The sequence below is a fragment of the Bidens hawaiensis genome, unplaced genomic scaffold (assembly GCF_021521415.1).
Source record: "Bidens hawaiensis isolate Kalapana, Puna unplaced genomic scaffold, B.hawaiensis_p1.1 tig00018141_1, whole genome shotgun sequence".
NCBI lineage: Eukaryota > Viridiplantae > Streptophyta > Magnoliopsida > Asterales > Asteraceae > Bidens > Bidens hawaiensis.
This window is the reverse complement of record NW_027492745.1, coordinates 323,091-395,179: the sequence shown is the minus strand read 5'-3', so window position 1 is coordinate 395,179 and position 72,089 is coordinate 323,091. Positions and strand designations below refer to the sequence as shown.

General features: G+C 36.1%; 3 protein-coding genes across 5 annotated transcripts; all 3 read right to left on the bottom strand.

The window, feature by feature from the left end:
• Positions 1 to 25,359: 25,359 nt before the first annotated feature.
• LOC143555549 (solanesyl diphosphate synthase 3, chloroplastic/mitochondrial-like) lies at positions 25,360 to 31,605 on the bottom strand. 3 transcript variants are annotated; one of them, XM_077045083.1, is made up of 12 exons: positions 31,483 to 31,605; positions 30,149 to 30,226; positions 29,967 to 30,047; positions 29,814 to 29,885; positions 29,607 to 29,738; positions 29,441 to 29,527; positions 28,453 to 28,524; positions 28,253 to 28,338; positions 27,613 to 27,745; positions 27,012 to 27,101; positions 26,805 to 26,903; positions 25,360 to 25,630 (listed from the first exon to the last, which is right to left on the bottom strand). In XM_077045083.1, exons 1-12 carry the CDS (start codon positions 31,603 to 31,605, stop codon positions 25,448 to 25,450), a joined length of 1,236 nt encoding a protein of 411 aa, XP_076901198.1. In that variant the 3' UTR covers positions 25,360 to 25,447. The 3 variants fall into 3 exon arrangements, with proteins under 3 accessions (XP_076901198.1, XP_076901200.1, XP_076901199.1); XM_077045085.1 differs by having other exon boundaries at positions 25,362 to 25,630; positions 29,967 to 30,041; positions 30,149 to 30,229; positions 31,483 to 31,593; XM_077045084.1 differs by having other exon boundaries at positions 25,363 to 25,630; positions 30,149 to 30,229; positions 31,483 to 31,592.
• A 417-nt stretch (positions 31,606 to 32,022) lies between these two features.
• On the bottom strand, positions 32,023 to 32,478 carry LOC143555547 (uncharacterized). Its single transcript, XM_077045080.1, has one exon. The coding sequence runs from the start codon at positions 32,476 to 32,478 to the stop codon at positions 32,023 to 32,025; it is 456 nt and encodes a 151-aa protein (XP_076901195.1).
• Positions 32,479 to 35,033: 2,555 nt separating this feature from the next.
• LOC143555548 (uncharacterized) lies at positions 35,034 to 43,280 on the bottom strand. Its single transcript, XM_077045082.1, has 11 exons — positions 43,135 to 43,280; positions 40,375 to 40,418; positions 38,898 to 38,978; positions 38,653 to 38,760; positions 37,918 to 38,009; positions 37,757 to 37,831; positions 36,183 to 36,252; positions 35,962 to 36,063; positions 35,760 to 35,874; positions 35,596 to 35,658; positions 35,034 to 35,176 (listed from the first exon to the last, which is right to left on the bottom strand). Exons 2-11 carry the CDS (start codon positions 40,381 to 40,383, stop codon positions 35,082 to 35,084), a joined length of 810 nt encoding a protein of 269 aa, XP_076901197.1. The 5' UTR covers positions 40,384 to 40,418; positions 43,135 to 43,280; the 3' UTR covers positions 35,034 to 35,081.
• Between the last annotated feature and the right edge of the window lie 28,809 nt (positions 43,281 to 72,089).

The window sequence follows — 72,089 nt, the reverse complement described above, 5'->3', positions numbered from 1 at the left end:
ATGACATTGGATTTTGGACAATTCTTTATCAATCCGTGTTGTTAGTTAGCGGAAATCACCAACAATACTCGGATCTCAGATCTTAGTTTGTAAATATAAAGGAGAGAAAAAGAAAAGGTAGAGTGACTTTATTTCCAAGAGTTATATTAATTGTGAGTGGAGAAATATGTACATGACTCTTTTATAGGGTTCTATTTCTCCAAGATTTACAAAATAAATGTACTAAGTTCATAATACACCGACTAAAAGCAAAACAGAAAGACATGCATAATCTTAAAAATAATATAGAATATTAGTCATACGATCTCCCTCTAGAATTGAGTATGTCGAGGAATCTTCGTCAAGTTCAATGCTTTGTCTTTATTTCTTGAAACTTAGTACTTGTCTTAATCCAAAAGCTTGAATGAGATTGGATTTTGGACAATTCTTTATCAATCCGTGTTGTTAGTTAGCGGTAATCACCAACGATACTCGGATCTCAGATCTTAGTTTGTAAATATAAAGGAGAGAAAAAGAAAAGGTAGAGTGACTTTATTTCCAAGAGTTATATTAATTGTGAGTGGAGAAATATGTACATGACTCTTTTATAGGGTCCTATTTCTCCAAGATTTACAAAATAAATGTACTAAGTTCATAATACACCGACTAAAAGCAAAACAGAAAGACATGCATAATCTTAAAAATAATATAGAATATTAGTCCTACAATCTCCCTCTAGAATTGAGTATGTCGAGGAATCTTCGTCAAGTTCAATGCTTTGTCTTTATTTCTTGAAACTTAGTACTTATCTTAATCCAAAAGCTTGAATGAGATTGGATTTTGGACAATTCTTTATTTTCTGTTCTTATACATTTGAATTTCAATCTTATTTTCTTGGAAGGATCGGTAACAGCAAATTTTTGAAACATCATATGCGGAAGGCTCGACATCTAACTTTCTTGAGCAGACTGTTTTCTTTCCTTGTCTTCAGATACAATCAGTTCATTTTAGGTTCAACCACCAATTTTCACGTTCTCGTCTTCTTTTAAATGCTTCAGCATTGGCAACTTCAGTTTCTGCATCCAAGCAGACTTGATCTTGATCTAGTTGTCCATGTACAACTACAAAAAACTTAGAGCGAATAAAATTCGTTCACAGTCAAAGAAGAATTTTCCTTTTGAAAGCATGCCCTTGGTTTGAAGTGCTTGCAGAATAACTCTGAAATTTTATGTTATCTTGACTTTTCATAAATTACCTACTTCAATCCCTCAACTTGTAAGTGATATGTAAAGTCTCAGGTTTCCAACGAACTTCGCATGAACGACCTTGACAACAAAACACATGATTTTGAATAAAACAAGGTTCAATAAAATATGTACGAACACAATAAAAAATTAAATCTTTTTGGCATTTTCATATATTTTAAATTATGAAAATATATACATAATATTTTGAAGTTGAAACATAAAATAAAATAAAATAAAAATAAGATATGAATAAAGATGAAATTAATATTATATATCAATAATATTTACAAAATTTTTTAATTATTTTATTATTTTTTGCGAGAAAGATCACAAGATGGAATCACATTGATCGATAACGTCCTAGAATACACTTCTATTCCAATATTATCATGTCAATCCAAAGTCGGTTGTAGATGTAATTTGTCCACTTTTAAACTTAACAAGTATTTAGATGTCAAAGTGATATGCTAAGGTATGAATTAGGCATAGTGCTTGTGTGGTCCCCGTTTTATCTGACAAATTACAGACTTCATCATACCTCGGGCTTAGTTTGCTTTCGCATGTCACCTCAACTTGACTTAAACTTTTCTTATTTGATCACAGTATGCTTATTGACAATTTGGACGCTTTACTTTGTACACATGACTCTATCTAAAAATATTAAAATAAAGCAGAAGTTCAGGGCTTAAACAATCAGGTCGGATAATACCATATTATCGCACAAAGAAAGTCCAAGACTTGAACAAAAATAAAGAAAATAAAAACAAGGCAGAAGATTCAGGGCATTAACAATCAGATCTTGTATGACTACAAACATAACATAGAAAGTCCAAGGCTTGAATCAAAATAAAGAAATAAATAAATTAGAAGTTAAAAATCCTAAGACATACATCTTTTCATTTTTGTTTTTGTTTTCTTTTCTGACTCTTTTTGTTTTTCTTTTCTTAACGCTTTTCTTGGCACAATAAAGTAAAATTGACACACGACGATATAAGACAACTGTGATCAGGTAAAGAAAGGCCCAGGTATGACATGTTATTTACATTTTTGCCTTCATTAATATGATTTCACATGGAGTCATGCAACTGCTTCATAAACATATAGCCACTAGCATAGGAAGGTATTTTTGTTCATATCACTCTGACACTTACTAATTTGTCAAGCCTATCTACATATCAAGCAATGATCTTGTTGGCTTTTGATATACTATTTTCATGTGCTAGGATCGTTAAAGAGAATTACTTATCATTTTCCAAAGTTCAGATTGTAACACCCCGACCAAAGGCGGATTATACATCGGGGCGCCACATATTGTTTCATTACTCGTGACACTATTGGGTGTCAATATTTAATAAATACATTCATTCGCGCACGCGCAAAGTAGACATAAGATAACATAAATCATCATAAATCAATATATTATAAATCATAATAATCGAACAGCAATAACTTGTCTTGATACATTTTAATCTAGGTCCAAAATAAGAAAACTTCCTACGTGTCCACAAGCTCCAAAACAGCTACTGCAAACCTGAACATGTGTTAAAATAAACGTCAAACACTTGCGTGTTGGTGAGAAATCAAGTTTAATACAATACATAGATAACAATAAATCTGCGCGCAACATGTGTATGTCTGGTTTTCAACAAGGGTGTAATCAGATCGGGATCAAGTCTAAGATTCATAGCTCATAGTCAATCTGTGCTCCCAATTGAGCATAAAACAAGAAAACTGTGCAAGTGTAATCAAAAGAGAAATCATAAACGATTGTTCTCCCGTGTTCATCTAATGGTACCATGAAAACTGCGGAATAGACCGACAAGACGGTTAATGATCCACACATACAAATAAACAGCCAAGTCTACGTCCTCAACACATGGGATACTGCGCGACTAAAGTTCATAAATAGTTTAAGACTCTAAGTTTGTATGAACACATGAACATCCCAAAACATAAAAAAAATAAAAAAGGGATTAGGTACGAGATTACTCACTTGATAAACGATGCGGTGTAAGATAAAGCAAGAATCAACTTTAAACAAGCACAAGTTAACCTATAATTAAAGATTATTGTTTTAACGATTTGCTTTAAGTCTTGATTATAAGTTAGCATAATTAATAAGTAAATTATTATATATAATATATATACCGGAAAAGCAGGGCAGAACAGGGAGGAAGACGGAGGCAGAGAGGGAGGCGGCAGAGAGAGCAAGGAGGAGGTTAAATTAAGTGTTTGTGTGTGATGTGTTAAGAAAATAACATTATTATTTATAGGGAAACCCTAGGGAACACAATCCCTAGAAAAGGGGAAAAGATCTCCAAAAAGCAAAAGATATGGAAAGATATGGCAGCTGCAGGGGACAAGGGAAAAGCTGACAGGTAACAGTAAAAGCATGGGCGGTTCAGATAAAGGCACTGGTCAAGCATGGAAAAAGCAGATCTCAAAAGATAATGTCAGTCACTTTTTCTGTCAACCAATGGGGTTGGTGCGCATGCTGCGCCGAAAGTAACTTTTCAGACATAAGGCAGGCTAGGTCAACAGCACAGAAGAAAAGACAACATAAAAGCAAACGGCTAGATTAAACAGAAGGAAACTCAAAGGGTTTAGCGCGAGAAGGCTCGAGCGCACGCGCGAGGGCGAAGGCTGACAGAACAAACCTTAGCGCGCCGCGGGAAGAACTATTATCCTTAGCGCGCCGCGGGAAGAATTACCATTCTTAGCGCGCCGCGGGAAGAACTACAATTCTTAGCGCGTCGCGGGAAGAACTACCGTTCTTAGCGCGCTGCGGGAACAGTTCGCCTCGCGTATCGCAGGAACGACTGGTCTTCGCGCAGGCTTCCTTGTAAGGAGTCTGGCGCGTGGAGCTGCGCAGACAACCTTAGGCGGGAAGAAAATAAGAAGAGAAAAGGAGGTTCAAGGCGGGAAGGAAAATGTATTATTATTATTATTAAAAGTAAAATATAAGTACAAATAAATATTAAATCATAAAAGAAAGAGATCGGATAAGGGAAACGGGTACCTGGGTCGGGTCGGATCGGGGCAGATGTCACAGTCTCCCCTACTTTAAGAAATTTCGTCCCGAAATTTATCTCGAAGTAGGTTGCGCAGAGAACAGGTGCGGGTACTTGATCTTCATTTGATCTTCCCTTTCCCATGTAAACTCGGCTCCGCGCTTGGACTCCCAGCGAACTTTCACGATAGGGATGCGACTGCGCTTGGTTTGCTTTACCTCGCGATCCATAATCTCAACAGGCTTCTCAACGAAATGCATGGATTCATCAACTTGAACTTCATCAAGTGGAATGTGAAGGTTCTCGTCAGCTAAACACTTCTTGAGATTGGATACATGGAACGTTGGATGCACATTACTGAGCGCGGGCGGCAGGTCAAGTCTGTAGGCAACTTTTCCTACACGCGCGAGAATCTTAAATGGTCCAACATAACGAGGAGCAAGCTTACCTTTCTTCCCAAAGCGGACAACACCTTTCCAGGGCGACACTTTGAGGAGAACAAGATCACCAACTTGAAATTCGAGAGGCTTTCGCCTGCGATCTGCGTAACTCTTCTGTCGGCTTCTGGCAGTCAGCAGATGATCACGGATCTTGGTGATTTTATCGGTTGTCTCTTGAACAAGTTCGGGTCCTGTGATTTGAGCTTCACCCACTTCGCTCCAACAAATCGGGGAGCGGCACTTACGACCGTAAAGTGCTTCAAATGGGGCCATACCAATACTGGAATGATAGCTGTTATTATAAGAGAACTCGATCAAAGGCAGGTGCGAATCCCAATTACCTCCAAAATCAAGAACACAAGATCGGAGCATATCCTCAAGAGTTTGAATAGTTCGCTCAGACTGTCCGTCAGTCTGAGGATGATATGCAGTACTCATGTCCAAGCGAGTTCCTAGCGCAGATTGGAGAGATTTCCAAAAGCGAGATATAAAACGGCCATCGCGATCGGATATGATGCTCAAAGGAGTACCATGACGGCAGACAATTTCCTTGACATAAAGCTGCGCGAGATGCTCAACACGGTAGTTTTCGCGAATGGGCAGAAAGTGAGCAGACTTAGTCAAACGATCCACTATTACCCAAATGCTATCATGTTTGCTTGCTGTCAAAGGTAACTTGGTAATAAAGTCCATTGCTATACCTTCCCATTTCCACGTAGGAATTTCTGGTTGTTCGAGCAAACCAGATGGGCGTTGGTGTTCAGCTTTTACCTTAGAACAAGTCAGGCATCTAGCTACGAACACAGCAATATCCTTCTTCATACCGGGCCACCAATAAGTAATGCGCAAATCCTTGTACATCTTATCAGCGCCGGGATGAATAGAATACCGAGATTTATGCGCTTCACCCAGGATATCAGCGCGAAGATTCTCATCAAAGGGAATCCAGATGCGGTTAAGATAACAGAGAATTCCACTCAGATTAGGGACAAAGTGCGCTTCCGCGCCACACGCTAACTCGGCGCGAAGGTTACCATTACTGATGGATGCGCGCTGCGCGTCACGAATGCGCGATTCAAGGTTGCTTTGGATCGGCGCGAAGTGAAGCTGCATGCGCGGCAAGATACAGTTAAGCTGGCTGGGTTTTCGGCTGAGCGCATCAGCTACCACATTAGCCTTACCAGGATGATACCGGATCTCACAATCGTAATCGCTGATGAGTTCGTTCCATCGGCGTTGCCTCATGTTGAGTTCCTTTTGATCAAAGATATGCTGAAGGCTTTTATGGTCAGTGTAAAGGATACACTTAGTACCATAGAGGTAGTGTCTCCAGATTTTTAAGGCAAAAACAACTGCGCCTAGTTCGAGGTCGTGAGTTGTATAATTCTTTTCATGAACCTTGAGTTGCCTTGATGCGTAAGCGATAACCTTGCCTCGTTGCATAAGAACACAACCGAGACCTTGGTTGGATGCATCGCAATACACGACAAAATCATCATTACCCTCAGGTAGCGCAAGAACAGGAGCTTCATACAACAAACGCTTGAGCGTCAGAAAGGCTTCTTCTTGCTTCGAGCTCCAAATATACGGTTTACCTTTGTGCGTTAGAGCTGTTAAAGGCAATGCGATCTTTGAGAAGTTCGAAATGAAGCGCCGGTAATAACCAGCTAAGCCCAGAAAGGAACGGATCTCGGTAGGAGTGGATGGCGTAATCCAGTTCTTGATTGCTTCAATCTTGGATGGGTCGACATGAATACCCATCTTGTTTACAATATGACCAAGAAACTGTACTTCATCCGACCAAAATTCACACTTGGAGAGCTTGGCAAAGAGCTGCTCGGCTCTAAGCTTTTGCAACACCAACCGAAGATGTTGCTCATGCTCGGCCTTGGTCTTAGAATAAATCAGAACGTCATCGATAAACACAATCACGAATTTATCCAAGAAAGGCCTACACACCCGATTCATTAGATCCATGAAAACGGCGGGTGCGTTGGTTAAACCGAAGGACATGACCAAGAATTCAAAATGGCCATAACGAGTTCGAAAAGCAGTCTTCGGAACATCTTCATCGCGGATGCGCAACTGGTGATAGCCAGAGCGGAGATCAATCTTGGAGAAACAAGAGGCACCTTGGAGTTGATCAAAGAGGTCGTCAATACGCGGTAAGGGATACCGGTTCTTAATGGTGAGTTTGTTCAACTCGCGGTAATCGATACACATGCGAAACGAACCATCTTTCTTTTTAACGAACAACACCGGAGCACCCCAGGGCGAAGAGCTAGGGCGAATGAATCCTTTAGCAGTCAACTCTTGAAGTTGACTTGCCAATTCTTGCATTTCAGCGGGTGCAAGACGATAAGGAGATTTAGCTACGGGGGAAGCACCAGGGACAAGATCAATACGGAACTCGACTTCACGAGCGGGAGGGATACCAGGAAGATCATCGGGAAAAACTTCAGGGAAATCACGCACAACAGGGATATCGCGAAGCTTCTTCTTTTCTTCAGCAGGTTTAACCACATGGGCTAAGAATGCAATACACCTTTTCCGCATGAGCCTTCGGGCTTCGGCGCAAGACATAAGCTTAAGACCACTGGAGGGTTTTTCGCCGTAGATGTGAAGATCACCATTTTCTCTAGGTATGCGAATCATCTTCTTGGCGCAAATAACTTCGGCGCGATTATTCGAGAGCCAGTCCATACCAATAATAACATCAAAACTTCCAAGAGGCATGGGGATGAGGTCGATCAGAAAATCGTTTTCATTAAGGTTAAACGTGCAATCTTTAATCACTGAGTTAATTAAAACAGTTTCGCCATTAGCCAATTCAACTGAAAAATTTTCTTTTAAATCGCTGCGCGGTCGCGCAAGCTTCTGCTCAAACGCGCGAGAAATAAAACTTCGATCGGCGCCAGTATCAAAAAGTACAGAAGCATAAAATCCGTTAAGCAAAAATGTACCATTAACTACGTCATTAGTCGCTTGCGCTTGGTGCACGGTTATGTTAAAAGCTCGTCCGCGTGTCACTTGGTTCGAAATCTGGTTTACCGGATTCGCTTGCGTAATCTGAACTTGTAACCTCGGGCATGCGTTCCGGAAATGACTAGGATCACCGCAGTTGAAGCACGATCTGGGTCGTGGGTTTTGGTAGGTTGGTTGTGGGTTCTGCGGGTAGACTGGTGGTGTTTGCGCAATTGGATTGGCGGGAAGAACTCTACAGTTTTCCGCCATGTGACCAGCGCGGCCACATCGGTGACAAAGTCGACACGGGGTTTGGGTTGGGTGGTGAAATCTACAGGTTGGGCAAAAGGGTTGGTTTCCTGTGTAAGGTTTCTTAGTTGGCGGGGCAGGGAGTGCGGGATTGGTTAGGGCATAGTTATGGACTATAGGGGGAGTTGGGTAGGTTGACAGTGGGTTAGGAGCGTAAACTGGAGGTTGGTAGGTGGGTTGCTGGATAATGGGTGGGTTGGTAAGCGCATAGGCTTTGCGCCTGCGCTTGAGGTTGTTACGGTTTGAGGGTTCTGGTTTGGTTTCTGTTGGTTCAGGGGCAGTTTTGGTGGGTTTGGTCTTCTCAGTTCCCCGCAGGAACAGGGTTCCTGCTCTGACATGGTTGTCGCTGAGCACAGCGGCCAACTATATGGCGTCAGAGAGGGTTGCTGGGTTTCTGGCCCATACAGAATCTTGAATTTCCATGGGGAGACCCCCAAGGAATTTCTCGATGGCTCGGCGGGAAGGGGTAACAAGGTGAGGGACAAGCAGGCTTAGTTCATGGAAACGCGTCGCGTACTCGCGCGCTTCGCCACTGTACTGCTTAAGATTCCAAAATTCTTCCTCCAGGCGCTTAACTTCGTTGGGAGGGCAGAATTCTCGCGTCAGAATTTCTTTGAATTCCTCCCATGTCATGCTAGAAGCAGCTTCGGCGCCACGCGCATGAGCTACTCCATTCCACCATGTAAGCGCTCTAGATTCCAGGACACTAGAAGCATATAGGGTTCGTCTGTCTGAGGGGCATTGGGTGTGGAGGAAAGTGTTTTCTATCTTCTCGAGCCATTGGAGCATCACGGTGGCTCCTTCAAGACCTGTGAACTTTGGAGGGTTACCCGCATTAAAGGACTTAATGTTATAACTGGAGGTATTAGCATTGTTTTGGTTTAAGGCTTGGGCTATCGCGGCGGCCATTTCCCGGGAACGTTGCTGCGATCGCCTGCGCGAGGCTTCTCTCCTCTGATGACGGCGAGATAGCGGAGGCATTCTATAAAAGTTTTAATTTAGTTAATATCTTAGCGCAAAGTTTAATCTTATAAAGCTTGGTTTCGCGGAGTCAGTTATTGTCAAAAGTTAAAGTAAAATAAATGACCCTAGATGCAAACTTAATAAAGGTAACAAATTCGAATCAAGAATCGACAATTCATGTACCACCATGACTTTCCGAATTCCCAATTTAAAATATACGAGTAAACGAGTATTGAAGATTGACGATTCATGTATCACCATGACTTTTCAATCTTTCAATATAAAATATACAAGAAAATGAGTATTGGAGGTTGACAATTCATGTATCACCATGACTTTTCAAGTCTCCAACCTCAGAACATAATCGTAAATGGAAATTGAAAATCAACTATTCATGTATCACCATGACTTTTCGGATTTTCAAATCCAACAAACGAATATGTAAGTAAAATCAATAAAAATCGAAATTCAGCAAAAATCGAAATATCGCGAAATAAATCATAAAATCAAATACTGCGTCTGCGCAAGCATATTTATAAATAACGAGTAATTAACAATAAGCGCGCAAACATGAGATGTCTCTCATGCGCGAGAAGGGACTCTTAGGTATTCTAGGCCGTTACGTCTAACCACCTATCCTAAAGTCAACGAGCTCTGATACCAATCTGTAACACCCCGACCAAAGGCGGATTATACATCGGGGCGCCACATATTGTTTCATTACTCGTGACACTATTGGGTGTCAATATTTAATAAATACATTCATTCGCGCACGCGCAAAGTAGACATAAGATAACATAAATCATCATAAATCAATATATTATAAATCATAATAATCGAACAGCAATAACTTGTCTTGATACATTTTAATCTAGGTCCAAAATAAGAAAACTTCCTACGTGTCCACAAGCTCCAAAACAGCTACTGCAAACCTGAACATGTGTTAAAATAAACGTCAAACACTTGCGTGTTGGTGAGAAATCAAGTTTAATACAATACATAGATAACAATAAATCTGCGCGCAACATGTGTATGTCTGGTTTTCAACAAGGGTGTAATCAGATCGGGATCAAGTCTAAGATTCATAGCTCATAGTCAATCTGTGCTCCCAATTGAGCATAAAACAAGAAAACTGTGCAAGTGTAATCAAAAGAGAAATCATAAACGATTGTTCTCCCGTGTTCATCTAATGGTACCATGAAAACTGCGGAATAGACCGACAAGACGGTTAATGATCCACACATACAAATAAACAGCCAAGTCTACGTCCTCAACACATGGGATACTGCGCGACTAAAGTTCATAAATAGTTTAAGACTCTAAGTTTGTATGAACACATGAACATCCCAAAACATAAAAAAAATAAAAAAGGGATTAGGTACGAGATTACTCACTTGATAAACGATGCGGTGTAAGATAAAGCAAGAATCAACTTTAAACAAGCACAAGTTAACCTATAATTAAAGATTATTGTTTTAACGATTTGCTTTAAGTCTTGATTATAAGTTAGCATAATTAATAAGTAAATTATTATATATAATATATATACCGGAAAAGCAGGGCAGAACAGGGAGGAAGACGGAGGCAGAGAGGGAGGCGGCAGAGAGAGCAAGGAGGAGGTTAAATTAAGTGTTTGTGTGTGATGTGTTAAGAAAATAACATTATTATTTATAGGGAAACCCTAGGGAACACAATCCCTAGAAAAGGGGAAAAGATCTCCAAAAAGCAAAAGATATGGAAAGATATGGCAGCTGCAGGGGACAAGGGAAAAGCTGACAGGTAACAGTAAAAGCATGGGCGGTTCAGATAAAGGCACTGGTCAAGCATGGAAAAAGCAGATCTCAAAAGATAATGTCAGTCACTTTTTCTGTCAACCAATGGGGTTGGTGCGCATGCTGCGCCGAAAGTAACTTTTCAGACATAAGGCAGGCTAGGTCAACAGCACAGAAGAAAAGACAACATAAAAGCAAACGGCTAGATTAAACAGAAGGAAACTCAAAGGGTTTAGCGCGAGAAGGCTCGAGCGCACGCGCGAGGGCGAAGGCTGACAGAACAAACCTTAGCGCGCCGCGGGAAGAACTATTATCCTTAGCGCGCCGCGGGAAGAATTACCATTCTTAGCGCGCCGCGGGAAGAACTACAATTCTTAGCGCGTCGCGGGAAGAACTACCGTTCTTAGCGCGCTGCGGGAACAGTTCGCCTCGCGTATCGCAGGAACGACTGGTCTTCGCGCAGGCTTCCTTGTAAGGAGTCTGGCGCGTGGAGCTGCGCAGACAACCTTAGGCGGGAAGAAAATAAGAAGAGAAAAGGAGGTTCAAGGCGGGAAGGAAAATGTATTATTATTATTAAAAGTAAAATATAAGTACAAATAAATATTAAATCATAAAAGAAAGAGATCGGATAAGGGAAACGGGTACCTGGGTCGGGTCGGATCGGGGCAGATGTCACACAGATCAATTTCTCAAAATTATAATTTTTAAATTATCCGATTCTCTCTAAACAGAAGCTCCCTTTAAACAGGAAAATATCTTTTGAAACATTTTCTGATTCTCTTAAAAAGAAAATAAAATCTTTTTGATAAGTCAAGTGACTCAATTTTTGTTTTTCTTAAAGATAAACTGAAAATATGTTTGGTTAGTTAAACTTAACTCATTTTCTCCCTTTAAAATTATGACATATTGAAAAATATTTACAATTTTACATACAAAAAGATAGATATGTTGTTTTAATCAAAATTGATCATGCTGAGCTATTCGACCAGAAATTCAAATCGAGCATGATCGATGCCTTTAGTAAAAAGGTCAGCATAGTTGTTGTCAGATGGACTATCTTAAGCATGTATTATCACATTGTATAACGATTCAAACCGAGACCCAGCAGCGGATGCTGGATCCATCACTTGAGAGAAGTAGTTGGACGAGGTGAGTTTGAGAAACGTTCGATAAATTGTGGTTGAGCCATTTGAACAAGGCTGGCGTTACTGAAGCATAAAGTACTGTATGAAACACTTACCTTCCTTGAAGTTTTTCCTCCGATGTCGCTTTCGAAAGACTCTAATCTGCCATCGAATGGTTTAGCATCAAATAGCAAGGGTTCGTCTCCCAAAAAATGTCGGGTGCAACCACTATTTAAGTACCAAATACTTGATATTCCTCTTTGATTGGCTCTGCATGCATTAAGCGTTTAAATAGACATGGGTTCCCGAGATATTTTTGTCGCGGGAAGATCAGCCGGAAACTGACCAAACTTGATTTTATTTCCTGAAAACAATTTATTTCTTGGTGTGGCCTCACTTGATGAAGAATAGTCCTTAGGAATCCAAGTAAAAACTTGTTCCTTGGTTTTGGTAACATTGGACTTTTCTTTTCTTGATTTTAAAACTGTTTTTGTTGAATCCTCAGACCTTACAGGCTTTAGATCCTTTTTGATTTTATCCTTCTTGGTATTCTAAAAAGCTTTCCTTTTGTGTTTTACTTTATTTACTTTGGATCTCACATCCATTTCACTGGCTTCACAGTCAGCTTGATCAACCCTTGAATCTGGGCAACTAAAAGCTCCTTTTGAGGACTGACTAAGCCGCATTTGAATATAAATTTGTTGCTTGAACCAGTGCTTGCAATGTCTTGCAAGGTGAGAAGAATTACCACACATAAAACAACATTTTCTCTTAGGAGTGCCATAGAACTCATCAGAACTATAATATTGTTGATACGGTGGGAAAGGTTATCCTTGGAAAGGAACATGATTATAATACACATTTGACTTGTGACCCCGATCATCAAAAGCATTTGTGTAATATGAATCAACGTAGCTTAGCTGATAATGACCATAATAATTGTTATCATAGAAGTTTTATGACTGAGGATTCTTTAATTGAAGTTATCATAGAAGTTGTATGACTGAGATAATGATCGTTTACTTGGTGGAACATATTTACATGAAGTACTAGCTTTATCATTTTCAAAAACTTTGTTTTTACTTGAATTATCCTCAGGCTTACAACTTGATGATGAACCACTTGATATGTTCACCTTAATAGGCCTTTTATCATTGACACAATTTTCAACAAAAGTTTCATTATAAACAGTTTCACAATCACTATCTGAAATAACATCAACATTTTCATCCAAAATACCGTGAGAAGTGCCAACATCAACACATTCACACGTTGCTTTACCATCCGAAGATGAAGTCAATGTATTTTGCGTGAAAATAAAATTGTTATTACAGACAGAGTTGGTTGGATTCACGTTAGAATCAAAAAATGAATTTAAAACGCTTTTATTTTTACAAATCATGTTCTTTTTCACTAACCCACTTTGTTCTACATCACCTGCTAAGCAAGATGAATCATCATTAGAATCAACGGGCACAGGCATTGGACCAACTGTTTTAAAAATAGGAGGAACAAATATCTTTGGTTTTGGAACATGATCAATGCCATAGACCATTTCATCCTCAGGAGGGGTATTGAAACTAAAATGAGGTAGGCTAGTGTAGTTGTCATTGAATGGTGTAGGGACTGTAGTATGATCATAGCCTAATCCCGTCTTTTGTTTCACACCCCTCTGTGCTCCAATGATGTCATTCAACTTATCAGACGCTATTTCAAATTTTTCCACAGTTAATTTTCTTTGTGAAAGCTCAAGTTCTGGTTTCTCAATTTTAGCGTTTAATTCGACTACTCGCTTTTCATGAAATTCAACTATTTTGTTAGATTGAAATTATTTAGCATGCAATTTTTCCATGTCGTCACTATGAGTTTTAATTCTAGTAGTGAGTATCTTTTCAGCCTTTTTATATTAATTATTCTGACTTTTAATGCCTAGATTTTCTTCATTTAGAGCGGCATTATGAGTTTTAATGCCTAGATTTTCTTCACTATGAGATTTTCTTCCTTTTTATATTAATTAGAAGTCAACTTTGAGAGTGTTGTAGTATTCAAGTCTGTGGTTCTCTTGATGGTAGTCATGTTGTTGTACCATGTGTAAGGTAGTAAATCAATAGCTTCTTGTTGATCTCAGACATATTATTGATGATACCGACACATCTCATTTAAGTGATTAGTGAATCAAATCTGTTATTTAGAGAGACAGCCGATTCTCCTTGAATGTGTTTAAACATGTTGAATTCTCCTTTTAAAATTTCCTTTTGGCTTTCCCTCATATCCAGATTTCCTTCAAGCTTAGGATCGTAAGACATTTTTTAAAAAATTTGATTAAAAAAAATCGATTTAACAAATTAAAGAAATTCAAGTTGAATTTTTTTTAATTCGAATTAAAAAATCGATTAAAATTTGATCGAGTCGATTTTTTTAGAAATTCGGTTAAAAAAATTGAGTCAATTTTTTTTATAATTTAAAAACTCGATTAGAAAATGAATCAAAAGTTCGACTTAAAATATCCGGCTCGAATTTTTTTTTTTTGAGAAAGAAAATGTTTGCGTTTTTTTTTTTTTTTTTTTGCTACAGTAACTTGACTCGAGTTGCTACATTGCATGCGACTCGAGTTTCTACAATGCATGCAGCTCGAGTTGCTACAGTGATTTTTTTATTTGTTTTATTTATTTATTTTTTAAATATAGCACCTAAACTCCCAGTAAAGTAAAAGACTTTAGTCTAAAAACCACTAAATCGGCCTAGATATGAGTTTTTCAACCAAATCTGAACCCGGACATAAAAACTCAAAACATCAAAAACATAGATTTGATGATTTCGTGTATATCTAAGATGTAAATAACTCCAAAAGAAGTGAGTAATACGAAAAACAACCTCAAATCCAACAAAAACTAAGAATAAAATCCGAAAAGTTTGATCCGAAAACCACAAAAAGTCGAGTGAAAAGTAGCTCTGATACCACTTGTAGGTCCTCTAGATGGATCTCATAACGTACTCGGGTCAATTCATGCTGTTAGTTAGCGGAAATCACTAACGATACGCGGATTTCGGATCTTAGTTTGTAAATATAAAAGAGAGAAAAATAGAAGGTAAAGCGACTTAATTTCCAAGAGTTATGTTAAATGTGTGTGTGGAGAAATAGGTAAAGTGATCCTTTATAGGGTCCCAATTTCTCCAAGATTTACAAATAAACGAACTGAGTACGTAATACACCGACTAAAAGCAAAACGTGAAGACATACGCAATCCTAAAAATAATATATAATATCAGGCCTACACTTATTTTAACATCTCTCTCTCTCTCTCCACACACACACACACACACATATATATATGTGTGTGTGTGTGTGGGTACATGCGTGTAGTGGCAGATCTAGAAATTTTTTCAGTTGGTGCACTAGTTTTAAATGCTTCAATTTCTTAGAGTTAGGTATAAAAAATTCCAGATCGGTTTGAGATTTGGGCCGGTTCGAGGTTCGGACAAAGTTCATTAGACAATAAAAATACGATAAAATAATAAAAGAGACATAGACCTCTAAGTAGATATGCCCGTCTAATTTCATTTTTTTGGATGAAATTGGTTGCCTTTAGGAAGGATTCCATGGAAGATCATCCAAATTTATTTTTGACGGTTTACTACTTGAAGATGATGATCCAAAGTTCGATGATTCTCTTTGAAAATATCTCTTGATATTCATAATACCTACATTTACAAATAACTAATAAATTAAAAACTAAGAAACTAACAAACACTAATAAACTAACAATGGATGGATTAATGGATGACTCCACCGATACAGTGGAATGTGATGGATTAATGGATGACATAGTCACCGGGATGCATAAAAGCTGAAATTTGAGTTTTCAAAATTTAATGGTGGTTTGCTTTATGCGAAACCATCTATATTTATATAAAAATTGTTGAACTTGTTAGCTATGATTACTAACTACAGTACTTGAAGTATCAAAGTAAAGAATTTATTTAGATTTTTTTTGCCATAAGGCTGAATTAGAAGAAAAGAAATTCAAAAAATACAAAGAAAACGCCTACCAACAGAAATCAAACCCGTGACCTTAAGTTTACAAAACCAACTTTTTACCGGCTAAAACATCACTTATAATGTAAACATGATGGTTCATTTCTAATTTATAAGGTGGTTTCTCTAATATTTTCTATATATAACTACACTATTATTTTGAAACTCAGGTGGTTCACCCATTTACCATATAGATCTGCCCTTGCGCATGTGCACGCCCGTGCGCGCGCGCATGTTTGTGTTTGTGTGCACACACACATATAAGGTAGGGTTACTGTAAAATCAATACTTTTGTGAAAGCATAAAAATAGATCTAGCCCATTGAAGCTATGATATTGTAGTTGAGATTAATAGTTTTTAAAAACTATATAATGTTCTATTCACATTTTACATGGTATATTATCCTGTTTACATTGTGTGCTTTATTTTAATGGTTAATTTCTCAAATAATAATGTTTTTTATTTGAGCCCTCTTTTATATATATTAAATTATGAACAACCTATTTACGTTGTGTTCTTTTCTTTATTTTAATGGTTAATTTCTCAAATAAAACGTTTCACCTTAAAACTTAGGTCTTCCTTTTAATAGTATAGAACTTGAAAAAAAAACATTAGAAAAAACCTTTAAAATAAAACCATAAGCTAAATTCAAACTCGTGACCGATAACTCTTTATGCAATGAACTAACCCACTTCATCAACACATGATTGTTGTTTCACTGCCCATCAAATGGTATTTTATCTAAAAACTAGTTATCCTGTATAATACATCTATATATAATATATAAACTGTAACATCATTATGGATTTTGTTTTTTAAACAGCGAATATTATTATGGATTATTTATATATTTTGGAGCTACAAAAATAATTACATAGAAGCAGGAAGAAAAGTAAGAAAAAGAGGGGAAGAAGCAGGAGAAAATGAGTAGAGAGAATTGATTTCGGGGACATAGCTTTCATTAAAAAAGGGTTCTTTTTCATCTTTGAAAACTTTTGAAAGTTGAGTAAGAAGTTTGGCTCAAGACACCAAAATTCTTAGTTTGTAAGTTGGTTTTACTCAAGAATCAACTTTTCGAGTTAAAGGACCAAATTGGTGATTTGAAATTCCTATTGTTTATGACATTAGGATTTCAAATTAGGTTCATAGAAAAATAGACAACTTAGGACGCGTTCTTTTCACAGAATTCATGGGATTTCAAAGAAATTGGAATTAAAATCCCATGACATGGCGTGTTCGTTTTCGTTGGAATTGGCATCTTAATTCCATTTTGGTGTGTTCGGTTGTCAAGGAATTAGAATTGGAATTCAACTCCTTCAAATCCTTTAAACAGAGGGATTCTAAATCCTTTCAAAATATGGAGGATTTCAGATGAATTCGTTGTAATCTTTTCACGAGTTTGTTTTTTTTTTTTGTTTTGTATTTTTTTAACGAGACAACCAATAAAACATTTTAGTTTTTAGTTTTTGTGTTTTCAATTTATATTTTGAGTTATGAATTTTTTATTATTATTTTTGAATATTTTTTAGGGGTTTTTGATCTTAACAGAAAACCTCTAAAAAATTCAAAAAAAAAATAATTAAACAATTATAACGCAAAATATAAATAAAAAACAAAAAAACTAAAATGTTTCCGCCGTTATCCTCGTTAAAAAAAAAACTTAATTCCAATTCATTTGTCAAACGAACACATCAAGAATGGAATTGGATTTTAATTCCTTCAAATTCCAATTCCTATTGAAATGTTTAGATTCTAAATCCAAATCCTTCCAATTCCAAATCCTATACAAATTCTAATTCCAATTTCAATTCCATTTTATTCTGTGAAACGAACGCACCCTTATTACATAATTTATAATGGTGACGCATGATTCATGCCAAATTTATATATTGAATACTAGTTTTAGAGCCCGTGTAATTTAAAGGATGATCCGAATAATAAAAATAAACAAACTTAAGCAATAAATATAAGCTTTTTAAAGATGCTTTCCATCCAGACTCAGTTATAATACTTACATTTTTGTTTGTGATTTCCGGTTCCAGCATAGCCCATCATCGTGGCCCTACCTAGTATAATTCCCAATTCCTCTATATACTCTTACCATCTATTATAATAAAGCGTTAACTTCCAAGTTCCACCAAAGTGCTCTTGACCATTGGGTCAAGTCTAACCAAAAATTCACATCTACTCTGTAGGTCTTTAGAGCGTATCTTACAACTAGTTCTTGGATCAATCCTTGTTATAAACTAGAGTTGGTAAAAAGATAAGAGAGAGAGAGAGAAAGAGAGTTTGAATATTTTCCAAAATGTTATGTTGCATACCATGCTTTCCATTATTTACAGTGGAAGCATGACCATGCATTCTTTCATTTCTTCAAGGCCCATTGGGCTTATTTACAAGGTCTCGGACCTAAACATACAAGAGACTAAATGAAAGAATATAAAATTCAACCAAGAAATAAACTAAAAAATACAAAAGACTTATACATATAAAATGTGCTCTGCTATCTCCCTATAGTCTTTAGTATTTGCAGCGGGTTTCGTCTCTAATCAGCCTCGTACTCAATGTAGTCGGGATGATCAAGTATTTGATTTTCAACAAGATAGCGAATAGACTTGTTGAATTTCTCAACTATTTCAAGCGTGCACATAGGAGACTTGTACATCTTAATGATGTCCTCCTTGCTAAACCGCATCAATGCATGCTCGTTAAAGAACCTGAAAGATCGCATCTACCTGCAGTAAACAACTGATTACCAGTTTCACCGTCAAAATCCCATGAAGTAAAGTCTGAAAGTGTGTCAGGCTTAAAAGGTTCTCCATGATAGACTACAAGCTCGTCTTTTGGCATCTTGTACTTCCAGATCTTCCTTCATTTGCCCGTTGCTGCATCGATCTCGGTTGGATGCTTGTATTTCTTCCACATATTATTTAGCTTGAAGTTGGGGGAGCCATCTTTTGCTTGTTGGGTTAGATATCTTTTGAACCAACTTTGAAGCCCTTTCTCACCAACACCATCACCAGCTTCCCTAACACAAAAGCTCATCTGGTCCACAATAAAATAATCTGGCCAAACTAAACAAATAACTTGTATAAGGACTAAATCGTATTAGAAAGTCCAACGATTTGTACCTTATATTACATACACTTCAACCCACAATTTAAAATTCAGCCCAGGTCCACACTAGAAAGCCCAGCATGTAGATCACAAACCCTAGCTGCCATGTAATGTCCCTAATGCGCACCAACCTCCACATACCACCGGCAAGATTTTAGCCGGAAAAACATATTCCTGCAGCTCCAATATCCGCCGGAAAATTGTGCCACCTGTCATTCTCCAAAATCTATCAAACCATTCCGTCATCACCAAGTGCCACCATCGACCACCTAATGTTACGCCGCCGCCGTGCAATAATGAGGTCACTTGCTGGAAAAACATTCACCAGGAAAAGAGCTCCACGCCAGAACCTTAATATTCCTGTCACCATCAAAACCAGCTACCTTCACTGCCGCCATCAGCTATCACTATGAACCATCTCGCTTCGGAGTTGCCACATCCGTCGACACAACACACCATAACCACCCATGGTCACCATCTGCCCATCTTCATCACTATCATCAGTCAACCATCGCCTGCCTGAAAATGTATCCCAACCATCGTCTCCGATGGTTATCGGTGGCATGTTTAGTCAACAACATCTCCTTAGTTCATCGGAGAATCTCTCCCCATCACACCAAAAAATCCAGCGATTATAAGCAAACATAGATTCAGAGGTACGGTGATGTCATCGAATCAAACATTCACAATTGGCTGATCAGATCTTGTTTCTCTCTCTACTCTCTAACACATACCTAACTATGTGTACAAAGAACAAAAGGAACGGATCTTATATGAATCTCATATCTTCACAACAACATCCAAATCTCTTAAACGGCTGTGAATCTAGATCTACAGCGAAGCCTTAGCTGTTTGTTTGTGCTACGTGCCTCCTTTTCTTACCTAATGTCTAAAACTTTGGCCCCCCTTCCGCCCACAACATGCCCCGAGTAGCTAGATCTAACACTACATAGAGTGTTTGTATAATTATGGTCATGTGCAAATGGTATAATGTTTGTCTCGGCATCCTTGCTAGCCCCGTTTGGGTTTGTCAAACCAATAGTACTATTCATAAGCCACCGGCTCGAAGTTAATCACTGTGTTAGTGGAGCTTTTTGTGTGTTAGCACTTAGATAATTCACCTCATAAAGCATTTCCATATATATAGGTTTAGCAACCATGTTTTTCACCTTAAATGCTCGTAAAGCACTTTGAAAAGAAGGGTCATGAAACTCACTGTATAGTGATGTACTCAACACAATATCGGTTCACAGTTTGTACAACTCGTTACCACTCGGTTCCTATAATCGATATTATATAATTAATATTTTAATATTAATATAACCACCATAATGAATCGTGCTGTATATCTAGTCTGGGTATAGCTATCACGCCCAAAACATGTTAGTAGTCTTAGATTGTGACGTGGTTCAGTGTCTGATGTTTAAAATTGAACTTGGCTCGGTTTCACCGTTTCATGTGCCGGGCCAAGTGGGTCGTTTATGCGTTTCGAAAATAGGTAAGATCACATAAACTTGAGTAAGCGTGTCGGTTGACAAAATGATTCAATTTATAAAGAAAAATCAGAGTTTAGATGCCTGAATTTGCTACAGGCTTATTTCCGTGTTATACGGTTTGATTTGGATAAAACGCGCACAATTCATTCAAATTGTCCGAATTTCTCACAAAATATTTGGTTTTACTCAATTAACCCAAAAACAGAAGTTTCTTTATGCATAAGTATCCCACCTTTAAGATGTTCTATTTGTAACCCAAGACAAAACTTTGTCTTTCCAAGGTCTTTTATTTCAAATGTCTTTTTCAAATATTTGATAGCCTTTTGGAGCTCTCCAGGAGTTCCAATTATATTCAAATCCTCAACATATAAGGCAATTATAACAAATTCAGATTCTGATCTTTTTGTAAAAATGCATGGACAAACAAAATCATTTTTGTAACCTTTTTTCAACAAATACTCACTAAGGCGATTATACCACATACGCCCAGATTGTTTCAGCCCATATAATGATTTGTTTAGTTTAACTGAAAGATGTTCTCTAGAACTTGATTTACATAAATTCTGGTAGTTTGAATCCTGCGGGTAGTTTCATGTAAATTTCTGTATCAAGTGAGCCATAAAGGTAGGATGTCACAACATCCATTAGACGCATATCAATCCCTTGTTGTATTACCAGACTAACAAGATAACGAAAAGTCGTTGCATCTACCATGGGAGAATACGTCTCCTAATAATCAATTCTAAGTCTTTGCGAAAATCCTTGTTCTACCAATCGTGCCTTGTAACGTGTAATCTCATTCTTTTCATTACGTTCTCGCACAAAGACCCATTTATAACCAACAGGCTTTACACCTTCAGGTGTTTGAACTATGGGACCAAAGACTTCCCATTTCTTGAGGGAATTTAATTCTGCTTCAATTGCGTCTTTCCATTTTGGCCAATCATGTCTCTGTTTACATTCATCAACAGATATTGGTTCATGATCCTCATTGTTTTCCATTATTTCTAGCGCTACATTATATGAAAAGATATCATCGACGTCAACTTGGTTTCGGTTCCATACCTTCCTAGACATGATATAATTTATTGAGATATCTTCATTTTCAGGTACCTTATGTTCATCTTGAACCATCATGTCTAGTGTCTCTTTAGGAGACTCTTTTTCTTGCATTACTGCTACCTCGATTTAACTATGTTCATTATTTGCTCATTTTTCTTTCGAGGATTTTGTCTTTGGAACCAATTGGTCTGCTATGCTTTAAGCGTGTATTAGATTCATTAACAATATGTGGTGGTCCTTCAGGGACACTGATTTTAATTAGAGCATTAGCAGCTGGTATATGTGACTTAGTCACTCTCTTTAGGTCGGTAAATACGTCTGGTAATTGATTTGCTAATCTTTGTAAATGAATTATTCTTTGAACTTCAAGTTCACACTATTTAGTTCGAGGATCCAAATGATAGAACGATAATTCATTCCAACATATATCACCTTTTTGGCTGCTCTTCATCTCCCCCAAATTTTGGGAATGTTGATTCATCAAAGTGACAATCAACAAAACGAGCTGTAAATAAATCTCCTATTGTTGGATCTAAATACTTAATTATAGATGGTGATTCATACCCAACATATATTCCTAACCTCCTTTGAGGCCCCTTTTTTGTACGTTGTGGTGGAGCAATTGGAACATGTACGGCACAACCAAAAATCCTTAGATGAGAAGCATTTGGTTCATGACCAAAAACCAACTTTAGTGGGGAAGAAGTATGATAACTCTCTGGCCTGATGCAAATTAGTGTTGCTGCATGTAAAACCGCATGCCCCCAAGAAGTAACTGGTAATTTTGATTTCATAATAATTGGTTTTGCAATCATTTGAAGTCGCTTAATAAGCGATTCAGCAATTTGTGTGTGTACATGAGGTACAGGATGCTCCACACTTATCCCAATAGACATGCAACAATCATTAAATGTTTGGGATGTAAATTCACCAGCATTGTCTAACTGAATTTTCTTAATGGGGTAATCAGGGAAATGTGCTCTTAACCTTATTAATTGAGCAGGTAGTCGTGCAAATGCCATATTACGACTTGATAATAAACAAACATGAGACCATCTAGTTGATGCATCAATTAGAACCACAAAGTATCTAAATGGTCCACTAGAGGGATTTATATGAGACCCGCGGGTTGGCACAGCCCCATTCCCTGAAGCGAATGTGGCAGCATATAACGATCAAAGTGGAAGTCGTGGTCGTGATTACTATCGGGGTCGTGGTCATGGTCATGGGCGTGGATATAGCCGGGGAAGTTATCATGGTGTTCAATTTAAGAACATAAGATCTCATCATAAAGTGATAAAAAGACAAATGTAACCACATCAAATGCATGTCATCAATGTGGAAGTAATGACCATTGAGCACGTACTTTTCGTACGCCTAAACACTTGGTGGCTACCAAAAATCAATCAAAAATAAAGGAAAAGGAATGGAAACGAATTTTGCATATGAAGATGGCAACATTGATATCCTGATGGTCACAATGAACATACTAATACAACTGCTCTTGATGTGGATAATTTCATTATTGATCCAACCAATATGAATTCTGGTGATATCATGGATGATACACCCAAGATGAATGTTTGTAATTTCCCTTTTACATATGAGTGATTGGACTTAAATTTATGTTATGTCTACACATTTGGTTTGAAATAATGTTTTTTTTTAAACGTATGAGATATTCTCGGCATGTTATGCATCCTATTTATGTCATTTCTTTTTGTTGTTTTGAAGTATATGGAGCATTTAAAACGTCATATTAACGATGAAGACATATGTCTAATCGATAGTGCAACCACACATACAATTTTCAAGAAAATAATTTTTTTCTCTAATTTAATTTTAAAAGAGGCAAACGTCGGTACAACATCCATTGAAGGTTTTGGAGAAGCACATGTTGTGTTACCGGGTGGAACACATTTTAAATTTAACAATGCATTATTTGCCTCGTTGTCTCAAAGAAATTTAATAAGTTTTAAAGATATTTGTCTAAATGAATATCATCTTGAGAGAACATGTGATGGATATGATGAGTACCTTCAAATCACAAGTTCAATTTCAGGTGAAAAACATGTATTAGAAAAGTTACTCACACTCGCCTCCGGTTTGTACTATACTAAAATTAATATAATTGAATCAAATATGGTCATAAACCAAAGTTTATGGACCGGAAAAATTTTATCATTTGGCATGACCGGTTAGGCCATCCCGGATCAATTATGAGCGAAAAATTATTGAAAATTCGTACGGGCATTCTTTAAAAACCAAAAGGTCCTTCATTCTAAGGAAATTAGATGTGTTGCATGCTTACAAGAAAAATTAATTACTCGTGCTTCATCGGCTATGGTGGGAGCCGAAACTCTTAGTTTTTTAGAAAGAATACATGGTGATATATGTGGGTCTATAAATCCCTCTAGTGGACCATTTAGATACTTTTATGGTTCTAATTGATGCATCAAATAATTTACACCATGTTTTTGATAATTATAAGATCAAATTTTCTACATTTATCTTGCACCAACAAAACTCGTATTATGAATTACAACTTTATTCATTCACAAGTACCCTACCTATTACCTCAAGCATTTTCTTTTCAAAAAATAATAACCAAAAAGATTCGTAGTTATTAACATAAATATTAATAATAACAAGCAAAGAAACGTAGAATTACCAGCCCCATTTTCATTACAGAATCAAGCCATCAATCAAAGTTATATTAAGAACACATGCATCAAAATAATTTAATTCATATAATTCAAGCAATATACTTATAATAGATTGTATGAAAACAATAAAATCTCTCAACACATCCCAAGATTGTAAGATGCATTACAATATGGATTATTTGAGATATTGTATTCATACTCATCGAATGATAATGTGGTTTAAACTTCCAAGAGTCGTGCTAATAACGTATGATAAACCTATTAGTAATATAGAGAGAAGAGGTGGAATTGTTTCCATTCATATATCAATATGGAGTACAAAACCTCTATATATAAACTCATTGCATTAATTATAAAGAGAAGTTAAGCACACAGAGCCCTAATATTATGGCATACTTGTACGTAGATATTATAACATTATTATTGCTTTCATTTTTCTTTTTTCTTTTTTCTTTTTTTTTTGGGGAACGACCAACTAAGTGACGCCGGGTACTCCGTACGCGGCCCCACTGGCTAAAGGTAGCCCGAGCCAGCCACGAGTCCGGACGGACAGAGCCCCTAGCGGTCCACCTATTGAGGGATTCCCCAGATAAAACTCGACCCCCACACCCGCCAAACGGCACGACAACGAGCAGCCGGTAAAACCGGGTAAAATCAGGACTTGAATCCTGACAAACTAGGGTCATCCCTCATATCTCGTATCCCTCATTTTTCTTTTACCTTTGTTCTTTTATTCTTTTCATCAATTTTTCGTCTTTCTTTTTCTTTTATAAATTTTACTTCACATATAAAATTTTATAACTAATTAACCAACATGTTTATTTTTCAAAGATTTATATTTGTTATATTCTTGCTGCTAATTACAAAATACACTTTAAACAGCAAATCAACAAAAAAGAAAATAAGAAAATCTTTAAACAAACGACATTGAGCGAATCAAAAATTTAAAGAACCCGATATAATTCGTAATTTAGTGTAAATCATGACTTGAAATTTATTGAACATGAACACAACTTAAAGATGAACAAACTAAAACTTGTAATTTATAAAAATTATAAAACTCGTAGTCTAAAATTCGTAATTGATAACTAGAACTTATAAATAAACAACTATTCCCAAGTGTTGTAGCAAAAAATTTATTATTAAGCAATCAATATTAAACAAGTAAATAAGCATTAAACAAAGTCCTAAAAATGAATCCAAACAAAACCTGCAACGTATATATATTTTTATGATGGCAGCAAACTCATCTTCATTTTCTTCACTTTGTTCTATTAATGACTCTGTGTGTCAATTCTATAAGCGCACGTCTTGACCGTTGAACATCCTCGTCGTCGTCGTTCTCGGGAAACGAATCGATTGCAGCCGATGCCAAGCTGGCATGCTTTGCTGCTAGTTCCCTTGTTCTTTGTATTCCATGGCTTTTACCAAGATACTCTAGAGCCTGTATTATCCATATCAATGAGAACGATTGTTATTTACCAATTGTTAGCGTTGAAAGTGAAAACATCGGATCAGTTTAAATATCAAACAAAACTAAGAGATCGATCCCGCCAAAATCAGCATCATTATTGTTTTGTATTAAATGATAACTGTCGATATACAACAACACCTAGGGGTATAAACGAGCCAATCCGGACCCGTGAGCTACTCGAGATCTGCTCGTTACAAGCTCGGATCGAGACAAGCTTAAATGAGGCTGAGTCTTGAAATAAGCTCATTTAAAAAACAAGCCCGAGAACTTATCAAACTCAAGCTGGATCATGAACCTAAACAAGCCCTGGCCCTGGTCTTTATATAATTTTTATTTAACTTATTAGATATATATTTATATATTAATATTTGATACAAGTTATGATAAACATATCTAAATAATATAAACATATCTAAATAATATATATTGTGTTATTTATACAAATTATACATGAATTAATTAATAAATAATAAACGAGCCTGAGCCGAAAAAGATCTCGAAACAATCCGAGCTCGAGCTAGGTCTCAGAAGTCTCGGCTCGTTTACACGTAGGTCAACACCCGTTTTCAATTCGTGTAGCCAGAAATTATATCACATATTTTTTTCTTTTTTGCATATCAGCACCCTGTAACTAAAACTTTACAACCTAAGCATATAATTAAATTCTGACATATAATAACCAATCATTTAATTTATGACATATAAACACATTTTTCTAAGAAAATTAAAGAAAGAAAAGGAATAAACAGGTCAACCCCCAGACCACCACATCGGACCAAACACGATGTGTTTCAGTAAACATTTTTCAGGGGTTCAACCCGAAACTGACCCAAACCATTTATACTTAAACCCAAACAAGAGAATTTCGTGTTAGCTTTGTTTTGTGTCAAAAGTTCACACCCATAAAACATAGGCCCATTGAGTATTAGCCAAAACAGATTTGCTTTGAAACAATGTAACTCTTTTAGTACGGGTCAAACCGTAACTATATTGTCACCATAACAATTGAGCTATTGATTTGACTTTTTAGCTGAAAAAACTTGACTTACCCTTTGATACCCAGATCACAACCCATATTGAGTTATTAACTCAACCACAAGTAAACGGGTAAAAATTACCAAGTACAGTTGATACAGAAACTTACAAGATCCACATTGGCAGGGTCGTCCAATCCCCTGTCAACAACTGACCGTAATTCTGGGAACTCCTCCATTGCATATAATATTGGAGCAGTCACAATTCCCTGCAAAGCAGTTGCCACAATGTTAAAAACACAATGCACAACACCATGCCATTTTGTGTGTTTGTATATGTATATGTATATATATGATGACTGAAGTGAGTGGATTACATGGCGAATGTCAGATAACGCGCCTTTCCCTAGAGATGATGATGTGCCTGTGAAATCTAGAACATCATCAATTAACTGGAACGCTAAACCCTGCAAGGAAAAAAACAAAGATAAGTCCGTGTTATGTTACAATCATATCACCTAGGAAATCGCAAAGGGCCGGTCAAGTCAGAAGGGGTTAAGATCGGAATAGGGTCGAAATGAGTTGTTTTGGGTCGGGTCGAAATGGGTTCAGATGTTCGGGTCAAAATTGGTCCGGGTCGGAATGAGTTTCGGGTCAAAAAACAGTTATTTTTTTCCATTCATAAAAACATGATTTCATCATTAACATACCTTTGCTTCGAGTCAGAACGAATTCAAATCGAAACGAGTTTCGGGGTCGCGACGGGTTGGGTCGGAATGGTTTTCGAATCATATCAGGATTCGTTTCGGATCGGGGTTCAGCACAGGATGAGTTTCAGATCAGAACGGGTTCGGTTTGGATCGGACCAGAACGGGTTTGGTTTGGTAATGGTTAAAATGAGTAATATAACCCATTTTAACCATTACCAAACTGGTAGGATCCGCCCACAAAAAAATGAAATAGCTGATTCTTACACACCAGATTTTTTCCATACTCATATGCTAGCATGGCAACCTCTGCAGTTTGACCCGTAAGAAGAGCAATGGATTTGCAGCTGTTGGATATTAATGATGCAGTCTTGTAGTATGTCTTCTGTAAATAGTAATCCATGCTGCAACAGACAAAAAATAAATAAATAATTATACCAACTTAAAATATTCCAAATCTCCAAGATCAGACGCTAGCATTGTAAATTGTAATTACAAAAGTTTCTTTTTCAAATTACCGACAAATTTGTGTAAAAATATTTATTAACAAAAAGTTAAAACTTGGATTTTAAAAACGGCTTTGTTCATCAAAATACATTTACAAGGAGTAAGCATACTGATAGAGATCTTATTCTATTACTTAATACTTAATAGTCGTTTGTAACTGTGGGAGGGGGTAAGTGTAATTTCTATTCTTATAAGTAAGGATCAATAGTCATTTAGGAAGGATAAGAAAGATATTAAGTTGTTAGGCTCATTGCATTAGCATGAGAAGGGCATAGCCTGGGACCACTTCGGTGGTTAGTTATCCTTTGTAGATCCTTGAGATCATCTTCTTCAATATAATAATATACTTTACATATTTGATTTCAATCATCTCAACATTTCCTAATTCAATACCTATCACATACCTACTACGCTGTTCTGCTGATGAGCTCATTTGCATCGTCTCCCCCGTAACAAGATGCTCGACTGCTGTCGCTATTAATGATACAACCTGAAAACACCAATAGAATATAGGTAAAATTGTATGTATATAAGCATGTATTCATATATATATACGCACACAGTCACACACACACCTATATATATATAGGAGAGAGATGGATACCTCTGTGTTTTTCAAAGAAGCAAGGGTGATACAAGCTCTAGAAAGCAAGAAATCTCCAGCCAATACTGAGATCTGCACAAAAACACAAGTACTCTTTCAAAAATAGTTATAACATACTATTAACACAATAAAATTGTTGAAAATCAAGAACAAATAATTACAACATAATCATCCATAAACACATGATTAAAGCAAGATACATGGGATCAATTGTAACGAAACTATTCTGCCGGACAAAGTCAAAGCAGACTGTTTTTATTGATAAAATTGACCAACTATTCTTTACAATTTTGGGCATATATATAGCCTATGAAACGGTACTAACAAGGTGGTTGTACCCCTTCGTTTGGGATACCAGAAAGCCGTCATAACCGCTAAATAACGGATGTTGACTCTTGTCACGTTATACTTTTGTTTTCTGCCTTGTAACCGTTAATTTAATAAATGCATAATAAACATAGCCTAATAACCTATGTCTAGATTACATTTGATTAAGAATTAGTCTATAATGAATCGGATGCATTGTTTATATATCGCAGACAGAAAAAAGTGAATTGAGTGTCATAAGTAGGCACAGCATGTCATCCTTTCGCATTTTTGCTATCATACTTAATAATAATATAATTCTATCAGCAATTCAAGCAATAAGAGAATGGAAGGCGAAAACATCATCATCATCATCATCATCATCGTACTCAGTAAATCCCACCAATAGCAAAGCTATGGTAGGGTCTGAGGAGGGTAAGATGTAGACAGCCTTACCTCTACCCCATAGGAATAGAGAGGCTGCTTCCGGTGAGACCCCCGGCTCGATAGTAGTTTTGCATCAAGCCTTAGACGATGGTGTGTGTACCCTTGTCTTTCGGCTATCAATGCCACCACATGATGCCTGATTAACCTTCCGCCACTTTTAACGTTATTTTCACGAGATTAGTAAAATAACGTCAAAATTAGTGCAACTTCACTTTTAAGTCGAAACATAAGTCACCTTATTTCCCATCACAAAGTTAAGAGAGCCAATCCCGCGTCTTGTATCAGCATCATCCAGTACATCATCATGAAGGAGGCTGGCAACCTGAGATAAAAAAGCACCAGATAAAACATATTTTAAAATTAGTTCTCTAAAATCAAGTACAGATTATAAGAAACCTAACATGAATCATTTCTGTGATTTCAGCGATAGCTTGAAGTCTTGTTCTCAACTCCGTTGAAAACATATCAACAACTCCTTCTGAAGGTGGTTTAGAGATTTGAACATTTAAAGCTGTTGCCATTAATAATATAACCTGCAAAAGACAAAAACTGAGACCACCATCTTGGCACAATAACATGATCACAAGAAAAGAAAGCAATAAACTTACGGTGGGGCGAAACCTCTTCCCTTCAACACCCATTTTGAAGAAATACTCGGCTGCTGAGGCAAGCTTTGGCACCTGCAAGAGAGCATGCATTTGAAGTTGATTACTACCAAAAGTATATCAAAAATAAAATAAAAAGAGTTGTATTATCCATACCTCAGCAACAACCATTGATCGCAGCCTATTAGCAACTATCGATAACTCATCAGCAACAAGAGAAAACGGGTCCACCTGATCCTGGTCAAAAAGAAAACTTTAAAAAAATATGGGGAATATTTTGTATAATTAGAAAAACAACAAAAGAAATGATATAAAAAAAAACAAAAAAAAGCACTTACCTCTTCATACTGGGGTTGGGGTTCACCAGAACGAAAAGAGCGGGAAAACCAGGGAGAGATTACTCTGCAACCCAAAACCTACTAATCACCGAAAACAATAGCAAGTCATATAACATAGAAACCATGAAACAAGTGGCACTAAAATCAACAACCGGTAATCGAAAAACCAAATAGCCCAGAAATAAGAATGCTACAAAAGTTCGTAATATCATATCATTTGTGATCTTTGAATTCATTTGAAAGTGTAGACTTCCACAGTTCCACTGTAAAAACTTGCCAGTTATTTGAACCTAACTATGTCTAACATATATTATATAATATAGTTTGAGGCTTTGTCATTAAAGTGTCTCAGAGCGTTCGCGTCCCTTTATTCATCGCTATCTATATAACTTAACTAAAAACACCATTTTTTCTAAACATTGGTTATATTTTAAAAACATCTCAAATACCATTCTCTATTTCTATCTATCTGTATTTTAAAAACATTGTTCACTTTATTACTTTTTTCCCTTTCCTACGCGCTCACATAATTACATAGAATGATCAATAGACCCTCTAAATATGAACGCGATGTGGAAGCTAAATAAGTGATAAATTATACTTCCGTCCATAAAATGATGGCCTTACATACTTCATTTTTCTTAATCATGAATCTTTTCCCTCATAATCACACATCACTGTCTGTTTCAACTTTCAAGTCATTCCTAAACAATCTTAAATTCACATAATCTACCGCAATGTTCAACAAAAGCGCCATCACATAAAATCACAAATATCCCTAAACAGCCTAAAAACCGCATGACGAATAACTGCATATAAAGTTAAACCACAAAGGCACGCGTTTGGGTTTTTTAACAGTACCTGAATACCAACCCACCCGAACCCGAATTGGATAATACCCGAAACTGAACTAACCCGACCAACCAGAACCTTAAATGGGTAGATTATCAGTCAACAAAAAACCCAAACGTATCATATTACCAAATGGTATTTATTTAGTAGCATGATGATATTTCGTGAATAAAAATATTTTCTTTTCCATTTTCCATTTAGGCCCGAAAACTGAACAATCCGACCCAAACCCAAATAACCCGAACCCGACTAACCTGAATTTATTTCGGCCAGTTATCATTCTTGGACCAAAACCCGAACAACCCGAAACCCATAAAATTAACCCCTGAATTTATTTCGGCCAGTTATCATTCTTGGCCAAAAACCCGAACAACCCGAAACCCAGAAAATTAACCCGAAGAAACGAATATTTGGCAATGAATCAAACGAATAAACCCTAGCAATCAATTCAATTCAATTAAACCAACAATACGATCGTTCACCTGTTCGGAAGACCTGAACCGGCTGTAATGAGGAGGCAATTGCTGAACCGGAGTAGACCAGTACAGCCGTCGACAACTGGTGGCGGCTCGTGAAACACGATGAATTGTTCGATAAATTGACATACTGGTATCAGAAATTGATATTAGTAAATAGACAGAGGCGAATGAAATAGAGATGTGGGATAGGTTAAGAAGATTAGTTAACGGTGGTGGCTGGAAGAGTGAAATTGTGGCGGCTAATTAAATGAAGATTAGTTATTAAAAGTAAGCCGACGTAGCAGCAGCTGATTGATGCGGAAGTGTGACGGCGGCGATGATGGAGATGCAACCACGTGCGTAACCCTAACTTGACTTCCTTCCGATCACTAGATTTTTAATTTATTACACTTTTAACTCATGTCATTAAGGGCATTTACATATATCCCCTTCACAATTCTTTTATTTTGAAAATTAAGCTTCATTTAACACAAACGACATGCAAGACCTCAAAACGAGGGCCGCAAGGAAAACCAAGTTACATCAACCCAAAAGGATATTACATCAATCACTCCATTCTATAGATTTAAATCTAGACCTATTTCGAATCCAAGAATACGAACAAGATTTAATCTTGGACACCACCTCGTAAGCTTTGGCCTCTTTATCTTGAAAAATCTTCTCATTTCTTGCATTCCACATACTCCATAAGGCCGTAACCACTATACAATGAGCCACCCTTTTGTCGAGTTTCGGCTTTTTTAAACCTTTCGCTAACACAAGAATATCCCGAACTTCAAACACGAAAATAGGATCAAAACGGCACCACACGGCAATCCTATCCCATATCTCAGCTGCAAAAATACAACCTGTGAAAATATGATTAGCGGATTCCTGATGCAATTCACAAAACGGACAACTTTCCTCGGTAAGACCCATCCCTCGTTTATCTAAAGCAATTTTAGTAGGAGTCCTATCTTGCTCCGCTCGCCACGCCAACACATTACACTTGATCGGCATCCACCCATCCCATTTAAACTTAAAAAAGGGGTCATATTTTTATACATATTTTTATAACATATTTTTATAACCTATAAAAATTAATTACATATTTCCCCAATCTTAAACACATATATTACATGTAACATGTATATCTATTTTACTAAAATTAACAAAGTAATGGACAATTTTACCCCTTATATGAAAGAAGAATGACACCAATTTTTGTGAACCACAAATCTGTTTTTTCTTCTGTTTTTTCTTCTTCGTTATTTACTTTACTCCCCCCCCCCCCCCCCCCCCAAAATGAATTTTAGGCATTTAGCCTTGATTCTATCGTATAACAAACAAGTTTCTAATCACATACTCAAGTTCAAATGATTTGCAAGTTTAACCACAGTTTCGTTTTACCAGGTTTGCTCAATCCATCTCTGGTGACCACCACCATCAAAACTCATGTTTTTCATATCTGAGCGAGGCACAGTAATAGATGTCGTCTGTGGGGTTCTTGGTTTTAAAAAGCGCACTCGAGGCGAGGTGAGGCGAGAAGCGACTTAAGGCAAACACCTCAACGCTTTTGCCTACCCAAGGCAAAGCCTGTTAAAAAAGCAAACGTTTTTTGCGCTTTTGTGCGGGGCGAAAAAGCGAGGAGGCGAATGCTTTATATACAAAAAGCGACCAGTTAACTCATTTTCAACTTAACCTTTATAATTAGTCATTTATGGATTTTTCATATTTGGCAATAAGCTTTTGAAAGTTGAAACACTTTTGAGTAGTGCTCTTTTGGAAACACTTATGAGTACTTTGGTACTCGATAAACTTGTTTTTATTGCTACTTTGATATTTTGGGTGAGTAATGTGGTACTCGAAAAATTATACTACACTACGTTTGGAATTTTGGGATATATATATATGTATGTTGATGTTTCAGACATTTAATATATATTATGATGTGGTTTGTTTATAATATGTTGCTTATAAATAATTACATATTTTTTAAAATACGGTCGCCTCGTATTCAAAAAGCGTTCGCTTTTGCGCTTTTCGCCTCGGATGAGGACCTCTTCGCTTTTGTTCGCCTCACGCTTTTTTAAACCAAGGTGGGGTTATATAGAGTGAGACAGCGGAATTCAGATGAGATGACGTTGATGGGGTAGGAGATGAGAATTAGGGTGTGCCAAGTGATTGGAAAGTCGTTGGAAAATCAAGCTACCCAGAAGTGAGTATGTTGGAGAAGATGATAGATGATGACATGATGTGGGTTAACTTTATAATTATTAATATAAGTTTGTATTTTAATTAAGTAAGGGTACTTGAGTAATTTGCAAGGGAAAGGGGAAATATGTAATTTGATTTCGTTGATTGGGGAAATATGTAATTTATGGTGTTTAGCAAAGGAGAAATATGTAAAGATCTCAATGAAAAATAAGAATAATAATAATGAGGTCAGAAGTGGGTGTTATGTGTGTGACAAAACGGACCCTCGCTTTTTTTCTTCTTTCTTTCTTTACATTGGAATGGCGTGCCACAACATCAGGCTATCTAGAGGGGTGCGTGGTGCGATACTATGATTTGGTAAGGTTAGAGCGTTCCCAACCTGATTCATACTTCATCCTATAATTACACTAAAATGCATTGCATTGCTATCTCTTTTCAATTAAATAATATTTTTTTATGCATTTATTCTTATAGTTTCTCTATGCTATACTCGCAACCAATTTCAACGAATATTAAATAAATAAGGGCAAACAAATGTTTCTCAAAACTTACAAAAAATTACTAGATTTTCTCTCTCGTTCACTCACAACCACTCTTAACCCTATTCTATAATTTACAAAATACTCTCATAAAAATTTACGGAATCAATTGGGAATGGTCTTAGTGTTAACGTTTAAAATATTCGATTAATGCTTGAAATGAAACAAAATCCAAGTTAGATTCAACAAAATAGTATTTTTGGTCCGGGTCGGTTTTTCAAAAAACGCAAAACTGAACAAAAATAGATTTTAGTAAACTCAAATTGAACCTTCGGATTCCAACATGGTTTGGATTTTTTGATTTCGAGACTTCTTTTTAGTTTTGGTTTTGTGCACTCCCTACATCTAGCAAAGCTAGTAAAGATTAGTGTTGTTACATAAAATGCGGTAAAGATATCGTTATGGTTAGTTGACTATTCAGGCTATGGGTTTCCTCGAGAATCCTTCAAAATTCCAGGGACTAGTAAAAGTAATATTGTAAAAGTCACTAGACGCTGGTCGGTAATCCAAATAATCATTCAAAAAATTGTATGAAGTATAGTTGATGTGTTCTTTATTTCACCATTTTGTAGCATCGTATTTTCATCTTCACCCAACATGTCATCTTTTACATATGACACCTACTTAACATTATGGCTCCTTAATATATCTCAAGTTCGAAACTAAATACAGGGTCCATAACATATAGTCATAGTATTGTCTTTTCCAATGTTTTTGGAAGTACCGTACATTTATAGTCATAGCATTGTCTTTTCCAACGTTTTACTGGTAGCATACATTTAGGACACACGTGTACTTACACACAAAAGTCATGTCATTACCATATCATATGCGCTACTAGCTACTTAGTATTTATGTATGATCCAACTAGTAAACATGGGAATGCTGCTTGGCAGTCAGGAAAGCTTTTAAGCGGGCGTTTTTTTCTTCAACATCCTTGAATGCAACTCTTCGTCCATGGCCTGCGAATAATACTAATCAGTTCGACTAACTTTAGAGGTCGCAAAATGGCAGTGTCGGGCTGGTCACAGATAGAAAACAAGTAATTTGGTACGGGCCAATTCAAGTCGGATTCACATATAAACAATTTTGGTCAAACTTTTTATATATGCGCATTTAAAACTATATTATTCCAATAGTATTCTTAACTTCTGAATAAAATTATTTAGAAAAACACACTTACCCGAGTTGTTTGACCTGTTTAACCATTTGACCTACTTTCTCCTATCTAAACTATGACTATTGAAATAACATGATTTAGGCAATCATTTTCAAAAATTGCGCTATTTCCTTAAAACGCTCATATTTCTTTTCTTTTTTTTTTTTAAAAAAAAGGGATTATTATCAACTAGCTATTAAAATAATAATTAAAAAAACCAACCTGGTAATATCCACTCAAATTCCAGCTCAAGTAACATAGCTACACTATCCAACTGTATCAGCACTGCAAATCGGAAGCAAAACCAGTGGATCACAAAATATAACACGTGCGGAACATTAATGGGCTAATTTCTAAATGAAATTCAAAAAAACACTCTTTTATACCTGAATAAAAATTGTATATCTCAGAAATAGCCAGCATAGATTCATCCATTGCCAATGCCAGATGATCTCCGGTGAAAAGCACCTTTAACGGCTTATAAAACAAGCACACTGACCCCTGTCATTCCGTTCGCAATACAAGATAAAACATCAACTTTTAGAAATTTGGTGAAAAATGAAATAATAAGGTAACTTATGCACTCACTTCTGTGTGGCCCGGGGTGTGTATAAGCTGGATATCATCACTAAGACTCCACGGTCCGCATCCGTTCAACTTCATCTCAACATTGCTGGTTGAAGCATTTACCTGGTAATTAAAAAAAAAAAAAAAGACCCAAATTCTATTAAAATTAAAAAATTATTAGCTAAACACTTCTCGTGATCTGCCACTGTGGACCATGGAATGAAAAATGTTATTCATCATACCTCTCTGGAGTGAAGAACTCTTTCACAATTCAATCTCTTTGACCACTTCTCATGATCTGCCACATCATCCCTGATTCAAGCAAGTCAAAACTAGCTTATAAATATAAAGATGTCATTTTCGACTCGTTTAACTATGAGAGGTCGATTTGGGTTAAGTTTAATCATTTACAAATAAAATGGATTAAACAAAAAAAGTCGCTAATAAGTGAACGTGTGAAGCGGTTAGAAAGTCACCCAACTACCCACGGTGTGTTTCTAAGCATTAAACCTTCTCGATCATTTTATTAAAAAAAAAAACAGATTACCAGTGTAACTATATATTTTTTTTTCTTTGTTTTTTCTTATAGTAATATATATCAAAACATATTTTTTATATTATATTAATATGACAATTTAGAATTCAGGCTTTTGTAGCAGAGGTTATGGAACTTTTGGAAACATTCTAATTATTGCCTATGAGTTTTCTCGCTTTCTAAGGTTATATATTATTATGTTTGATGGGCTTTTGTTGTTTTTTTTTTGAAAGTGTATACTGATTGATTATATGTGTTTTGGGGATTTAGATGACAAGCGTAGATGATCCGGTAATTATATTAATCATTTATGGTACTTGGATGGGTCTGGCAGGTTTGCTTTGGTGAGTCAAGTTGGGGTAAAAAAAAATAATTTTAGTAATTTTAGATTATAATTATTAATATGTTTTTAAAATAATTTTTTCAACCTGTGTGTCACACGGGCTTATAGATGAGTAATATATAAATTAACAATTTTGATCTGTTACTGAACCTGACCAGCCCATTTAACAGTACTCGAACCTAGGGCTGTAAACGAACCGAACGAACACAAACAAGGCCTTGTTCATGTTCATTCGTTAAGTAAATAATGTGTTCATGAACAGTTCACGAACACTTACCGAACGAGATTTTATGTTCGTGTTCGTTTATTAAGGAAATTAAAGTGTTCACGAACGGTTCACGAACACAAACGAACACAAATAAAATCGGCAGAGCCTAGAGATTGAGACCGATGTATTCATCAATGTGAATAATGAAAGCTTGTAAACGAATCGAATGAACACGAACAAGGGCATGTTCGTGTTTGTTTATTTAACTTTAAAAGAACACGGACACTTAATCGAACAAATATTTATGTTCATGTTTGTTTATTTAAAAATGGACATTTATGTTCGTTTGTTTAAAATCTAAACTAACATAACTAAATAAAGATAAACGAACATGTATGAACAAACGTAAATGAACACAAATTAACAAATATAAAACCTTTAAGCAGATGGCATATCAGGATAATATTTAATTATTTTCTATTAATATTAATACATAAATGAACATAAATAAACAGACATGAACGAACATAAACGAATTTTCATGAACATAAATGAACGAACGGAACAGGTGTTCATGTTCGTTCGTTTAATTAAACGAACACAAATTTTTTGTTCATGTTCGTTCGTTTATTAAATAAACGAACATAAACGAACTTCCCACCGAACGGTTCACGATAGTTCACCGAACGTTCGGTTCGTTAACAGGCCTACTCGAACCATATAATCATACTGATGAGTGAGAAACATGTATCGAGCTCCGCCCATTTTCTCAATGTTGGAAGCAAGCCTTTCTGTATATCGAGGGCTGCAATATATTACGGGTTTATGATATAATAATTGACTTGTCGATAAGAGTCGTATGATCCGTAAGAACTTGGATGGTTAGATAACCTGTCAATAAGAATATTCCCTTCAGGATGAAGCAACAGATAGGATGCTGCTCCGTATGATTTATCAGAGTGATAACCACAATGATACACCCGCTGTAATTATTAGTTTGACTTAGCATTTGGTCAAAATGGATTAAGGTCTAAACAGGTTGGATTGACCTGTAGTTTTTAGTTTTATAAATGATTAATGCATTAAATATACAATAAACAGGTAACCATATGTAAGAAACAACAAAACACACAGGTTGGGTATTTGGTCAAAAGGGATTAAGGTAAAAAAAAAATCATATTTAAGTCCGTGTTATAACGGGTCGGTTTGACCACTTGGTTTGCCCATTCTTTTAGTTTTACAGATGATTGATGCAGTTAATATATACATTATATATATTATTATAAATCAATAGTTTTAATAAAACGACGTAGGAGGTTCAAACCATTTGACTTCAATTTTGACCCGTTTGACCAAGTTTTTTCTGTTTAACCAAATGGTTCAAACCATGAAAGTTACTATTACAGCAAGTTCAGGAATCCTCATATTTGGTTACTTTTCAAACATATTTCAATGGGTCGAAGACAAAGTGACAAACCATGTAGACTAAACAGAAACCAAGTAATTGAATACGTATAAAGCGAATAGTTATAAATGAAAATTAAAGGGATGTTATATCCAATATATAAATCATGATGCAATTTAACAAAAATACATTGATGAAGAATAATAGATTAAACAAATTACCGGGATTCTGTCGGTGTCAATGGGTATAGGAAATGTTTTTTGAACCTCTAAAATATAATGAACGGGTTTCTCAGTACGGATTGAGTTCGTTGGACACGAAAGTAATGCCTGCAAATACAACATAAAAATGATATTGTCTACAATCATTGCCACCTCAGCTTGCAAGTAAGTTAATTAATCTTGGTTTTTGTTTGCATAACAATATACGGTGAATGGCTTTTCAAGACTATCATATGACAGAATACCTGAAGAGCCTTAACGCGCTCATCTTGACAGCTTGGCTGCTTTGATACAGCAGACATGTCACCGACACGAGTGAAGATGTCCTGAAATATAAAAATTTCAGAAAATAGTACTTCTATCTCTGAAATGGTCTTCTCTTCAGAAATAATATATTCCCATTTGTTTACATACCATACCAGGTAAAATGGTGATGTGGCACGCCATCACCTCATCAAGAAACCGGTGCCACATCACCAATTTATGTACTATAGAACTTAGAAGGTCGCTTAAATTCAGTGGCAAAAAACAAAAAATAAAAAACCGGAAGTATATATGCGACATACAATGGCAAACAAACATTTTTTACTTGCATAGTGTTATAGTTAGATTTAGAGAAAGAAGAGAATTGTCTCCATGGTCCAAGCTGCATCAACCAACAACTTAACCGCATTTACCATATTTGGGGGGGGGGGGAGTGATGGCTCCCGGATCGATCACCTCGGTAGGCCCGAAAGTTTTTAAAATTTTTTTGTATATATGTAACTTTTTGAAAGAAATATTAATTGTTAATGTTTAAACCCAATTCATCTAACCCCATTTTTATATATAAAAAAGAAATTGCATAACACGAACAATAACCCAATAAGCTCATTTAAAAATTAAATTGTCTAAACCTAATTAATAAAAAAAAAGAAAAAAAAAAACCTTTTACCAATGTTGTAAAAGTAGGTCTCCAAGGCCGAGTACTCGCTCCAAGGTATGGTGTCGAGGAGAGTTTCTTCAACTCCGCCTAGTTGCTGAGAATCGATCAAATGTGATCAACCCCAGCCAGAATCACATCTAATCGGTTAACTTGGGTCGATTTTGACTTAAAAAAGAAAACACAATTCATAGTTCTATAATATTATAAAAAAATATCACTTTTTTAAGTTAATGATTAGCATATTTTAAAATAATTTAGTATTTAAAAATATATATTCTCTTATTTATATCGATATTCACTTATTTTGTTATAAATATTAGCATACTTATGATATTTGACATATATTTAATATCCAAAAATTAATTTTCTTTATATTCACCATTTCCGAGTACTCCGAGTTCACCCAACTATGCATAGGGTCCGCCTAGCGACTTTTGCAACCTTGCCTTTTACTTATAGCCCATTTTTTTCTCGCCATCAGCCCAAAAAGTTTTAACGATTCTCAAGGACGACACTGCATTTAACTACCATTCCATTGAATGCTACAAGATTACAACACTTTACACTTGACCCCCTGGCCAATACTATTTGGCACATTTAGTTCTTAGACTATTCAGGTGTAACACATAACAAAAGCAAGCAACTTCATTGCAGCATAATATTCAATTAGAGAATAGTCACATAGGTTATTTACACTTCAATCAAAGACTTTAATCCTTTATTACTGCTAAAACTTATACTAAAGAATAGTCATAAATCACATAAGTTAACTATTTAAAGAAAGGTAGTTTAATTACCGGAGCCATCCAACGACAGGTATCACAATCAATGCATGTATGATCTGCAAATTAAAAATAAAAATATTAAACTGGTTATCTTCTTGCTAGCAAGAACAAATATTTGAGAGAAGCTAAACGTTTTAGGCATAAATAACTATAATATAAATAGATAATAACAACTTCAACTTATGAAGATAAACACTGCAAGTATTGTCTAGGTTTCAAAAATCATCGTATGCAGGAGTATTATTAGAAAACATTAAATTATGAATCCTGAGAACAACGCAGTTTCATTAAAATTGGCAGGAATTTGTTGTAATAATTGCGATTTTTTCAAATTTCATAACAAGAAAGTTGTATAAATTTTAGACAGAATTACAAATTTTGTCCTTTAAAAAAAGCCAAATTACGGTTCGTGTCCTTTTTTAAGTTTCATTGCAGGCGGTATCCTTTAAACATTTTTTTCCTACACGTTATGTCCTTTACGCTAACTGGGTTAGAAAAACTCAGTTAAATACCCTCACGTGAGGCGCATGTGAGGGCATTTTTGTCTTTTCGCCTGTAATTTGTCTAATATATATTAAAATGATTCTCTCTCTCTCTCTTCCCATCTTCTCTCTCTCTCTCTCTCTCTCTCTCTCTCTCCACACCAACACCAACACCACCACTTCTTCTTAAATCCGGCACCATCTCCTGGAAACAAGCCAGGAGGGCACGTGCGGCGGAGGGCACGTGCGGCGGAGTCGTAGGCGCGTGCGGCGTCCTCGGCGGAATCAAATGTACCTAACTAAACACGGGCTTTCTTCCACGGGTCACGGATCTCCGCCGCGAACCGTCCCCAGGGACGCTTACGGACGCCGCGGTACCGGGGCTCGCCCGGCGGCGGTCCTATCGGATCTCCGGTGACGGTCTTGGGTCTTCCGGCTCGTCGCATGACTGGTTTCCGGTAGATCTGATGTTTATATTATTATTATTATTAGATGGTGAATATGAATATTATTGATTCATATTAGAAACCAATAATAATAATAAAATCTATCATTTTGATGATTTTCTTCTGATCCGGGTTTGTTTTGTTTGGCTGCTTTAATGGGTTTTTGTTTCATGTAAAATTATGCAGGCATGTAATTGACCTTAAAGTCAAAATCAGGTTAGTCATGATTTTCATGAAAGCTGCCGTCTTCCTCGCCGGAGAAGAAGACCGGAGATGGTGTTGTCGTCTTCCTCGCCGGAGCGGAATGGCCTCATCGGCTTGTTTCCAGGAGATGGTGCCGGATTTAAGAAGAAGTGGTGGTGTTGGTGTTGGTGTGGAGAGAGAGAGAGAGAGAGAGAGAGAAGATGGGAAGAGAGAGAGAGAGAATCATTTTAATATATATTAGACAAATTACAGGCGAAAAGACAAAAATGCCCTCACATGCGCCTCACGTGAGGGTATTTAACTGCGTTTTTCTAACCCAGTTAGCGTAAAGGACATAACGTGTAGGAAAAAAATGTTTAAAGGATACCGCCTGCAAGGAAACTTAAAAAAGGACACGAACCGTAATTTGGCTTTTTTTAAAGGACAAAATTTGTAATTGGGTCTAAATTTTATAAAAGGAGTAAATTTGTTAGTTTTGGTGTAATTAACAGCTAACATGGGTGCAAGTGCAAACGAGTCGAGCCATTCACGAGTTACCCGAGATCATATCAATAAAATGCTTGAAAAGATCCGAGATTTTTCGACCTTGACCCGAGCCCGAACCACAAAAAAAGATCTTATAGTTATGGAGCCCTGACTCGAGTCTTGTATGGGAAGCTCGTTTAGGCTCGCCAACTTTAACAAGCCTTGTGTGTTTTTTAAGTGATTTCTATGCATTAATTTCACACGTTACACCCGAGTTCGAGCCGAACTTTTGCTTGTTTAAGGTATTGCACGAGCTCGAGTTTAACTTAATCTTGTTTATGTTTTTTCTTAAAATATATAAAAATATTAAAAAGAGCATATAATTTAACTAATCTATACTCTCTAATAAAAAGATACAAGTTTTGCCACTTGTTACTTTCACATTAAACCTCACCATTTTTAACAAATTTATAATAGTAAAATAATATTTACCATTTTTAAAATTTATGCTTCAAAATTTATTAATTTAATATTTACTTTCTATTTTTTTTTTCAAATATTTGATATTTATAATAATCTTTTACTTTAAAATTGTTTTAAAGACGATTGTACAACGAATATGTATTAATACTGTTTAATAGATTTATTGTTTCTTGTATATCGATTATTTATTAAATATTGTGTTTTCAAAAACTGCAAGTATAGTAGACGGGCCCAAACTAGTATACAGCAAACAAGCTCAGAGCTTGAAAAAGTTACTCACTAGCTTGAGTTTTAGAAAAACGCTCGAAACCCTAGCTCAAGCTCTCGTAAGTTAAAACAAGCCGGGCTCGAGTATCAAGTAACACATAACTAAGGGGCTGTTTGGTAGCCTCTTAACAGTCATTAAAAGGCTACCTTTTAATGGCTCATAACATCTGAATGGTTAAGAGGTAGCTTTTAAGTCTGAATGGTTAAGAGATAACCATTAAGAGGTAGCCTCTTAACCATTCAGACTTAAGTATACTCTTAACCATTCAGATGTTATGAGCCATTAAGAGGTAGCCTCTTAATAACTGTTAAGAGGCTACCAAACAGCCCCTAAGAGTATGATAAACGCATGCCCTTTCGGTATATCCAAAGACGAAAATCCAAATGAAAGTTTTTTGGCAGTTGAAGACATCGAAACAACGAACCGACAAAGAAGTCTCCATCAACGTTCTCCGGACGTCGTTTCTTCTTTGATAAACCTTGCAGGTATGAGCTTTGACTTTGACTTTTGATATTGATTACAAGTTTCGCCGGAGAATAATAGGAAGGCCGTCGTTGTTTTGATGAAGGTGGTCGATGGTGGTGGTAGTTTGAGAGGAAACAAAGCTGTGTTGCCATTGTTGATGTTATTGTTAATGTTGTTGGAGAACAAGAACCTGATTGTTATCTGCTTTCTTCTTTGTTTTCTGGTTACACGTGCTAGTATGTGTCCTTCTTGTATTTTGTTTTATTATTTTTGGATAACGTAAAATAATATTTAGGTTACAAGTCTTATATACTAGGATCTTACCCGGCGTGTTGCGTCCGGCCGTGCTTGGCAGGTCTGTGTTGGTTACATCTGGGCGTCGTTTTAGTAAGTTGACGCGAATTCGGTTGGTATCGGTAACGTTCTTTACGGTATCAAAACCAAACCAAAAAATTAATTCATCAAATTAACGTATTTAAAACAAATTAAAAACCAAGACACCACACCACCTTACATTTTCATTTCCTGATTAAGTATGAAATATAAAAATACAAAAATCTATTTCTATTTAAAAAACACACAAAAAAAAACAACAAAAAAATTCCCTAAAAAAAGGCTCGAACTCGGGACTTGCAAGTTCAACAATAAAACAATACCACAAAAGCAGCTTCCTTTTGTGTTATTTTTATTACTTTCAAATAAAGACAAAAAAAAGGCCTCAAAGAGGCTTGAATTGACAACCTAAGGGTTGCAACAACACAACAAAATCACTCCACCAGCTTTCATTTTGTTACTTATCCTAGTTTCAATTCAATAAATTCTCAAACAGATTTTGAAAATGATAAAAAAAGAGAAACTTAGTGGCTATCATGATTGGACCTACATTCCCTAGCATTGCAGCAGTGTTTATCCTTTAATAGATAGTATAATAATATGTCCGAGCATGCGAAAAACAATAATATAAAATGTAGACAAAAGATTTTTTATTAACTAACTTGAAAAGAGTTAAACTATATATGAACTTTGACTTGTTACTCAACACAAACGATCCATCAAAATATACTTAAAATCATGGTCACACTAGCGAAACGTAAGATGGCATAATCACAACATTCAATTCACGGTCAGTTACCACCTTCTACCTTAAGTACCAGCTATCAGTTCGGACAAGCCGACTATAGCAAGTAATTCTTACTCTGACTACTCGGGTTTTAGTTACAATTGTTAGTTTGGATTGATGAAAGTATAGTGAGTGCTTTGGATGGGAGAAAAAGTCCCATAGCGCCCGGAACACCACCTGTCACAACCTGACCGGCGGAACATGCCGGGGCACGACGGGATTGCTAAAGAACACAATGACACTATTAAAGTGACAATATTTAATTAACCCATTCATTTCATTCAATCATCAAATGTAATACAACTTGTCCATACAAAGCACACAAAAATACAAGGAAATAAATTGTTCATTTTTCTAACAACCTAAACGGTCTCAAAATAAATGGCGTCTTCAATCGTCAATCAACCAATAGTTAAACCTGTAACAATGCATAAAATATATTTTGTCAACACGAATGTTGGTGAGCAATTCCATAATTTTGAGTATATATAATATGAGGCAAAATCCACAACTCGTATATGAAATCGTAAATAAAAGCAACAATTGAGGTATATAAATCTGTTAGGCCTCGTTTTGTTTATTTAAGTCTTTTGTATTGGAATGTATGTATTTGTGTATGTTTGGGCACGTGTTGGGCTTATTATGTTTTTTTTGTATGTAAGGCCTTAGACCTTGTAAACAAGCCCAATGGGCATAATGATATGAAACAAAGTTCTTATGCATGCTTCCTATAAATAGGGAAGCATGTCATGAGAATAAAAAGCCTTTTGTCAAAACTTGTTCTCATACTCTCTAATTTCTCTCTAACTCCCTTCTCTCACTCATCCGCAAATAACCTTCAAGATCCGAGACCAAAGGTGGCTTGGTGTGATATTCCGCTAGCACCGAGTTTGGTTGATCCAAGAGTAGTTGTTAGATCCACCCCGTCATAGGACCTACAATTGGTATCAGAGCTTCGGCTCACTAGTTGAGGTTTTTGGATCACAACCTTGGGTTTTGATCTTGAGAAAGTGAAAAGAAAGTGCTCTTGCAAAGAAAAACCACAAAAACACAAAAAGATTCGAGTTCAAAGTTCCACAAAATGACTTAGAAACTGTTCTTGGTAGAAATCATAAGTTTAAAAGGTGTTAAAACTCAAGAAATAAGTGTTTAAAGTTGTTGAAAAATTTTGTTTCAAAGTTCGCATTCGCATGTACTATGGGGTTGTTGTACTAACCTTTGACTAAACTGACAAGTTAGGTGAACGAATTCCCAAAAAGATTGCTTCTAGAAATCAAAAAAATTTCGCATTCGCATTGCTTGAGAAACTTTGCATCGTATTGAAAAGTTCACATCGCATCAGAAAACTTCGCTTTGCCTGACAAAATTCGCATCGCTTGGGATTTCGCTTCGCATCAAAGTTCGCATCGCATAACAAGGAATTCGCATCGCGTTCAGATTCGCATAGAAAATTCATGCGAAGTGAATAAAACCTTTTATTCGCATCGCATTCAAAAATTCGCTTCGCATAGTGGGCGAATTGTTTGAAACTATTTTCTATTCGCGTACTTTGCGAATTATTTGTTCTGTTTTGTGAAAATCTCATCTGTTTGAAGACTTTTGGTGTTTGAAACTGTTGGAACCATGTCCAATACCGATTCTGAGTTATTGAAAGGGTACTTGTTGCTTGAGAATCAAGCGGGAACCACCACAAAACCTCCAAAATTTATGACATTAGATGACAACTTTGTTGATTTCATATGGAGGTTCATGAACTTTATTGCTTTGACAGACTCTGAATTGATGAGGTGTTTTGAAGTAGGTCCTCATGTTCCCATGATAGTCACTCCAAATAGGGAACAACCAAAGCCTGTGGAAAGTTATGATCAAAATGATAGGACTTTGTTAGAACAAGATAAGAAAGCATATCTCACTCTGACTGTCTGTCTCTCCAATGAAATTACTGAGACTCTTCATGAACATACAACTGCCAAAGGTTTGTGGGATGCATTGGTTGAGAAAATTGAAGGAAATGCTGAGATAAGGGAAAATAAGAAGGCCCGGTTGAAGGAAGAGTTTAACATGTTCAACTATCGTCAAGGTGAAAGTGTGGGGGACTTAATAAAAAGGTTTGAAAAGCTGTTAGTGAGAATCAGAGCTGCTGATGTTAACATCATGAATTCTGAAGTCAACCACAAGTTAGTGAACTCTTTGCCTTATACTTGGAGTACCAACACTGTGACAATCAAGAGAACTACAAACTTGAACGCTATTCCAAATACTGATTTGATTTCTACCATCAAGTCATTTGAAATGGACGAGCAAATGAGGATGAACAACCATTTGAGTTCTCTGAACTAAGCTGGGATGAATGCTGGAACTACAATGCCTACTGCTTTCATAAGCAAATCCCAGCAAAACATGTATCCTGTAAAAACTCCAAAGTATTCTTCAGTTGTGCCTCCACAGAAGACAACATTTATCTCAACTGGTAATCAGTCTGTGTCATCTGGTTCAAGTTCATTTCAAAAGGTTGTTGATAGTGCAGTTGAACAAGCCTTGAAAGCCCATGGAATCACTTCCTCTTCAAAAACACAGCAAAGTCAAAGTTCCAGCTACTGTGAAGCACTTCCTTTATTGAATGACTCCAACGTTGCACTTGTTCACGCTTTTCTTTCAAGTCATGAAGAATTGTTACAAGGAAAGCTGTTGCCACTAAAATTCGAACAAGGTGATCTGAAAGATATCAACAAGAAAGATCTAAAGAAAATAGATATCAAATATCAGATGGCACTGGCAGTTCACAGGGCAACGGACTTTATGAAGAAGTACGGAAGGGATAGTTTCAATGACTCTGACAAGAAAAGAATCGGGTTTGACAAAGAGAAGCTGAGGTGTTACAATTGTAATGAACTGGGTCACTTTTCAAGAGAGTGCACAAATCCTCCAAAACCAGCAAGTGGCATTCGGGTGACGGAAGTGTCTGATGAAGAAAATAGCAAGTCAACTGGGAAAAAGCACATGGCACAAAAACCCAACACTTCAGTTCCAAGATTTGGGAATCATCCACACAAGGGCAACTCAAGTTCAAACTCAAGAGCCCTTGTCTCTTAAGCAGAGGTCCATATCGGCATGGATTGGGATGACCAATTTCAGGAGCTGAAGAATCCTCTCAACATGGCAGGAATGGCTTTTTTTTCAAACAATGAAGCGTCTTCATCTTCGGCTGCAGGTTCTCATGAAACACATGGCGATGAGGTATACAACAATATTCGCTCTCAAGCATGTATTAACAAGGTTACTTTTTATAGACACAATCATAATGAGGTTTCGAAAGAAATTTCAAAACTTAGGGAATTAAACACTGAATATGTAAAGGCTGATAAGATTTACATTGAGAAGATTGAAACTCATCGTGATGATGTAGCAAATCTAAGACTTAAGATTTTTCAAACTGAACAAGAAGTAATTTACTATAAAAACATAGTTTCCAAGTTAAAAGTTGAAATTGAAAATCTGAAACTTGAGGCTTCTGATAAAAGGAAACAAGAAAAGATAGTCAAAAGATTTGAAACATCATCAGAGAAGTTAGATTATCTTATTGGAGCCCAGAGAAGTACAAAGTTGAAGGCTGGGCTAGGGTATAATTATACTGCTGTACCTCCACCTCTAAATGATAATTATACCAGCCTACCCCACTTCAGCTCTATAATACTTCTCCCGAGGAAGAAATGTCATACGGGGTTGGTAGAATACAAAAACCAGTGAAATTTGTTCATCCGGTTTCAGAAACTGATGCTCCAGTCCTACCATCTGATAAATTTAACATCAATATGTCTTATGAAGCAGGTGATGTAAACAGTGGTGAATGTGGGAAAGTTAACTTGGGTTGTAAGCAAAATGAAGATTTAGGACCACGTTTTGAATCTAGTGTGGATCTAAACAAATCCATTAACAATCCAGTTTGTAATAAAATTTGTGGATCAATGTTAGGAAGTTTGGAGTCTGAATCAAACTTTGTATTTTGCGAAACTTTGTCTAATGAAAGTTGTGAAAATGATTCAAATGAAAAGGAATGTTTTTCTTCTGATTCTGATTGTGAAACAGTTTATGATGAAACAATTGAAGACAAGGTTGATGGACAGAATGGTCCTAGATGCTCATCAACTAGTCATCATGTTGAGGATTTAAGAAACCAAATATCAAATTTTGAAAATGAAAAACCAAGCACTTTTTGTAAATACGTGCCACCTAAGAAAACCTCATTTTCTCAAAATACAAACAGCAACAAAAATCCTCAACATTATAATCAGTCTGATAGTGACTACTACTACTCACGCTAGAAACCTAGGCATTCAAATTACTTTCATGATCAGTTTTCAGATTATCATGAGCATAGATTAAATAGAAATTACAGACAAGTTAACCCACCCACATCAACTTACATGTCAAATCACACATACTTTAGTGAACAAGAGGTCTATAAAAACAACCAAAGAAAATGTTGTTTCGTCTGTGGAAATCCTTCTCATCTTGCGAGACATTGCAAGAACTGGCACAGACAACAGAGAGATTTAAACAGTAAGTTTGGTCAGACATTTTCTAAAACGGCTTCTAAACCTAAGAAAATGCCTAACCAAACTCACTTCACTACCAGTGAGACGGATTTCAAACCTAAAAAGGTTGAAAACGCAAAGAAACCTTTTTGGATAACCCAAAGAGAAAGAAAAAGGTTAGCAAAGGGTTCGAAAGCTGAAAAGCCCAAGAACCCTTCAAAGGTTTTCAGCAAGAAAAATCCCGAATATTTTGTGGTTAAGACTAAACCAAAACGAAGGCAATCCAGAAAACCTTTCCAAAACCGAGGAAATCATAACTCAAGTTCCTCGAGGATTGCTCTTCAGAGTCCGACTCACCAAAAGATTACATTTTTAAGAATTATAAAATTAAACTTGGTGATTTTCTGTTTAACTTTCCCGAGACAAACACGTCTCGAGACCCCGCTACTAACTAGCTGTTCATATGTGTAGGGTCACCCAGGAAGGCCTACCAACAATATTTGGTACTTGGACAGTGGCTGCACCCGACAAATGATTGGAGATGAGTCATTGCTGTTTGATGTCAAACCATTTGACGGCGGACATGTCTCCTTTGCTGGTGATGTAGGAGGAGAAATAACGAAACAAGGCAAGGTCTCAAATGGAATCCTGACTTTCGAGGATGTGAACCTTGTGGAACAGCTCAACCATAATCTGCTCAGTGTCTCCGAAATCTGTGATAAGCATTTCTCAACCCTCTTTACAGAAAATGAGTGTCTAATTCTCAAACCATGTTTTAAAGTCCCTGATGAGTGGGTTCTGATGCGTACTCCGAGGCATAATGATGCATACATTCTGGACATGAGAAGCAATTACTCAATGCGGACTGCTTCTTGCTTACTGTCGATAGATTGAAAAACTAGGATTTCGTTTGTCTAGTTTGTTGATTGTTTCGTTTAGCGCGTTGTTTGAGGAAATTAACAACCAATTTAGGTTGTGTAGCCTCGGTAGGTATTACGGGCTATGGAAAACTTAATTTTTATGATAATGGGGCTGAATTGGTTGTCGGTTACTCAAACGGGTCGGTGCAACGCGAATTCACGTTTATTAAATAGTTGGTGTGTTGTGCTTGCGAGTTACCAACCCATCCAACTCGTGTAGTGTCGTATGGGCTAGTAGGCTGTGAAATTTAGCATATTGGGTCCACACGGGACTGAGTTGGATGTTAGTGCCTAAATAACTCTTAAACACGTATATTCGTCGCTTGGGTCATGAAATTTAGCATATTGGGTCCACAAGGCCTCGGAGAACGACTCATCCTTATGGCATCGACGCTTGGGTCACGTCAACTCTAAGAACTTGAATAAGTTAGTTAAAGGTTACCATGTGAGGGGTTTGCCTGTAAAATCCTTTCATTGTGCTGAAAAATATTTATCTTGTTCCAAATGCAAACAACACAAACTTCCTCACAGACCTAAGACTATCAATTCCATAAACTCCACTCTTCAGCCGTTACACGTGGATCTTTTCGGTCCAATTCAACCTTTCGCAATAGGTCGAAAAGCCTATTATCTGGTTATTACAGACGATTACTCGCGTTTTAGTTGGACTTTTCTTCTAGGGCACAAGGATGAGACAGCTCAATTTCTGCTCAGGTTCATTATTTTGGTGGAGAATCAAACCGATAAAAGAATCAAGTGTATCAAAAGCGACAATGGAACAGAATTCTGCAACAAAGTTGTCAATGAGTTTTATCACAACAAGGGAATTCTTCATCAATTCAGTGCCCCTTACACTTCTGAACAAAATGGGTGGCTGAAAGGCGAAACCGTACACTGGTAGAAGCTGCAAGAAGAATGCTGTCATACTCAAAACTTCCTTTGTTTTTCTGGGGTGAAGCCATCAATGCTGCCTGCTTTACCCAGAACTGTGTGTTGCTGAACAAAAGGTTGAACAAAACTCCTTATGAAGTATTTTATGGAACGAAGCCAAGGGTTAACTTCTTTAGAACGTTTGGATGTCTGTGCACAGTACTCCAAACAAATGCCGTTTCAACTTCCAAGTTTGCTGAGAAGGCTTATGAGTGCTACTTTGTAGGCTATGCAGCCGACAAAATTGCTTAGATTGGCAAGAAAACCAGAGTAATCTTGGAATCATTCAACATTGATTAGCAAGAACTAAACCCTACGGATGCACACAACGGTCAAAACTGTATGTTCGATTATGAAAGTTTGTTCAAGCAGTTTCGAGGGATGTACGTAACACCTGTTATTTCACCGGTTTCCCCTGTTTTTTCTGCTCCTGTCCAACCTGAAAATGAGCAGTCAATATTGATGCAACCTATGTTAAGAGGTCTGGAAGACATTCATGTAGCTGTTCCTGCACCTGTACTGAATGCTCCACCTGTGGCTAATCAACCAGCCCTGGTAAATGAAGTGCAGCCAGCAACAGACACTACCGACATGCCCATAGCCGAGGATAGTTCGGATTCAGATACTGATTCATATGTGTTGGCAGACAATGTGGAGAATGACCAAACCGAACATGTTGAAAATCCTCCAGCAGAACCCAGTGTGGTGGAATCTGTTCCCACACCTCCCTTAGAAGAAGAAAATCAAGGTGTAGCTGAGGAAACAAACACAGAGGCTGCTCAGGTTGAACGAGCGAACAATGAAGCTTCTGACAACACTGACTCTACATAAGTTCCAGCCATTGTTCTACCTTTCTATGAGAATCTGTGGATGGTCTCATTGATCAAGAACATTTGGTTGATGAGCCTGAAACCAATGTTACTCAACCAAATGTTCCTGTTAATGTGACTGCTGTATTTAATCCCATAGAGAGCTTATCAGTGGAACTAGAGGCAACGCCAGTCGAGCATGTCGAACAAATTCCTCAATTGCCAATTCACAAAAGACATCCGACTAAGAACATTATTCCAGATCCATCGGCCGGTATCCAAACACGTAGCACATATGGTAACATTAACAGATGTCTCTTTCCTTGCTTCATTTCACAAGTCGAACCCAAAGATTACAGAGTTGCATTGAAAGAAAATTCTTAGGTTGAAGCCATGCAAGAGGAACTATTACAGTTCAAAAAGCTAAATGTTTGGAGGTTGGTCAAGAAACCAGAAAATAAAAGACCGATTGGAACAAAGTGGGTGTTCCGAAATAAAAAGGATGACAAGGGGGTTATCATTAGAAACAAAGCCCAGCTTGTAGTTCAAGGTTTTTGGCAGCACGAGGGACTTGATTATGATGAAGTTTATGCACCCGTGGCCAGATTTGAGGCAATTCGTATCTTTTTGGCCTACGCGTCGTATATGAACTTCAAAGTATATCAGATGGACGTGAAGACTGCCTTTTTGTATTGAAAGGTTAAGGAAGAAATCTATGTTAGCCAACCACCAGGTTTTGAGGATCCAGATCATCCTGATCATGTTTATCGTCTTAACAAAGCACTCTATGGTCTTCACCAAGCACCACGTGCATGGTATGCCACTCTGGCTGACCATCTGGTGAAGAATGGGTACAAACGAGGCATTGTTGATCAAACACTCTTTGCCATGAAGGTTCGGGGTGATTTGATTCTAGTCCAAGTTTATGTTAACGCCATCATCTTTGGGTCTACAAATGAGAATCTATGCAAGGAGTTTTCAGAAGTCATGCAAAAGCGATTTGAGATGAGTTCATTAGGAGAAATAACTTTCTTCCTTGTTTTGCAAGTTGAACAGAAGACGGACGGGACCCTGATTCATCAGGAGAAATACGCTCACGACATTGTTCAGAAGTTTGGGTTCAAGGACTCATCTGCATTTTTGACTCCAATCGCTACACGACCAATTCTCGCTCCTGATCCATCGGGAAAGCCAGTCAATCAACACCTGTATAGGTCCATGATTGGCTCTCTGATGTATCTTACTGCAAGCAGACCGGACATCATGTTCCCTGTTTGTTAGTGTGCAAGATACCAATATGGTCCAAGAGAATCTCACATGACCATTGTCAAACGTATATTTAGATACCTCAAAGGAAGACCTCGATTGGGACTCTGGTATCCAAAAGAGTCTCCCTTGGACCTTCAAGCATACACTGACAGTGATTATGGGGGATGCAACTTAGACCGAAAGTCAACATCTGGCGGGTGTTAATTCCTGGGTGATAGGTTGATTTCTTGGCAGTGCAAAAAGCAAGTCACCGTGTCCACCTCAACTGCGGATGCTGAATACATAGCCGCATCCAGTTGCTGTTCCCAAGTCATTTGGATCCAGCATCAGCTGCTGGATTATGGTTTGAATTTATTTGATACAACGATCAAATGTGATAATGAGGCTGCCGTTGCGATTGTTAAAAACCCGGTCCAGCACTCAAAGACAAAACACATTGACATCCGAATACACTTTATTCATGATTGTTTTGATTGTAAGCTTGTCAACATAAAAAGGGTCCATACTGACTTTAACGCAGATCTCTTTACAAAGGCTTTCATTCGTGCCCAATTTTTGTTTCTCGTTGAATCTTTGTGCATGATTTCATTTAAGTAAATTTTATCTTTTATTTTAAAATTGTAAATATTTTTAAAATATGTCACAATTTTAGAGGGAGAAAATTGAGTTATCATTAACTCACCAAAAAGATTTTTAAATTTACTTTAAGAAAAACAAAAGCAAGTCATTTGACTTAACAAAAAGATTTTATCTTTATATATAATATTAATTTCATCTTTACTCCTAATTTAAGAAAACACAAAAAGGATTATCCCGCTTAGAGGGAGCTTCTGCTTAGAGGGAGTCGAGTATTTAAAATTTTCAAATTAAGAATTTGATCCAACCTTTGGAAAATGATAGTACATTGGTATGTAATGATCCTAGAGCATGAAAAGAGTAGATCAAAAGTCTACAAAATCACTCAAAGATGTATAGATAGGCCTGACAAACAAGTAAGTGTCGAGTGATATAAACCTAAATTCTTACCGGTACTAGTGGCTATACATTATGAAGCGGTTGCATGATTCTATTAAAGTCCTATTCATGAAGGTTCAAATGTAATTAAACATGTCATACCCAAGCCTCTCTTTACTTGATCACAGTTATCTTATGCAATAAGTGTCAATTTTTAATTTTGATTGTGTCAAGTAAAGTGTCAAGAAAAGAAAATAAAAGAAAACAAAACAAAAAGAGTCAGAAAAGAAAAAGAAAAATCAAGAAAAAGAGGCAAAAAGAGTCAGTCCTAGGGATTTTAATTTCTGTTTTATTTCTTCATTTATTTTGATTCAAGTCTTGGACTTTCTATGTTTGTAGTCATACAAGATCTGATTGTTAAGGCCCTGAATCTTCTGCTTTGTTTTATTTTCTTTCTTTTGTCCAAGCCTTGGACTTTCTCTGCGCGATAATACGGTGTTATCCGACTTGATTGTTATGGCCTGAACTTCTGCTTTATTTTAATCTTTCTAGATCGAGTCAAGTGTACAAAAATAAAGTGTCAATTGTGTTAATAAGTATACTTTGATCAAATAAGAAAGGTTTAAGTCAAGTTGAGATGATATGTTAACACAAACTAGGCCTGAGATATGATGGAATCAGTAACACGTCTGATTATGGGACTACACAAGCACCGTGCCTAATCGAACTTCAAATGTATCACTTTGGCATCAAAACACTTGTCAAGTTAACAAGGCGGACAATATATACAGTCAGTGATGAAATTGTGACACAATAATATCAAAATGGAAACGCGATCTAGGGCTTTGCAAATCAATATGATTCCAGTTTTGATCGTTCTTTGAAAATTGATTAATCAAATCAATTAAAAAGAATTATGTAAATTAATTTGGTAATCTTATTTTAACTTTAGTCTTAACCTTATTATTATTTTGTTTTGTTTTAAATTTTTTTATCTTTATATACCTATTTTTATCTACTTTAAGTGTATTTTGTCAAAGAGATCGTCTATGCAAGCGTTAACAGTTACGGACCTACAAAAGGAAATTTGGAAAAATAATTAAGTGCTTGGAGTCGGTGGGCAAATGTTTTACGGGTTTGAAATTGTAAACACTTTTAAAGACCGAGGACTGAGAGCGTATTTTTGGTGAATACTCGTGATTTTTGACCTTATCGCGAGATAAGCTGACCCTATATATATAGGTCACTCAAAATGACATCCACTATTCACTTTACACTTTACCAAACACTCTCATTCTCTCTCTCTCTACCTTATCTCCCAAACCCTAACTATTTCTTCATCATACTTCACAATCCAGCCTCGTTTATCATACTTTGATCATCAAAATGGAACCCACACCCACGGTATACAATCACACCACTTCATCTCCATCTTCTTGTTTCTGGGTTCTCTCAGATCTAGACGGCGGTTCATATGAGCCGTCGCCTAGATCTAGTGGTTGATCTGATTTTGTTGAAGAAATTTGGTCTTGCAACAATTATTAGACTTCAAGAACATGATAATCATCATTAAATCTTAGTTTTAGGACGTAATTTGTACAGTTTGTAGTTCTAGGGCTTGTTTAGACTTATTGGGTTCGATTGAAGGGGTAAACGAGGGGTTTGGTACACTCCAGATACCTAATTCGGGTCCAGGCGAAGTTGTGAAAAGCAGGAGAATCAAAAAGGGGGCCAAGTGTGGATTTTTCGCATAGGAGATATTTCTCAAAGTGAAGGTTTTCGCTTCGCATGATTCATGCGAAGCGAATAGGAAATCTACTTCGCTTCGCACAACTATGTGATGCGAAATACATTTCTTATTCGCTTCGCACAACCATGCGATGCGAATTCTGTCTTGAGTTCACTTCGCATGGTTCAAGCGAAGCGAATACAAAATCTTTTTCACTTCGCTCAAGCTTGTAATGCGAATCATTTCACTGGTTCGCTTCGCATGGTTCAAGCGAAGCGAATAAGGGGTCATGCGAAATTCCTTCATGCGAATTTTAAACACTTGGCAGATTTTCAGAAACTGACCCACTTGCTACTGGACTGCATTGTTACATGAGGACTGTTTGATCTTAGAACTTTTATGGACATACAAAACTTAATATATTAAAGACTTATTAACTTAATAATACACTAAAATCAATTTAATATCCTATCAAAACAGATTTGTATATAAAAAATTAAGCATGTATATAATTTAACCTAGTAACCTATGTATATAAGTATATATGAATAAGTATGTATATGCTAATATATCTTTATCTTTCATTTATACTTAATGATGATTCTCATGTTTTGGATGTTTAATTGCAGTTGCATAATCAATGTTGCCCACTTGAGCTACACTCAAAGAAAAGAGATAAAGTGTTCACATCAATGATCAAGGGGTTGAAAAAGTCACCTTTGGAATATGCTGTCTCAGCTAACCCTACCATCTACACCACATGGGTGACAGAGTTCTGGGTAAACGCAAAAGCAGCTGGTGATTCTTTGTCTGTTGTCATCGAAGTAGCAGGCAAGACTTTAAAGATCACAGAGGGTGACATCAGATGTGCACTGAAGATAAAGGATGAGTCTGAGTATCTATTTGAGAGACATGGGATATGACACGGAATGGAAGAGCTTGGAAAAGAAGCATCTCCCTCCCTACTGGAGATTTCTATTCCACGTAGTGATGCACAACATGTCAGATCTGAGGGGAGGGTTTGACAGTTTGAGAGCAAACTGGGTTCGGATAATATACGCTCTGACGTTTTAGGAGAAGTTTAACTACTCTCGGATGATCTTTCTTTACATGTTAGCAAACGCAACCACATATGCAACATGGCTCATGTATCCAAGATTCGTACAGCTGCTGCTTGACGACATGATCCCTGAAGTACCAAGACCTTCTCACAAGGAAGCTGCTGATAAGAAGTCGTTGCCTGAACCTTATCACGTTAATATGATAAGAGAGTCATTATTTAAACTAATGTTGAGCACGAAGGGAAAATGTCACATTTACCAAGGAGAGAGACCTGGTCCCAAGTTTGGTTTGTTTGAGGAGACTGAGAATGTTGAGGAGGAATCTGAGAAGGAAAGTGGGGAGATAGAGGGTTCGGAGGCTGAACAGGGTGACTCTTCTGATGAAGCCCCTGAAGACCGAACCAAGGCCAAGCATGATCTGAAACGGAAGGCTGCCGACAAGCCTTCTGTTGGTGGTACTTCTGGTAAAGCTAAGGTGGTCGAAGAAGAGGAGGAAGAGGAACATCAACCCTTGAAGCGCTTGAAGAGGGTTGGAGACTCCAAGAAGTATTCAAAACTCATTGTCAAGCTATCAAGCAAACCCAAGCCTTCCTCCATACCTAACCCACACATTGCCTTACCTAAAACCCTAGCTAAAACCCTGAAAGACCTTAACGTGGCACAAATCAAGATTCCCGTCTACAAGAAACCCGAGACCAGAATCAAAACCAAGCCCAAACCACCAAAGACCATGCTACATGACTCACCCGGCGAATCACCTGAACCCTCACCCACACAACAAGACCAACCGATATCCACCTTTCTAGAAAACCTACCACCATCCCCACCTCAACAACAAACTCAAACCACCATACCACCCGAGCAACCTAAACAAACCGAACCCATACCAACTTCACCGTTCACTTCACCCATATTCAGTTCACTGATGTGTGTCAGATAACCCTATAACAATGACCCTCACAACTAAGCTTTAAATCTAAAACGAAAATCCTAAACCACACACAACCGGCAAGTGTACTGATCGTAAGTAGTATAGACCTAGGAAGTCCGAGTATCGAACACGTGGACACGTAAGAACGCTAAAGATCACTAACCCTAGACAAGAACTACCTACGAATAATATTTGATTGATTTTTGATTTTTTATAACTTAACTGGACTAACTAGACTGACTGACAAAACTTACCAAAAATAGAAAACTTAACATAAAACTTAACTGTGTTAACTTCGGATGGAGAAAAACGTCTACCTAGGTCAGAATCAAATTGTAGGCCTGACAAGCTAATGGATTGAATGACATCTAGACACCGGTCCCTAAAGATGACACGACTAAGGATCTCTCGGGCTCACTGGATCACCTCTCGGTCTTACTCAATAAACCCTAACTACTCAAAATCGACTAAAACGACCAAACCGGGAAACAATTGCTAACGTGTTCTAATGTTGGATTACCTCTCGGTCTCACCAACACTCGACCCTAATGGCAATGAATACTACACAACCAAGGATAGAGGAACAATTCAACTTAAACCAAAATACATCAACTAGTCGCTCAAAACACTTAAACCTGACAAGAAACAAACTCGCTCTCGCGCAATTCTTATTCTAGCATGCAAAGGCAATGAGACGACCCTAAACTTCCTATCACCTCTCGGTCTCAAAGAAGGTGCCTAACCGCTGTACTAAATCCAATATATCATGCAACAAAACCCTACGGTGGTACCTACCGCAAACAAACCCTAAACACAAAGTCTAGAATCAAACAAGCACCGATCAATCAATACAAAACTAATTAACCGACACAAGGAGTTTATGCAATGAATTACCAAAATTTTCAGCCCTTAGACACAACCTATTTCATGTCTAAATCAAACTTTACAATAGCAATTAAAGTCTATTAATCAAACAATCCAAATAACTCATCAAAAACTAACAATTAACATCATTCCTAGGTAGAATTAACAAGATTAGCCTATCATACTTTTTGGACAGCCATGAACATTTAATAAACACATCATTAAACTCATACCAATCATCTTAACAAACATTCAGTGATCAACAATAATCAATAACAAATCAATCTTTCAAATAATTGCAAAACTAGTTAACAATTAAACAAGAAAATCAAAGTGTATGAACAATGTAAAAGATGGAAGGATATGAGATGTTTCGGGCTGCAATAAGCTGATGTAAACTGATGGAAATCAATCCCGAGACTTGTCCTTGCCTTCTTCTTCCTTCCCTAGCCGCCACAAACTCCAAGAACAGCCGCCACAAAACTTTTTTCTTTTCTTCTTCCCTTGCTGAAGCTGCGATCGGACAAGCTGCCCAATGTTAGGGTTTTTTAATTTTTTTTATGTTATAATATAATAGGGTCTTGGGCTTTTTCATGATGTAAATGGGCCGGGCTTTGAGTCTTGTCTTGAAATTGTATGCATAGAAGGCTCGTAAGCTCCGCGAAAAGTCCGGTTTCTTTCTTCTTTCACCCAAAACCTACATGATTATTAAAACTATGTAAAACCTATATAAATCAAATAAAAACACATAGAATATAACATAATACGTAGATAAAAGATGCGGAAAATACGAGTGTTTTGCAACACATCAAATATCCCCACACTTAAGACTTTTTCGTCCCTGAAAAAGAATACTACACAGGATCATATCCGAGTTCAACCGACAACTCTTGGTTTTATTTATTTATTATTATTATTATATATATATATATATATATATATATATATATATATATATTTTTAAATATTAGAACAAGTAACCTGTTACCCGACTATTTCTCCCAACTTTCACCTAATAAGCCAGATTAGGTCGATTGCCGGTATTGCTATCCACTTAAACCCATGCCCCCGATACTTACCGAGGCCAATAAGGCGTGACAATTTTATCAATTTGAAAAACAGTGGGACCCAACAATTAATAACCATACCAGATCCGACTCACCCCAATTTGACTTAAACCTTATATCGAGTTGATCAAAACATGAAGTGCCAATTTTTATAAATAGCTAAAGACAATCAAGGGTATTGTTTATCCACCTAAACTTAAGCATTAAGGTCTACCTAGTAGCCATTAGATACAATTAATGTGCGATTAAGTAGCTAACTAGTAAGTGTTCCCCACCACATGGCATACCCCCGTTATCAAGCAATACCCCAAAGTTCATCTCTAAGGGTGAGTATGCACAGATTCATCTGTAGGGCTTACATATGACGTGTCCCTTGTGGCCCATTTCTTAATGGTAATGAGGCGCGAGCAAGGGGACCCCATATGACTAACAACGTGTATGATCAAGTCAGTAGTGTATTTGTACTTTGAAGTACGAGGTGATCATGTTTATTGAGTTATATTTGGCAGATAACTGCGGGTTTGCTCTTTGAGCTCTTTTAATATTCATAAATCCACTTAGGAGATGTGAATACCCAGATGATAAATCGCATAAAGACCCATGGTGTCCGTCCCCCGGGGCATCCCATCAATACAGGATTTAAGGTTATAAAACCATACACCTTAACCACTAAAACTAGAAGCATGAAATTTATGTTTATATCACAGGCTACTTTGCATACCCTAATGTTAAGCCTACCCAAGCATCGTATGATTAGTCTATTCCAATTTCTACAAAATTTTTAACTTTTACGATCAAACTAAACATAAGGCTTGAGTATGACCCACCTTTTCGTCCCATTTTTTAAAGTTAAGTCAACAACCAAACCGCCCTTTCATTCTTAGAGGCTGAGCCTACCAGCACATCGATTACTGAGTCTAAACCGTTCGGTTGCCATACATTACGTGAGGGTCTATTGGGCACTGTTCTTATTTATTATATATTACGTGAGTGTCTACCTAGCATCGAGTTTGGTTGATCCAAGAATAGCCCCGTCACGGGACCTACAAAATCATAAATAAATGAGGCTCTTTTCTTATAGGTAAAACTACCCAGATACTCGGATATATAAATGAGGCCCTATTCTGTTAGCACGAGGCTAAAATAGTTAGGGGAGCATATGATCATACTTATTGAGGATGAGGCCAACCAACAAAAGCAATAAACAATTATCAAGTAAACATATGAGGCATATAACACACAATCGGGTAATTATTCCAAGTAACATACACCCTAGAGCTTGTGGTTTGAGGATCTAATATCTTAAATTGTTTGTTTGATAGGTATGCATGTTATCCCCATAGTATAAAAGTGAAAACGTGGATGAAATATACTCACTTGGATTAAGTGATTTTGATGAAGAATGGTTTACAAAAACTTCGGGAAAATGAGCTCAAACAGTTAACGTGTGAATCCTAGATTGAAAGATCATTGTGTTAGTAGGATGTCTTGAGGAAACTTAAAGTAAAATGAAATGACAAACAAATAAGTAGACAAAGTTTTGGGGTTTAAAATGTAAAATGTTAAGTAATTAAAGTGACGATTTGAAATGTAAGTTAACCTGAAATCGAGTCTTGGTGTCCTATCCATTGGTTTTACTTAATATTTGTTAAGTAAATATGAGGGGATTGATTTAATGCCATAGTGCACGACCCCATGATAGATAAATACCAAAACGGGATTTTAACGAGTGTTCGCTTTAGTCAGTTCGGGTCTTGATAAGTTGTCAGATCCTAACCCGACATTCCAAAGTGATAAATATTATGAGATAACTTATTTAAAACAGAAACTTAACTAAATTAGAAGTTCTATTAGGAATAAACTCCATACGTCAATATTAAGCGAGTGTTCAGTTTTATCGGTCCAAGCTTGTTATAAGATCAAGTTGGATCCGACATACCAAGTATTTTGAGAAAGCATTTATAAATCAGTTTATAACAAAATCTTAAAGAAGAATATGAGTTGGTGGCCCGAAACAGAACTAGTGTGTTTAAGCGAGTGAGCTCGGGTTAGTTCGGTTTGTTTGGTTTGGTTGGTTCAAGACTTAGAATGTGACCAAGTTTGGTTCCAAAAATACATATCATAACAACAAATATGAAAAAGTCAATAAAAGAGCTTAGAAACTTATATTTTACATGCAACTCAGTTTTAATCATTTAAATAAAGTGCTTAAACGGGACTTCGGTTTTGGTTCGGTCCGTGACTCGGTATGAGACCGATGTTGGTTACCACATACCCAAAACAATAGAACTAATATAAAACTTGTAAACTCAGAACTTAAACGAAACAATAAGCTTAAACGAGTTAAAATGTCAAAATGGGCCAAAATAGCCCTTACTTGCAAAACTTACCTTAGGATATCACAAACACCTAACTCATCAATTGTTGAAGAAGGAAAACAAAAAAAAAATAAAGTAATATAACATAAAGAAACAGGAAACATGAGTTATTATTACCCAAATCGGATTAAAAAGCAAGAAATAGCTTATGTTTGACTTTAAAAGTCAAATCGTCAAGGACAAGGGAAAGAAGCCTTGCAATCCAAAAAATAGAAAGAGTATGAAGTGTGAGCAGCTGAAAATGAGTGAAACACACTTGTATTTATAGGCCAAGGGTGTAGAGAAAGGCTTGAGAGTGTGACAAGACTCTACCAATAGAATCTCATGTAAAAATATCCATTGTTGCTTTTGAATTAAAATAAAACCTTTAATTTGAATAAAATAATTAAAATGATTAAAAGAAATCTGGATAAAAATATGTTTATAATTTGTAAAATATTTATGGGATTAATCTTGGTTGGTTTTTGGAAATTTTGGTCCTTGTAGTTCGTTTTAGGTCGTTTTGAACACAAAATAAGCGTTTTAACCACCGTTAAAGACTTTGGAACAAAACGAAAAGTATGAAATATAATTATAACATAAAATTCATTGTTTTATTAATATCCAATGATCCAAAACCCAAAACGAGTCGGGTTTACAATACATAAACAAGTATAAATGTGGGCCAAAAAGACGAATGCCACACCCCCCCCACTATGTAGGCTTTGGGGGGACAAATATGGCCTTGGATGCTTTGTGGAAAGCGCCAAGATGGGTTGACTTTGATCAGCCAAAATTCCAACCAATGATCAAGAAGGTGCAAACACACTATACAAGGTCTTATTTGTGATAAGAGACTAAGAGTTAGAAAGGCAAATGGTTCAACCAAATCAAGAGTAAGCGTTTATTCCATTTAATCAGTTATTGATATCAAGGTGCTGTTTGTTTTTTCAGATGTAAAATATCTGCAGTCTGCGGATCACATCTGTAGAAGAAGAGGCAGACCAAACCTCTGCAGTCTACAAGAAGAAGGTGGTTTGTTTTTTAACGTCTGCATACTGCTAAAATAAACTGGTTGTAGGTCCTCTAGATGGATCTCACAACTTTACTCGGATCAGCCCGTGTTTCTAGTTAACGGAAATCACCAACAACACTCGGATCTTGGATCTAAATTTGTATAAATAAAAGAGAGAAAATGGAGAGATTGAGAGAAAGACTTTTATTTCCTGGAGTTGTGTGAATGAGTTGTTTGGAGAAATGGGTAAAGTGACCCTTTTATAGGGTCTCCATTTCTCCAAAGTTTACATAATAAATGCACAAAATAAACGTACTGAGTACGTAATACACACGACTAAAAGCAAACTAGAAAGGCATACACAATCCTAATAACAATATAGAATATTGGCCCTACACTGGTGATTGTGTACGAACTATGATACTGAGTGGTGGTGAATGTGGTGCTGGACGATGGTAGTGGTAGTGGACGGTGGTGGTGATCGACGATGGTGGTAGGCGGTGGACGATGGTGGGTGGTGGTGGTAGAAGGTAGACGGTGGTGGTAGACAATGATGGTGTTGGTAGACGACGGTGGTGGCTGGTGGTGGATGGTGGTGGTGGCTGATGTTCGTTTAGTTTGTATATATTTCAGTTCATTATTTATTAGTTTTAATCATTTATTTAAGGAACTTCGATACTTCATACGTGTTTATTGCATTTCAGGTCACATGTATTTAAAGTGGTTATTTTGGACCTGTACGAGCACAGGATGAAGACCCAGGATGTCCAACATGCGAATTGAGACGAGAAACTATGTCATTTGGTGAAGGGACCCATCGCGATACGCGATGGGATGAACTGAAGACCATCGCGTAACACGATGGTATTTAATTATTATAAAGTGGTGACTTTCGCGATGGACCCCTGAAGACCCCATCTCGTGCCGCGATGGGTGCCATAGACGAGAAAGTTAGGGTTTATTATTATAACATGTTTTGACGACCCTATTCATCATCTAACACTTTCCAGGCTGTTTCCAAGGGGAGAAAAAGTTATTCCATCATTCCCATTCATCCCGAGATCATTTCCATGCTCCATATCATCATAATCGAAGATCTTGAGATGTCGAGACATGGCTAATTTCTTCGAATCATACCCGGGATGTATAGTTTGTAACTTTCAGTATTCTCTCATGTATTAAGAGCATATAGTTAATCTATGAGTACTGATGTTTAGTATTGCTGTGCATTCAGTCGGTTTAGGTTTATGTCGATCAGAACGATTAGTTTGCCGGTTGCTACAATAATTACTTATAGGGTTGTTTGATTAGTTGATTACAATGAAGCATGAAATTGCCCTTAGTTGAGTCACACTGGTAGTGAGTGTTTGATAACCAGTGCCGTGTGTTAGCGATTGTTGATGCCTACGGTTTAGCTCGTTAAGCAATCTATATTTGACCAATGATAATTAATATGTCAAGTTGCATGAGATTACTTTTTAGTTGCATACTTGAACCCCGTGCGTGATTTGCTTTTGTTTATTGCTTGAATTTGTTAAGTTGCTTAATCATTATTAAACTTAATTTGTTTGCTTGTGTGATCAGCACTATTAACTGCTACGTCATAATATTAGGAATCTGTTACATGTTACATTGACCACATACTCCTCGTGGTTCGACACCCTACATACCCTAGCTTGCTTAGGTGATTAGGAACACTGAATTAATTGTTTTTTACTAGATAACGACTATCTAACATCAGTGGCAGGTGGTGGTCGTGGTAGTGGACGATGGTGGAGGCTAACGGCAGTGGCAGGACTTGAACATCTAGTATGGATGGGCCGAAAGTCATGAGACCTAATTTTTTTCTACTTCTAAGGTTTGGGTCGGCAATCTGGTTCGTGTCAGCTATCAGTATCAGGGCGGGTCAAACAATAAAAACTCTATATTCAATCATTCAACTAAAACACCAATTCAATCATTCAACTTACAGTTCTTACACATCAAAAACCATTTTTTAAACAAACAAAGACAAGATGTGAGGGGAAAGATTAGTACCTGAAAAAGAACCACACGACGGCTTTTAAGATATTTAAACTCGTCAATTACAAATGTCAAATTAAAATTTCAGCAAATTCTCTTTCAATATAAATCACCAGTTTTCCCATATATTTAACCTAACACATAACACCACAATAAACAAAAATTCTTATAAATTTTACACATTTAGCACCACAAATTAAAAAAAAAACATAAACCATTGTTTTTAAGTTTTAATCTAAAATCAAAACACATCAAATTCACATTCAAATACCGAATTCACATAATCAAAACACGCATATTCATTATTCATGAAAGGAGACCAAATTCAAACATCAATTCTTCCAATAATTCTAAACCTTAACATACCAAATAAATAAATAAATAAACGTTGAACATGTTGCTTGCCTAATGTCTAAATCGTGATTTGTGAGCACTCGTGATTCGACCCTGTTCTAGTGATCAGAGTGTTCTTCGAGCGGCCTGCCTTTTTCTTATGTTCGATTTCAATTTTCATACCTTAGCAATCAAACAAAAACTATTCTGCTTTGGTTGTTCGATTAGGGACGGGAGTGTGGACTTATTGTTAGTTTTTTTGGGTCTAAATGTCATTTAGACATGAGCTTTTTTGTATTAAAAAATTTGGGCTTATGAAGCTTTCTTTGCGCTTATCAGTTAAACGTTTTCCTGTTCTTCGGCTTTAAGGAATTTATTTAAAAACAAATTTCAAGTGTAGGCCGAACACAAATAATATGGATGGGCCGGACACAAATAATATGGATGGGCCGGGCTGAATACATATAAATATTTTTTGATTTTTCGAGAAAAATTTACACTGCTTAGCGAAAAAGCTGGATGGATCGAGGCCCGCCTTGGCCCTTTAAAGATCCGTCCCTGGCTAACGGTGGGTGGTGGTCGATGGTGGACGGTGGTGGTAGACGGTGGGTGGTGGTAGACAGCGTGGTTGTGGACGGCGATGGTAGCAGACGGTGGGTGGTGGTGGTGGACAGTGGGTATTGGTAGGTAGTGGTGTTTAACCCTATGCAGAACTTAGAATATCTTAAAATTGAATGAGTCAAGTCTGTACCAAAAAGAGTTTGCACAAACATTTTTAAATGAAACGCCTTCAAAAAACTATTGTTCCTGCACTATTACATCTTCCTGCACTATTACGTCTCAAAGCTTCTTTTTTAGCAGGATTGGCTTTGCTATTCAAAAGGGGGTTGCGGCGCAGCTTGTTGCCCGTTTGCCTGCCACTTCATTGTAATCGTTTTATAGTAAATTATATAAAACTTCGATTATTTAAAAAAAAAAAATTACAATTACAATCCTCATACTATTACGCATCTTAATTGATTATATATTGTGTTCATTTATGTATGTTCATTTCGTGAAATGTTACGTGAAATGTTGATATAGGTCTTAAACAAACCAACAAGAGATGCCACTGCCATCACTTGTCAGTTTAAATTTTCGTTTGACCATAATTATTATTTTTAATTATAGGCAATTGGTGTTGCTGTTATGTTCATTAGAATACTGTTTGTTTGAATTTCAACTCAATTTCACTTGACCGTTTCTCAATCCGTTCAAGCTTAATTTTTCGTTCGACCAGTTAACAATAAAACATAATCCGGATCAACTCGTTTATTGATAAACAAGTTGAAACTGCCACTTAATATTTAGATCAACAATAATTTTAGACTTTTTCCAATACATGTAACTGTTTTTTATAACTAAATTTCCTGTTTTACACAGTTGAAATAGTCAACATTTGACTTTTTTAGTTTGAAAGTTTTTGTGTTCAGCTTTAATTTATTACAATATGATTACTACATTCACATTTCTAAATATCAGATTATCTATTTAGTTTATAGCATTCACTTGTTATTTGTTATAAAAAGAAGCTCAGTTATGGTTATGATTAATGCCCCATAACCAAACAAACTTTGCACACCTCTAATTTTCTCTACACATAATACTTATATTTCCATTTAAAAAAATTTTCTACAATGATTGACAACATACATATTTCACTTGAAAACGATAATCAAATAAAGTGATATAGAGGAATGCGTTTAAAGTCGAAGTTAAAACATAGAAAAAGGAAACAAAAAAGTAAAAACGTTACTATCCATATCTTATTTTTGTTATATATTTTAAATCATAGTATTTTTAAAAAATGTATTCATTTGTAATGATATATTATTTTAACTAGTTTGAGGCCCGTGTATTACACGAGTAATAGATGAAAATTTTAAAATTGAGCATTAAGCGAAATACAGTCAACAAGACAATTATCATATATTGTTAAAACAATGACAATTTACATTAAAATTACATGAATTATAAAACAATAATTTTACACAAATATGCTACAAATTAGTAAAAATTTCTTTGTAGTTTCCATTTGTGGTTGTATTGATTTAATACCTGTTTATAAAGAATCATATATTTTGTCCATGTATGCTTGGAACTTTTGATAAGGCCATTCATAAATCTTAATAAAACTCTCGCATTAGTCAATATACATTCTTCATATGAATGTAATTGCCAGGATAAATGAAAAAGGCATACTAATGTTAAAGGTCAGCTAATGGAAAACATAATGTTAAAATTCTGTAAGTAACTAACGGAAAGTTGGACTGCATGTTTGACTTATAGTTTGACGAATATATATATGAATTTTAGAAAGCATATCATAATCAAATTTTGATACTTACCATCATAAGTTCATAAGCATAACATCAATTGATGATAGAATTTTAAGCCCATCATGTAAAAATAAAACAAAGTACATTAATAGGGGTTGTGAATTAAACCATACTAAAGATATGATTTGTACTAATTGTATTATTTTAAAATTTTGTGTATAGGTTTCATATTTTGAATATAAATCATACTAAACACCTTAATAATGTACTAATAAACAGGTAATGCTATTATCATAATAAATAAAAAGGTAGATAAATAGATAGGTGGTTGTCATAAGTATCTACCTGATAGAGAATAAATTTCAGTAAGGCGTTTGTTCATGTGCCCAAATAACAACGAAGATAACACTAACACAACTCCAATTTCTTGTGCAGATCGTAATCCTTGTATTCATTTAAAATAAATATATAAATTAAATAGCTGAAATAAAAAAAAGTTAAAATTATGAAACTATACTCGACTCTGCAAAAGAATAAGAACCACAGAACCAACAAATTTGTATATTGAAGTTTTCTTTATTGCTATTGACAATGCTTACATTGATTCCATCATTGCCTATTCGACTACACACATAACAAAATCAATAAAATGTTAACCTAAAATTGGCATTTTATAGAAATAGATTGAAAAACATAGAAATAAGATTCAATCAAGTGATTAAATTAAAAGTAACCCATTGAGGCCAAGAAACTGTATGCCTTTCTTTATACTTTTGACCTTGAGAGTTTTTTTTCCCACAAATTGTATAACTTTTAAAAAAATAAGAATAAATCCAATTAATTATACATCTTTTTATGTAATCATTAAATATTAAATCACCTTGGCTGATAGTTTACAATGAACTCAAAATTATGCATTAAAATTGACGAAATATACCAAAAATTCAAGATTGAGGGTTTACATAACATGGGCCAATAAGAAAGAAACAACAAACAAATATATTTAGGGTTTACGTTTCTTGAAAGAAAGACAAAATCAAATCAATATACTACCTACCATTGAAGTAAAAAAAAACTTAAAGTACTAAATCGATATGTTACATAAATCAAAACGAACCATTCAAAAACCCTAATATTTCGAAAGTTATGGTTCGTTCGTACTAAAATGTTTGTAAATCAAGCGAATCGCCAAACAAAAACAATCGAAAGTATGCTATTCATGAGTTTTACCTTTGAAATCAACAGAGCTTCCGACTGTTGAGGCGGAGCTAGGGTGGGTTTGCATCTGGCTGAGTTAAATAGATCTTCAGATTTTCCATATTTTTGGAGGAAAACCACCTCGGGTTTTGGTTCTAAGACTGCCACCAAATCCCTATCAATCAACATAAACTTAAAATTAATAAACAATACCTAAAATCGTAATAATGGAAGTAAAAGGTTAATATTCAACATCCAAGTATTGCATGTTTCTTCAATGCATAGCATAAGTAAATAACTTATGGCACCTTCTTAGGTAAGCAATACTTATAAAGTGAAGCTATTAAAACATATCATTCATGCTATATATACCATTTTAAAGAACAATAATTCTATAACTATTTGAGCATATAATCCAAAAACATAAGATTAGGAACTCCATCAAATCTAACAATAATAATAAAAGAAAATAATAAGGATGATGTGACAATCTCACATTTATTCTTGGTTTAATCTCTCTTCTCATTCATTCTACTTATCCATGGGTTATGGGGCAAAACCAATTAAGAAATGGGTTATAATTTCCTTCTAATCTTTCATCTCATTCATCCCATTTATACATGGGCTATGGGTTAAAATTATTTTGGCAAATGGGTTGTAATTTCCTTTACAATTCTCTAATTTCTCAGCTTATTAACCCTACATATCCATGGGTCATGGGTCAAAACAATTTTGATAAATGGGTTATAATTCTCTTCTAATTCTCTAATATCTCATCTCACTCATCATAACTATTCATGAGTAATGGGTCAAAACAATTTTGCCAAATGTATATAAAGAGATTTTTCTAATTTTTAAATTTAAGATTATAGACTTCTTATTATTTGTATTATATATTTTATTTTCTTTGTACCTTTAATTTTGATCACTTGTTTCAAATAATGAACCTTATTTATTTTTATTATTTGATAAATCCCGTGTAATACACGGGTTTAAAAAGCTAGTAGGCTAATAGAGTAAAATGTGTTTATCCCTGCACGCGATACAGCAACATAATAGAGTAAAATGGATTAACCCTATATTGTTTATTCTAACAAACTTATAACCAAAACAGTGTAACTCCATCAGTGAATTAGACTAATAAAAAATGAAATCAGATACTAAATATTCTAAACAACTATCGATCACCGAATTTATAAAAGTATATACCAAAAATCTTAACAAATCCAACGTTGAGCAACACACCTCAAGCCCTAAATTCTTGTAGCTAGATACGAAGAACACACTTGAAGGCCTAACTTCATGTAGCATTGAATTATGTAAAAAGCCCTAACTTTATTAGTGAAGGATCTTTAAACAAATTCGTAAGTCGAGATTCTTTGTGTTTAATTAGTATGTAAGAAACCCTAAAATTTATCATACGAAGAAGACGTTTTGGAAAGAAAGGCGGACATTGGGTTTCTAATCGGGGAGGGTTGCGATTGTGGTGAATAAAAACAAATAAGGTTATAACAATATATAGATCCAAAAATGTGTAGTTGAGTCGGGTAAGACCCACGCGGGATCCGAAAATGAAACCATATATTGGAAATGGGTTTAAAATTGTAAGGAGGGATGAGAGAGTGACAAGTGGCACAAAGTGGTATTCTTTTATTAGTATAGATAGATAAGTTGAATGTTTAAGAGTTATATTTTATTAATGATAAAAATCAAAACTTTAGATATAAATAAAAGAGACATGAGTAATGAGGTTTATAGTTTAAGGGTTGAGCTATTATATAAATGTCAACAAAAATAAGAAGTGTAAGAAACAAATTAATTGATATGTGTTAAGTGAGCACGAAAGAAAAAAAAGTACAAAAGTAATAGTACATTTTTTCTTTCTTCACATGCAAGTCACATGTTAACACCCACATCATTTTAAAACGTCTATAATTAAAAAAAAATTCAGCATAACAACAAGTGTTTTTTTATCTTTAATTTGAGTACGATTTTGTTATATAAAAATTAAAACAAAAATTACGTCATTGTGTCTTTTTGTTTACCATTGTGTATTTTTCGTCATTGTATCTTTTTATTTGTGATTGTGTTTTTTTCGTCATTGTGTTTTTTTTAAATACTAATAACACCACTGTGTAATAATAATATGTAAATATAATGATAAAGTAACAACAAATTGTCTAATACATAAAACACAATGATAAATACATATTACACAATAACCTGAAAGATAAAACACAATGATAAATACATATGACACAATGACCCGAAACGTAAGACACCATGTTGAATACATATAACACAATGACATGAAATGTAAAACACAATGAGAACTACAACAATGACTTGAACCTAATACACAATGAACGTAATACTATTTTTCGCAAAATAACTGAATTCCACATGGCAATCCCGAACAAAAGATAATTAATGTATTACACAATGACTGCACACAATGATAAGTAGGAATGAAAATGTCGAGCACAAAGACACAATGACGTAATCTTTGTTTTAATTTTACCTTTTATATGAGTACCAATTGAAAAATAAAACGATCAAAATCTATAGCACAACGCATAGAAAAACTTAATTAAAAAATACAATGAGCAATCAATAATACAATATAAAAAAACTCACTATTTTTATTTTATTTTATATAACAATATGATATTCATATAAAGATAAAAAAACACGTTTGTTATTATGGTGAATTTTTTTCCTAAGAAAAATGTCGTAGGAAAAATTTATAGACGTTTTATATTGATAAGAGAATTGATATGTGCCTTATATGTGAAGAGATAAAGTCATTATAAATGGGTTATTACATTCATGTCCTTCTTATTAATTTTTATTCTTAAATTAATATTCACCATTTAAATATAATATAAGAAAAATGAATTAGATTAGTTATCACCCACACCCACTATCCAACAACATTGTATTGTGAAGCTAATTTTGGATATGAGTACTAGCTTATCAATATTGTTAGCCTATTAATGTGGACTATACGAGCAGAAAGAAAACCACTCTGAAGAATCTATCCATATATCCGGTCTTCGACTCTGATCTATTTTGCCAGGTAATATTTTTTTATTCTTAAATTGTTACGAATTCCATCATTCTTAAATTGTTCATATTCATATGCAATATTTAGTGGAGCTTCAGGTTATTAATCTTAAATTAAAGTACAAGAAAGTGGGTCTAAGTAGAATTCCAGACGTATTGATATGACATGTTCCTCTTCATCACAGGTAAGAAATAAAATATAACTCATAAAGATTGTGATTTGATGTATTTTTGTTGGGAAATATTTGTATAGAAGTTGAATTATGAGTTACTGAATTGTATTGTGGCCTTGAAGGTGAGTAACTTGGATGTGTTGTTATTGGTTTTGAAGAAGATAGTCAAAGAAGACTTCATATAGGAAGCGAAAGCTTATATTATAACTTATAAGGTAAATTTTTATAGTTCCTCATATTGTGT

Bases quoted from the DNA above. Each gene is read 5' to 3' on its own strand.
- LOC143555549 (XM_077045083.1), bottom strand. From the start codon at position 31,605: ATGTCAATTTATCGAACAATTCATCGTGTTTCACGAGCCGCCACCAGT. The intron at 30,227-31,482 runs GTGAACGATCGT...GGTGATTAGTAG, and splicing joins GGTTCAGGTCTTCCGAACAG to GTTTTGGGTTGCAGAGTAAT. The intron at 29,528-29,606 runs GTTAGGTTTCTT...TTTTTATCTCAG, and splicing joins AAATCACAGAAATGATTCAT to GTTGCCAGCCTCCTTCATGA.
- LOC143555547 (XM_077045080.1), bottom strand. From the start codon at position 32,478: ATGCCGATCAAGTGTAATGTGTTGGCGTGGCGAGCGGAGCAAGATAGG.
- LOC143555548 (XM_077045082.1), bottom strand. The intron at 36,064-36,182 runs GTATGATGAATA...TTTAATTACCAG, and splicing joins GAGTTCTTCACTCCAGAGAG to GTAAATGCTTCAACCAGCAA. The intron at 35,659-35,759 runs GTATAAAAGAGT...TCCGATTTGCAG, and splicing joins GATATACAATTTTTATTCAG to TGCTGATACAGTTGGATAGT.